This window comes from Lolium perenne, chromosome 6 (genome assembly GCF_019359855.2).
Source record: "Lolium perenne isolate Kyuss_39 chromosome 6, Kyuss_2.0, whole genome shotgun sequence".
Classification (NCBI taxonomy): domain Eukaryota; kingdom Viridiplantae; phylum Streptophyta; class Magnoliopsida; order Poales; family Poaceae; genus Lolium; species Lolium perenne.
In genome coordinates, this window is record NC_067249.2 from 168,840,446 (window position 1) to 168,912,534 (window position 72,089).

At 45.0% G+C, this 72,089-nt stretch overlaps 1 protein-coding gene across 1 annotated transcript; it reads right to left on the reverse strand.

The window, feature by feature from the left end:
- Positions 1–24,353: 24,353 nt before the first annotated feature.
- On the reverse strand, positions 24,354–51,957 carry LOC139832552 (uncharacterized). Its single transcript, XM_071822334.1, has 4 exons — positions 50,838–51,957; positions 49,870–50,609; positions 40,533–42,122; positions 24,354–25,190 (listed from the first exon to the last, which is right to left on the reverse strand). Exons 1-4 carry the CDS (start codon positions 51,955–51,957, stop codon positions 24,354–24,356), a joined length of 4,287 nt encoding a protein of 1,428 aa, XP_071678435.1.
- Between the last annotated feature and the right edge of the window lie 20,132 nt (positions 51,958–72,089).

Consider the following 72,089-nt stretch of genomic DNA (forward strand, 5'->3'; position numbering starts at 1 on the left):
TACTCTCGCACTTTACTTACTCGTACTTTATTCAACTGTTACATCAAAATCCCCTGAATACTTGGCTGTGAGCATTTACAGTGAATCCTTCATCGAAACTGCTTGTCAACACCTTCCGCTCCTCGTTGGGATCGACATTCTTACTTATCGAAGATACTACGATACACCCCCTATACTTGTGGGTCATCAGGGACCCATGAGGCAGCAGCATCCTCAGCGATTTCAAGGCGGCAGGGGATCAAAAGAAAAAAAGGAAATATCCATAAATTGATTAGGGGTTCAAAATAAATCCATCAAAGGAAACTTTTATTGTTCATAGAGGATGACATGTGAGACCGACCTGCCAACAGCGTCCTCATCGTTGCAGAGGGGGCAGGAGATCAAAAGAAAAAGGCAAATAGCCAGAAATTAGGGGTCAAAAATAACTCCAAGAAAGAAAACTTTTATTGTCGTAGAGGATGACATGCGGGACCCATGAGCTAGCAGCTTAGTCAACGTTTCAAAGGCGGCATGAGATCAAAAGAAAAAGGCAAGTGATCAAATATCAGGTGCCAAAAAAATCCAAGAAAATAAAGTTTTATTGTACATAGAGGATGACATGCGGGTCCCATGAGCCAGCAGGTTCCTCAACGTTTCAAACGTGGCATGAGATCGAAAGAAAAAGGCAAGTGACCAAATATGAGGAGCCAAAAATAATTCAAGAAAAGAAAGTTTTATAGTACATAGAGGATGGTATGCGGGTCCCATTCAGCAGCAGCGGTATCACCGTTTGAGAGGCGGCAGGGGATCGAAAGAAAAAGGCAAGTGACCAAATATGAGGAGCCAAAAATAATTCAAGAAAAGAAAGTTTTATAGTACATAGAGGATGACATGCGGGTCCCATTTAGCAGCAGCGGTATCACCGTTTGAGAGGCGGCAGGGGATCGAAAGAAAAAGGCAAGTGACCAAATATGAGGTGCCAAAAAAAATTCCAAGAAAAGAAAGTTGATTGCACATAGAGGATGACATGCGGGTCCCATTTAGCAGCAGCGGTCTCAACGTTTCCAAGGCGGCAAGGGATCAAAAGAAAAAGGAAGTAGCCAGAAATCAGGGGGTCAAAAAAATCCAAGAATAGAAAGAATTTTGGTTCATAGAGGATGACATGCGGGACCCATGATCCTGCATCGTAAATGGCTCGATTGGAGAATGTTGAACGAGATGGCGCGATCGAGAAAAAAAAACAATGCTAGAGAGGCTACCATCTGGGCCCTACATCCCTCGGTGGTGCGGATTTGCGTTGACTCGGCCGGCGAACCCAAGATTTCGAGATGCACCACGTCCCGGGACACCATACGCCACGTTTTGGCCGTTTTCGTCGGGCTAGGTGGCCTCAAAAACGAGAAAAAAAACGTTTTGACATGCACAACAGAGAGACCAAAAATCGTCGGCCATGGTACACTAGCAACCACGGCGCGACTTCAACTTCGTCGGCCATGGCAACTTTTCTTGTAGTGTTTGCTATGTTTGATGGATTTCTTTGTTGCATTAACTTTCAGTAGCTTTGTGCAATGTCCAAAAGTGTTAATAATGATTATGTCACCTCTGAATATGTGAATTTTTGATTATGCACTGACCCTCTAATGAGTTTGTTTTGAGTTTGGTGTGGAGGAAGTTTTCAAGGATCAAGAGAGGAGGATGATACAATATGATCAAGGAGAGTGAAAACTCTAAGCTTGGGGAAACCCCCGTGGTTCATCCCTGCATATTTCAAGAAGACTCAAGCATCTAAGCTTGGGGATGCCCAAGGCATCCCCTTCTTCATCGCCAACTTATCAGGTCACCTCTAGTGAAACTATATTTTTATTCCGTCACATCTTATGTGCTTTACATGGAGCGTCTTTATGTTCTTGTTTTTGTTTTGTTTGAACAAAATCGGATCCTAGCATTCTTTGTGTGGTAGAGAGACACGCTCCGCTGTTGCATATGAACACATATGTTCTTAGCTTTACTTTTAATGTTCATGGCGAAGGTTGAAACTGCTTCGTTAATTGTTATATGGTTGGTTCAGAAAATGTTGCATGTGGTAATTGGTATAATGTCTTGAATAATTTGATACTTGGCAATTGTTGTGCTCAAATAGATCATGTTTAAGCTCTTGCATCATGTACTTTGCACCTATTAATGAAGAAATAACGTAGAGCTTGTTGACATTTGGTTTGCATGATTGGTCTCTCTAAAGTCTAGATATTCTCAGGTGAGGGTTTGAACAACAAGGAAGACAGCGTAGAGTCTTATAATGCTTGCAATATGTTCTTATGTAAGTTTTGTTGTACCAGTTCATACTTGTGTTTGCTTCAAATAACCTTGCTAGCCTAAGCCTTGTATTGAGAGGGAATACTTCTCGTGCATCCAAATCCTTGAGCCAAAAACTATGCCATTTGTGTCCACCATACCTACCTACTACATGGTATTTTTCTGCCATTCCAAAGTAAATTGCTTGAGTGCTACCTTTAAAATTCCATTCCTTTTTCTTTGCAATATATAGCTCATGGGAAAAATAGCTTAAAGAACTATTGTGGTATTGAATATGTTCTTATGTATCTTATTTCTTAATAAGTTGCTTGTTGAGCGGTAACCATGTTCCTGGGGACGCCATCAACTATTTCACCTTTGTTGAATATCATGTGAGTTTCTATGCATGTTCGTCTTGTCTGAAGTAAGGGTGATTTATCATGATCAAATGGTTTGAGTATGCATATTGTTAGAGAAGAACATTGGGCCGCTAACTAAAGCCATGATCCATGGTGGAAGTTTCAGTTTGGACAACAATCCTCAATCTCTTATGAGAATATTATCTGTTGTTGAATGCTTATGCATTAAAGAGGAGTCCATTATCTGTTGTCTATGTTGTCCCGATATGGATGTCTAAGTTGAGAATGATCAAAAGCGAGAAATCCAATGCGAGCTTTCTCCTTAGACCTTTGTACAGGCGGCATAGAGGTACCCTTTGTGACACTTGGTTGAAACATATGTTATGCAATGATAATCCATGTAAATCCAAGCTAATTAGGACAAGGTGCGGGCACTATTGGTAATCTATGCATGAGGCTTGCAACTTATCGGATGTCTTATACATAACACATATGCTTTATTACTACCGTTGACAAAATTGTTTCTATGTTTTCAAAATAAAAGCTCTAACACAAATATAGTAATCCATGCTTCCCTCTGTGAAGGGCCTTTCTTTTACTTTATGTTGATTCAGTTTACCTACTTCCTTCCATCTTAGAAGCAAACACTTGTGTCAACTGTGTGCATTGATTCTTACATATTTGCTTATTTGCATTCATCATATTACTTTGTGTTGACAATTATCCATGAGATAAACATGTTGAAGTTGAAAGCAACCGCTGAAACTTATATCTTCCTTTGTGTTGCTTCAAAGCTTTCTACTATGAATTTATTGCTTTATGAGTTAACTCCTATGCAAGTCTTATTGATGCTTGTATTGAAAGTACTATTCATGAAAAGTCTTTGCTATATGATTCAGTTGTTTACTCATTGTCTTTACCATTGCTTCGAATCGCTGCATTCATCTCATATGCTTTACAATAGTATTGATCAAGATTATGATAGCATGTCACTTCAGAAATTATCTTTGTTATCGTTTACCTACTCGAGGGCGAGTAGGAACTAAGCTTGGGGATGCTTGATACGTCTCAAACGTATCTATAATTTCTTATGTTCCATGCTACTTTTATGATGATACTCACATGTTTTATACACACTTTATGTCATATTTATGCATTTTCCGTCACTAACCTATTGACAAGATGCCGAAGAGCCAGTTGCTGTTTTCTGCTGTTTTTGGTTTTAGAAATCCTACAAAGGAAATATTCTCGGAATTGGAAGAAATCAACGCCCAGGGTTTTATTTTTCCACGAAGCTTCCAGAAGACCGAAAGAGTTACGAAGTGGGGCGACAAGGAGCCGCCACACCAGGGCCACGCGGCCAAGGTGGGCCCCGCGCCGCCCTGTTGTGTGGGGCCCTCGTGCCGCCTCCAACCCTACCCTTCCGCCTACTTAAAGCCTTCGTCACGAAAACCCCAGTACCGAGAGCCACGATACGGAAAACCTTCCAGAGACGCCGCCGCCGCCAATCCCATCTCGGGGGATTCAGGAGATCGCCTCCGGCACCCTGCCGGAGAGGGGAATCATCTCCCGGAGGATTCTTCATCGCCATGATCGCCTCCGGATTGATGTGTGAGTAGTTCACCCCTGGACTATGGGTCCATAGCAGTAGCTAGATGGTTGTCTTCTCCTCATTGTGCCATCATGTTAGATCTTGTGAGCTGCCTATCATGATCAAGATCATCTATTTGTAATGCTACATGTTGTGTTTGTTGGGTTCCGATGAATATGGAATACTATGTTATGTTGATTATCAATCTATCATATATGTGTTGTTTATGATCTTGCATGCTCTCCGTTGCTAGTAGAGGCTCTGGCCAAGTTGATACTTGTAACTCCAAGAGGGAGTATTTATGCTCGATAGTGGGTTCATGCCTCCATTTAATCTGGGACAGTGATAGAAAGTTCTAAGGTTGTGGATGTGCTATTGCCACTAGGGATAAAACATCAATGCTTTGTCTAAAGATATTTGTGTTGATTACATTACGCACCATACTTAATGCAATTGTCTGTTGTTTGCAACTTAATACTAGAAGGGGTGCGGATGCTAACCTGAAGGTGGACTTTTTAGGCATAGATGCATGCTGGATAGTGGTCTATGTATTTTGTCGTAATGCCCAATTGAATTTCACACTACTCATCATGATATGTATGTGCATTGTTATGCCCTCTCTATTTGTCAATTTCCCAACTGTAATTTGTTCACCCAACATGCTATTTCTTATTGGAGAGACACCACTAGTGAACTGTGGACCCTGGTCCATTCTTTTACATCGAATACAATCTACTGCAAACATTGTTCTTTACTGTTCTTCGCATACAAACATCATTTTCCACACCATACATTTAATCCTTTGTTACAGCAAGCCGGTGAGATTGACAACCTCACTGTTAAGTTGGGGCAAAGTATTTGGATTGTGTTGTGCAGGTTCCACGTTGGCGCCGGAATCCCTGGTGTTGCGCCGCACTACACTCCGTCACCAACAACCTTCACGTGCTCCTTGACTCCTACTGGTTCGATAACCTTGGTTTCTTACTGAGGGAAAACTTGCTGCTGTACGCATCACACCTTCCTCTTGGGGTTCCCAACGGGCGTGTGCTTTACGCGTCAACAACTTTCCACATGTCATTGAAGCACTTATCAAGTTCTTCAGCAGAGATTTCTCCTTCCTTTACCATCACCACACCAACATTATCCATATTCAGCCATTGCACAGCTTCAGGGCCTTCTACCTCCACATGGAAGAAACCCAAACGAGGGTTTGCACTCCCCCAGTATTGAGCAGTGGGAAGTATATTGTACCACATCAGACAGTTGTCCATATCGTGCCCAGTCTTATTGCAGATGAAGCATCTCTTGACCCTAGTGAAAATCCCTACATAGTGACCAAGCTCACAACAGTTATAGCAAGTCACATTCTTGAATTTGAGGTCTAGAATTGGTCCAGGTCCAGAAGCAACATTCATCTGCATTGAACTCCCAGCTCTTTCCCCACTGTTTTTTGAACCATCAAAAGTAGCCCCTTTCCGATTCTTCTTTTTTACTTTTAGTGCTACCAGAAGGTTGTTGCTGAGAGGGGATCAGACTAGCGCTACTGCTCTGGCTGTTTTGCTGAGGAAGGCTAGGAGCGATTCCTTGCAGCACCATCATCAAAGGGTTGAACCCAGTGATACGTCTCCGACGTATCGATAATTTCTTATGTTCCATGCCACATTATTGATGTTATCTACATGTTTTATGCACACTTTATGTCATATTCGTGCATTTTCTGGAACTAACCTATTAACAAGATGCCGAAGTGCCGATTCTTTGTTTTTCTGTTTTTGGTTTCAGAAATCCTAGTAAGGAAATATTCTCGGAATTGGACGAAATCAAAGCCCAGGGGCCTATTTTTCCACGAAGCTTCCAGAAGTCCGAAGGAGAGACGAAGAGGGGCCACGGAGGGGCCACACCCTAGGGCGGCGCGGCCCCCCCCTTGGCCGCGCGGCCCTGTGGTGTGGGGCCCCCGTGCCGCCTCTTGACCTGCCCTTCCGCCTATAAAAAGTCTTCGTGACGAAAACCCCAGTACCGAGAACCACGATACGGAAAACCTTCTAGAGACGCCGCCGCCGCCGATCCCATCTCGGGGGATCCAGGAGATCGCCTCCGGCACCCTGCCGGAGAGGGGAATCATCTCCCGGAGGACTCTACGCCGCCATGGTCGCCTCCGGTGTGATGTGTGAGTAGTCTACCCCTGGACTATGGGTCCATAGCAGTAGCTAGATGGTTGTCTTCTCCCCATTGTGCTATCATTGTCGGATCTTGTGAGCTGCCTAACATGATCAAGATCATCTATCTGTAATTCTATATGTTGCGTTTGTTGGGATCCGATGAATAGAGAATACTTGTTATGTTGATTATCAAAGCTATGCTTATGTGTTGTTTATGATCTTGCATGCTCTCCGTTACTAGTAGATGCTCTGGCCAAGTAGATGCTTGTAACTCCAAGAGGGAGTACTTATGCTCGATAGTGGGTTCATGCCTGCATTGACACAGGACGATGACGAGAAAGTTCTAAGGTTGTGTTGTGCTGTTGCCACTAGGGATAAAACATTGATGCTATGTCTAAGGATGTAGTTGTTGATTACATTACGCACCATACTTAATGCAATTGTCTGTTGTTAGCAACTTAATATTGGAGGGGGTTCGGATGATAACCTGAAGGTGGACTTTTTAGGCATAGATGCAGTTGGATGGCGGTCTATGTACTTTGTCGTAATGCCCAATTAAATCTCACTATACTCATCATGATATGTATGTGCATGGTCATGCTCTCTTTATTTGTCAATTGCCCAACTGTAATTTGTTCACCCAACATGCTGTTCGTCTTATGGGAGAGACACCTCTAGTGAACTGTGGACCCCGGTCCAATTCTCTTTCTTGAAATACAATCATCTGCAATACTTGTTCTACTGTTTTCTGCAAACAATCATCTTCCACACAATACGGTTAATCCTTTGTTACAGCAAGCCGGTGAGATTGACAACCTCACTGTTTCGTTGGGGCAAAGTACTTTGGTTGTGGTGTGCAGGTTCCACGTTGGCGCCGGAATCCCTGGTGTTGCGCCGCACTACATCCCGCCGCCATCAACCTTCAACGTGCTTCTTGGCTCCTCCTGGTTCGATAAACCTTGGTTTCTTTCTGAGGGAAAACTTGCTGCTGTGCGCATCATACCTTCCTCTTGGGGTTGCCCAACGAACGTGTGAAATACACGCCATCAAGCTCTTTTTCTGGCGCCGTTGCCGGGGAGATCAAGACACGCTGCAAGGGGAGTCTCCACTTCTCAATCTCTTTACTTTGTTTTTGTCTTGCTTAGTTTTATTTACTACTTTGTTTGCTGCACTAAATCAAAATACAAAAAAAATTAGTTGCTAGTTTTACTTTATTTGCTATCTTGTTTGCTATATCAAAAACACAAAAAAATTAGTTACTTGTTTTACTTTACTTAATATCATGCATGTTTTTATTTCACTAGTTAAGCATAATGGAAAACAATAAAAATATGAGAGATCTTTATGAACTTTATCTTGAATTAGGACATGATGTGTTTGAAGAGAGAATTAAAAAAACCATGGAACTTTATATGCATGCTAATGGGAATGCTATTACTATGAATGCTTTGAACACCATTGTTGCTAATGCTATGGAAAATTCTAAGCTTGGGGAAGCTGGCTTTGATGAGCATGATCTTTTTAGTCCCCCAAGCATTGAGGAGAAAATTTTCTTTTATGATTACAATATGCCTCCTATATATGATGATAGCCACTTTGTTGAATTTGCGCCCACTACAACTAATAAAATTGATTATGCTTATGTGGAGAGTAATAATTTGATGCATGAGACTCATGATAAGAATGCTTTATGTGATAGTTATATTGTCGAGTTTGCTCATGATGCTACTGAAAGTTATTATGAGAGAGGAAAATATGGTTGTAGAAATTTTCATGTTACTAAAACACCTCTCTATGTGCTGAAATTTTTGAAGCTACACTTGTTTTATCTTTCTACGCTTGTTGCATTATGCTTCTTGAACTTGTTTAATAACAAGATTCCTCTTCATAGGAAGCATGTTAGACTCAAATGTGTTTTGAATTTGCCTCTTGAAGCTCTCTTTTGCTTCAAATACTATTTCTTGCGAGTGCATCATCAAAACTGCTGAGCCCATCTTAATGGCTATAAAGAAAGAACTTCTTGGGAGATAACCCATATGTTTTTATCTACAGTACTTTGTTTTTATTTTGAGTCTTGGAAGTTGTTTACTACTGTAGCAACCTCTCCTTATCTTAGTTTAGTGTTTTGTTGTGCCAAGTAAAGCCGTTGATAGAAAAGTAAGTACTAGATTTGGATTACTGCGCAGTTCCAGATTTCTTTGCTGTCACGAATCTGGGTCTACCTCCCTGTAGGTAGCTCAGAAAATTAAGCCAATTTACGTGCATGATCCTCAGATATGTACGCAACTTTCATTCAATTTGAGCATTTTCGTTTGAGCAAGTCTGGTGCCATTTTAAAATTCGTCAATACGAACTGTTCTGTTTTGACAGATTCTGCCTTTTATTTCGCATTGCCTCTTTCGCTATGTTGGATGAATTTCTTTGATCCATTAATGTCCAGTAGCATTATGCAATGTCCAGAAGTGTTAAGAATGATTGTGTCACCTCTGAATATGTCAATTTATATTGTGCACTAACCCTCTAATGAGTTGTTTCGAGTTTGGTGTGGAGGAAGTTTTCAAGGATCAAGAGAGGAGTATGATGCAACATGATCAAGGAGAGTGAAAGCTCTAAGCTTGGGGATGCACCCGGTGGTTCACCCCTGCATATATCAAGAAGACTCAAGCGTCTAAGCTTGGGGATGCCCAAGGCATCCCCTTCTTCATCGACAACATTATCAGGTTCCTCCCCTGAAACTATATTTTTATTCCATCACATCTTATGTGCTTTTTCTTGGAGCGTCGGTTTGTTTTTGTTTTTGTTTTGTTTGAATAAAATGGATCCTAGCATTCACTTTATGGGAGAGAGACACGCTCCGCTGTAGCATATGGACAAGTATGTCCTTGGTTTCTACTCATAGTATTCATGGCGAAGTTTCTTCTTCGTTAAATTGTTATATGGTTGGAATTGGAAAATGATACATGTAGTAATTGCTATAAATGTCTTGGGTAATGTGATACTTGGCAATTGTTGTGCTCATGTTTAAGCTCTTGCATCATATGCTTTGCACTCATTAATGAAGAAATACATAGAGCATGCTAAAATTTGGTTTGCATATTTGGTTTCTCTAAGGTCTAGATAATTTCTAGTATTGAGTTTGAACAACAAGGAAGACGGTGTAGAGTCTTATAATGTTTTCAATATGTCTTTTATGTGAGTTTTGCTGCACCGGTTCATCCTTGTGTTTGTTTCAAATAAGCCTTGCTAGCCTAAACCTTGTATCGAGAGGGAATACTTCTCATGCATCCAAAATACTTGAGCCAACCACTATGCCATTTGTGTCCACCATACCTACCTACTACATGGTATTTTCCGCCATTCCAAAGTAAATTGCTTGAGTGCTACCTTTAAAATTCCATCATTCACCTTTGCAATATATAGCTCATGGGACAAATAGCTTAAAAACTATTGTGGTATTGAATATGTAATTATGCACTTTATCTCTTATTAAATTGCTTGTTGTGCGATAACCATGTTTACTGGGGACGCCATCAACTATTCATTGGTTGAATTTCATGTGAGTTGCTATGCATGTTCGTCTTGTCTGAAGTAAGGGCGATCTACACTGAGTTGAATGGTTTGAGCATGCATATTGTGAGAGAAGAACATTGGGCCGCTAACTAAAGCCATGATCCATGGTGGAAGTTTCAGTTTTGGACAAACATCCTCAAATCTCTAATGAGAAAAGAATTAATTGTTGTTGAATGCTTAAAGCATTAAAAGAGGAGTCCATTATCTGTTGTCTATGTTGTCCCGGTATGGATGTCTAAGTTGAGAATAATCAAAAGCGAGAAATCCAAATGCGAGCTTTCTCCTTAGACCTTTGTACGAGGCGGCATAGAGGTACCCCTTTGTGATACTTGGTTAAAGCATATGTATTGCGGTGATAATCCAGGTAGTCCAAGCTAATTAGGACAAGGTGCGGGCACTATTGGTACACTATGCATGAGGCTTGCAACTTATAAGATATAATTTACATGATGCATATGCTTTATTACTACCGTTGACAAAATTGTTTCATGTTTTCAAAATCAAAGCTCTAGCACAAATATAGCAATCGATGCTTTTTCCTCTATGAGGACCATTCTTTTACTTTCAATGTTGAGTCAGTTCACCTATTTCTCTCCACCTCAAGAAGCAAACACTTGTGTGAACTATGCATTGATTCCTACATACTTGCTTATTGCACTTATTATATTACTCTATGTTGACAATATCCATGAGATATACATGTTACAAGTTGAAAGCAACCGCTGAAACTTAATCTTCTTTTGTGTTGCTTCAATATCTCTACTTTGAATTATTGCTTTATGAGTTAACTCTTATGCAAGACTTATTGATGCTTGTCTTGAAGTGCTATTCATGAAAAGTCTTTGCTATATGATTCACTTGTTTACTCATGTCATATACATTGTTTTGATCGCTGCATTCACTACATATGCTTTACAAATAGTATGATCAAGATTATGATGGCATGTCACTCCAGAAATTATACGTGTTATCGTTTTACCGCTCGGGACGAGCAGAACTAAGCTTGGGGATGCTGATACGTCTCCGACGTATCGATAATTTCTTATGTTCCATGCCACATTATTGATGTTATCTACATGTTTTATGCACACTTTATGTCATATTCGTGCATTTTCTGAACTAACCTATTAACAAGATGCCGAAGTGCCGATTGCTGTTTTCTGCTGTTTTTGGTTTCAGAAATCCTAGTAAGGAAATATTCTCGGAATTGGACGAAATCAAAGCCCAGGGGCCTATTTTTCCACGAAGCTTCCGAGAAGTCCGAAGGAGAGACGAAGAGGGGCCACGGAGGGGCCACACCCTAGGCGGCGCGGCCCCCCTTGGCCGCGCGGCCACGTGGTGTGGGGCCCCCGTGCTGCCTCTTGACCTGCCCTTCCGCCTATAAAAAGTCTTCGTGACGAAAACCCCGCATGCCGAGAACCACGATACGGAAAACCTTCCCGGAGACGCCGCCGCCGCCGATCCCATCTCGGGGATCCAGAGATCGCCTCGGCACCTGCCCGTGAGAGGGGAATCATCTCCGGAGGACTCTACGCCGCCATGGTCGCCTCCGGTGTGATGTGTGAGTAGTCTACCCCTGGACTATGGGTCCATAGCAGTAGCTAGATGGTTGTCTTCTCCCCATTGTGCTATCATTGTCGGATCTTGTGAGCTGCCTAACATGATCAAGATCATCTATCTGTAATTCTATATGTTGCGTTTGTTGGGATCCGATGAATAGAGAATACTTGTTATGTTGATTATCAAAGCTATGCTTATGTGTTGTTTATGATCTTGCATGCTCTCCGTTACTAGTAGATGCTCTGGCCAAGTAGATGCTTGTAACTCCAAGAGGGAGTACTTATGCTCGATAGTGGGTTCATGCCTGCATTGACACAGGACGATGTGAGAAAGTTCTAAGGTTGTGTTGTGCTGTTGCCACTAGGGATAAAACATTGATGCTATGTCTAAGGATGTAGTTGTTGATTACATTACGCACCATACTTAATGCAATTGTCTGTTGTTAGCAACTTAATACTGGAGGGGGTTCGGATGATAACCTGAAGGTGGACTTTTTAGGCATAGATGCAGTTGGATGGCGGTCTATGTACTTTGTCGTAATGCCCAATTAAATCTCACTATACTCATCATGATATGTATGTGCATAGTCATGCTCTCTTTATTTGTCAATTGCCCAACTGTAATTTGTTCACCCAACATGCTGTTCGTCTTATGGGAGAGACACCTCTAGTGAACTGTGGACCCCGGTCCAATTCTCTTTACTGAAATACAATCTACTGCAATACTTGTTCTACTGTTTTCTGCAAACAATCATCTTCCACACAATACGGTTAATCCTTTGTTACAGCAAGCCGGTGAGATTGACAACCTCACTGTTTCGTTGGGGCAAAGTACTTTGGTTGTGTTGTGCAGGTTCCACGTTGGCGCCGGAATCCCTGGTGTTGCGCCGCACTACATCCCGCCGCCATCAACCTTCAACGTGCTTCTTGGCTCCTCCTGGTTCGATAAACCTTGGTTTCTTTCTGAGGGAAAACTTGCTGCTGTGCGCATCATACCTTCCTCTTGGGGTTGCCCAACGAACGTGTGAAATACACGCCATCACCCAGGTTGAGGATATTGTTGATTCCCAAAAAACAGTGACCACTGGGTCATTGGCCACATGTTGGGTTGCATCATTGGGTACATACCTTGACCAGCTCCTCCCACCTGCTGCATCAGGGGTTGCGTGAACTCCGTCTTGATAGGAACCAGATCCGGAGCAGCGCCAAGGGAGGGTGGAGTGATACGTCTCAAACGTATCTATAATTTCTTATGTTCCATGCTACTTTTATGACAATACTCACATGTTTTATACACACTTTATATCATTTATATGCATTTTCTGGCACTAACCTATTGACGAGATGCCGAAGAGCCAGTTGCTATTTTCTGTTGTTTTTGGTTTCAGAAATCCTACAAAGGAAATATTCTCGGAATTGGACGAAATCAACACCCAGGGTCTTATTTTTCCACGGAGTTTCCAGAAGACCGAAGGGCATACGAAGTGGGGCGGCGAGGCGCCCAGACCACAAGGCCGCGCGACCTGGGTGGGGCCCGCGCCGCCCTATGGTGTGGGGCCCTCGTGCCTCCACCGATGTTGCCCTTCTGCCTATTTATTCCCTCCGTCGCGAAAACCCTATTACCGAGAGCCACGATACGGAAATACTTCTAGAGACGCCGCCGCCGCCAATCCCATCTCGGGGGATTCAGGAGATCACCTCCGGCACCCTGCCGGAGAGGGGAATCATCTCCCGGAGGACTCTTTATCACCATGATCGCCTCCGGACTGATGTGTGAGTAGTTCATCCTTGGACTATGGGTCCATAGCAGTAGCTAGATGGTTGTCTTCTCCTAATTGTGCTATCATGTTAGATCTTGTGAGCTGCCTATCATGATCAAGATCATCTATTTGTAATGCTACATGTTGTGTTTGTTGGGATCTGATGAATATGGAATACTATGTCAAGTTGATTATCAATCTATCATATATGTGTTGTTTATGTTCTTGCATGCTCTCTGTTGCTAGTAGAGGCTCTAGCCAAGTTGATACTTGTAACTCCAAGAGGGAGTATTTATGCTCGATAGTGGGTTCATGCCTCCATTGAATCTAGGACAGTGACAGAAAGTTCTAAGGTTGTGGATGTGCTGTTGCCACTAGGGATAAAACATCAATGCTTTGTCTAAGGATATTTGTGTTGATTACATTACGCACCATACTTAATGCAATTGTCTGTTGTTTGCAACTTAATACTGGAAGGGGTGCGGATGCTAACCCGAAGGTGGACTTTTTAGGCATAGATGCATGCTGGATAGCGGTCTATGTACTTTGTCGTAATGCCCTGATTAAATCTCATAGTAGTCATCATGATATGTATGTGCATTGTTATGCCCTCTCTATTTGTCAATTTCCCAACTGTAATTTGTTCACCCAACATGCTATTTCTTATTGGAGAGACACCACTAGTGAACTGTGGACCCCGGTCCATTCTTTTACATCTGAATACAATCTACTGCAAATATTGTTCTTTACTGTTCTTCGCAAACAAACATCATCTTCCACACCATACATTTAATACTTTGTTTACAGCAAGCCGGTGAGATTGACAACCTCACTGTTACGTTGGGGCAAAGTACTTTGATTGTGTTGTGCAGGTTTCACGTTGGCGCCAGAATCCTTGGTGTTGCGCCGCACTACACTCCGTCACCAACGACCTTCACGTGTTCCTTGACTCCTACTGGTTCGATAACCTTGGTTTCTTACTGAGGGAAAACTTGCTGCTGTACGCATCACACCTTCCTCTTGGGGTGCCCAACGGACGTGTGCTTCACGCGTATCAAGCTCTTTTTCTGGCGCCGTTGCCGGGGAACGAAGAAAAGTTACACCACAAAGATTTTCAACTCCCACGTCAATAGCTCTTTTTCTGGCGCCGTTTCCGGGGAGATCAAGACACGCAGCAAGGGGAGTCTCCCACTTCCAATCTCTTTACTTTGTTTTTGTCTTGCTTTGCTTTATTTTATTTACTGCTTTGTTTGTTCTCTATATTAAAAACACAAAAAAATTAGTTACTTGCTTTACTTTATTTACTATCTTGTTTGCGTTCTCTATATTAAAAACACAAAAAAAATTAGTTACTTGCATTTACTTTATTTACCTTTTGTTTATTTCATCATGTTTCCTCCTAAGTTAGCTCTGAAAGATATACCGGTAGGACAAGGGTCTATCATTGGGAGAGATAATATAGAAGAATTTTTCACTCATGTTAGTACGGTTGAAGATTTTGAAGATAGACACTTGGTAGAACTTGCTCCTACTTATGAAATTCCTACCGCCTCTTTAATACACATGTTGGAAGCTAGATTTGTTAATCTCAACCCCGTAATGTAACATATTTTTCTTACCCTCTGTGATATGGAAGAAGGAGAAAAGAAAGATTTTGTCTTAGAAACCCTTCTTAAAGAATTTGGTGATGTAGCAAGATAAGCTAGAAAAGTCTTTATTAAATATAAGATGCTTGGCTTTTATACCAACTTTGCTAGTACCCTTGAAAATATGGAAAAAGATAGACTAAAGTACACTAATAAAGTTAATTGTGAGGGGGAGATTAAAACATCAATACCTTGCAAGCTCTTAGGAATGTGCGAGGCACTAGAAAAGAATTGTGATTGGATTGTTCCTGAAAATTTGTTTGATGAGAATAGCAAGCCTAAGAGTAACGAAAAATGAGCCTCTGAAACTTACATAGATAAGATACAATGCATAGTTAAGAAAACTCCAAACCCCTCTGTTGATGCTTCATCTCTTGATAACACTTGATTCACACTTTATGTGCCTAGCTGAAAGGCGTTAAAGAAAAGCGCTTATGGGAGACAACCCATTATTTTACTTCTGCACTTTTGTTTTATATTTGAGTCTTGGAAGTTGTTACTACTGTAGCAACCTCTCCTTATCTTTATTTTATTGCATTGTTGTGCCAAGTAAAGTCTTTGATAGTATGGTTGACACTAGATTTGGATTACTGCGCAGAAACAGATTTCTTACTGTCACGAAATTGAGCAGCCCCGTATGTAGGTAATTCAGAAAAATCTGCCAATTTACGTGCGTGACCCTCAGATATGTACGCAACTTTCATTTAATTTGAGCTTTTCATCTGAGCAAGTTAAGTGACCCTAAAAAATTCGTCTTTACGGACTGTTCTGTTTTGACAGATTCTGCCTTTTATTTCGCATTGCCTGTTTTGCTATGTTGGATGGATTTCTTTGTTCCATTAACTTTAAGTAGCTTTGTGCAATGTCCAGAAGTGTTAAGAATGATTGTGTCACCTCTGAATATGTGAATTTTTTATTATGCACTAACCCTCTAATGAGTTTGTTTTGAGTTTGGTGTGGAGGAAGTTTTCAAGGATCAAGAGAGGAGGATGATACAATATGATCAAGAAGAGTGAAAAGTCTAAGCTTGGGGATGCCCCCGTGGTTCATCCCTGCATATTTCAAGAAGACTCAAGCATCTAAGCTTGGGGATGCCCAAGGCACCCCCTTCTTCATCGACAACTTATCCGGTCACCTCTAGTGAAACTATATTTTTATTCCATCACATCTTATGTGCTTTACTTGGAGCGTCTGTATGTTTTTGTTTTTGTTTTTGTTTGAATAAAATCGGATCCTACCATTCTTTGTTTGGGAGAGAGACACGTTCCGTTGTTGCATATGAACACTGGTGTTCTTAGCTTTACTTTTAATGTTCATGGCGAAGGTTGAAAACTACTTCGTTCATTGTTATATGGTTGGAAACAGAAAATGCTTCATGTGGTAATTGGTATATGGTCTTGAATAATTTGATACTTGGCAATTGTTGTGCTCAAATAGATCATGTTTAAGCTCTTGCATCATGTACTTTGCACCTATTAATGAAGAACTACCATAGAGCTTGTTAAATTTTGGTTTGCATGATTTGTCTCTCTAGAGTCTAGATATTTTCTGGTGAGGTGTTTGAACAACAAGGAAGACAGTGTAGATTCTTATAATGCTTGCAATATGTTGTTATGTAAGTTTTTGTGTACCGGTTCATACTTGTGTTTGCTTCAAACAACCTTGCTAGCCAAAGCCTTGTATTGAGAGGGAATACTTCTCGTGCATCCAAATCCTTGAGCCAAAAACTATGCCATTTGTGTCCACCATACCTACCTACTACATGATATTTCTCTGCCATTCCAAAGTAAATTACTTGAGTGCTACCTTTAAAATTTCATTCCTTGTCTTTGCAATATATAGCTCATGGGAAAATAGCCTTAAAAACTATTGTGGTATTGAATATGTAGCTTATGTATCTTATTTCTTATAAGTTGCTTGTTGAGCGGTAACCATGTTTTTGGGGATGCCATCAACTATTACACCTTTGTTGAATATCATGTGAGTTGCTATGCATGTTCGTCTTGTCTGAAGTAAGGGTGATTTATCATGATCAAATGGTTTGAGTATGCATATTGTTAGAGAAGAACATTGGGCCGCTAACTAAAGCCATGAATCATGGTGGAAGTTTCAGTTTGGACAATCAATCCTCAATCTCTTATGAGAATATTATCTGTTGTTGAATGCTTATGCATTAAAGAGGAGTCCATTATCTGTTTTCTATGTTGTCCCGGTATGGATGTCTAAGTTGAGAATAATCAAAAGCGAGAAATCCAATGCGAACTTTCTCCTTAGACCTTTGTACAGGCGGCATAGAGGTACCCCTTTGTGACACTTGGTTGAAACATATGTTATGCAATGATAATCCATGTGAATCCAAGCTAATTAGGACAAGGTGCGAGCACTATTGGTATTCTATGCATGAGGCTTGCAACTTATAGGATGTCTTATGCATAACACATATGAATTATTACTACCGTTGACAAAATTGTTTCTATGTTTTCAAAATGAAAAGCTCTAGCACAAAAATAGTAATCCATGCTTCCCTCTGCGAAGGGCCATTCTTTTACTTTATGTTGAGTCAGTTTACCTACTTCTTTCTATCTTAGAAGCAAACACTTGTGTTAACTGTGTGCATTGATTCCTACATACTTGCTTATTTGCATTCATCATATTACTTTGTGTTGACAATTATCCATGAGATATACATGTTGAAGTTGAAAGTGACTGCTGAAACCTATATCTTCCTTTGTGTTTCTTCAAAACATTCTACTAAGAATCTATTGCTTTATGAGTTAACTCCTATGCAAGTCTTATTGATGCTTGTCTTGAAAGTACTATTCATGAAAAGTCTTTGCTATATGATTCAGTTGTTTAATCATTGTCTTTACCATTGCTTCGAATCACTGCATTCATCTCATATGCTTTACAATAGTATTGATCAAGATTATGATAGCATGTCACTTCAGAAATTATCCTTGTTATTGTTTATTTACTCGAGGGCGAGTAGGAACTAAGCTTGGGGATGCTTGATACGTCTCAAACGTATCTATAATTTCTTATGTTCCATGCTATTTTTATGACAATACTCACATGTTTTATACACACTTTATATCATTTATATGCATTTTCCGGCACTAACCTATTGACGAGATGCCGAAGAGCCAGTTGCTATTTTCTGCTGTTTTTGGTTTCAGAAATCCCACAAAGGAAATATTCTCGGAATTGGACGAAATCAACGCCCAGTGTCTTAATTTTCAACGGAGTTTCCAGAAGACCGAAGGGCATACGAAGTGGGGCGACGAGGCGCCTAGACCACAGGGTCGCGCGGCCTGGGTGGGGCCCACGCCGCCCTATGGTGTGGGGCCCTCGTGCCTCCACCGACGCTGCCCTTCCGCCTATTTATTCCCTCCGTCGCGAAAACCCTATCACCGAGAGCCACGATACGGAAATACTTCTAGAGACGCCGCCGCCGCCAATCCCATCTCGGGGGATTCAGGAGATCGCCTTCGGCACCCTGCCGGAGAGGGGAATCATCTCCCGGAGGACTCTTCATCACCATGATCGCCTCCGGACTGATGTGTGAGTAGTTCATCCTTGGACTATGGGTCCATAGCAGTAGCTAGATGGTTGTCTTCTCCTAATTGTGCTATCATGTTAGATCTTGTGAGCTGCCTATCATGATCAAGATCATCTATTTGTAATGCTACATCTTGTGTTTGCTGGGATCCGATGAATATGGAATACTATGTCAAGTTGATTATCAATCTATCATATATGTGTTGTTTATGTTCTTGCATGCTCTCCGTTTCTAGTAGAGGCTCTGGCCAAGTTGATACTTGTAACTCCAAGAGGGAGTATTTATGCTCGATAGTGGGTTCATGCCTCCATTGAATGCAGGACGATGTGAGAAAGTTCTAAGGTTGTGGATGTGTTGTTGCCACTAGGGATAAAACATCAATGTTTTGTCTAAGGATATTTGTTTTGATTACATTACGCACCATACTTAATGCAATTGTCTGTCGTTTGGAACTTAATACTGGAAGGGGTGCGGATGCTAACCTGAAGGTGGACTTTTTAGGCATAGATGCATGCTGGATAGCGGTCTATGTACTTTGTCGTAATGCCCTGATTAAATCTCATAGTAGTCATCATGATATGTATGTGCATTGTTATGCCCTCTCTATTTGTCAATTGCCCAACTGTAATTTATTCACCCAACATGCTATTTCTTATTGGAGAGACACCACTAGTGAACTGTGGACCCCGGTCCATTCTTTTGCATCTGAATACAATCTACTGCAAACATTGTTCTTTAATGTTTTTCGCAAACAAACATCATCTTCCACACCATACATTTAATCCTTTGTTTACAGCAAGCCGGTGAGATTGACAACCTCACTGTTACGTTGGGGCAAAGTACTTTGATTGTGTTGTGCAGGTTCCACGTTGGTGCCGGAATCCCTGGTGTTGCGCCGCACTACACTCCGTCCCCAACGACCTTCACGTGTTCCTTGACTCCTACTGGTTCGATAACCTTGGTTTCTTACTGAGGGAAAACTTGCTGTTGTATGCATCACACCTTCCTCTTGGGGTTCCCAACGGACGTGTGCTTCACACGTATCATGGAGCCTCGCTCGTTGTCGCCGTTGTCGTTGGCTGAGCATGGCCACCACCAGTGCCTCGCCCACCACCAGCTCCCCCAGCTCTCCCCAAACCTCGACCACCTCCCGCCATCTTGACGATTTCAAGGAAAGATCTTCTCCCTTCAACCGCTCCACACGAATCTGAGAATTTGATCACGGTTGGCTTGGGAAGAAAACTAGTCCCAGCAGGGTGACAATCAGCTGGAGTGAATGATTTTGCCTGAACCAGATCCTTCCTGACCCAAACAAGAGCACGGGAGCCAGGCGGAACCCTAGAACCGACCAGGTGAGATTTGTTCGAGACCGCCGACACGGCCACCGCTATATCCAGCTCTGAAGACGGTTTTCCAAAACCCGCCAACCCCGATATGCATCCAACGACCCGATTTCGATCAGGGGGATCAGATCGACGGCCACCAGTGGCTGCCAGCAGGGAGCAACTGCGCAGTGGGCCCCGCCACTGTGGTCTCGTATCCTTCCCCCCAAACCTCACCGACGAAGAGCACCTTGTCGGCGATGGATATCCCCTGCAAATCCTTTCCAGCCGCCGCCGATACGCCACAGAGCTTCGAGGATCAGCAGAGCTCACCGTCCTCAAGCCCTGACCGCCAAGCCTCGTCGAAGAAGGCCCCAGTGGCGAGCCCCGAAGTGTGGCCTTTACAGCATCCAATTCTCCAGATCCTCTATCCCTTGCTCCGCCATTAGCCGCCTCGGATCCTCTAGGTCCTTCAATTTGATCATCGCCAGCGCCGCAGCTACCTGCTCCTCGAGACCCTGCCCCGAGAGCTGAGGCCTCCACCCCTTCTCCATCTGCGCCACCGCCCACGGAGACGCCAAACTGATTTGGAGGATCAGTAGCTTCCGCTGCAGCAGCGCCTGCCTCCTCTCCGCCGCCAAACCCGCTTGCTTCTCACGTCTTGCCCTCTCCTCTGCCATCCTCCTTTCCTCTGCGAACAACGGGAAGCCCGCCGTCCACTTCAGAATCAACATGATGGTCGGCGGGGCGCACCGGCGAATACCAGCGGTGGCGAGAGATCGGGGCGGGGAGAGAGGCGGCGGCATCGCGGAGTCGCGTGAGAATCGCCAGGGTTGGGGGCTGCTTCGTCGCGGCCCACGCCTTGTGCACGTGTATCTGAACCGTGGATCCATCCATGTCTCAGTGAGATATGAGCCGCTCCTTGCAGCCTGAACAAGCTGACACTGTAATTGGAATTGTAATGGAGCTGGGCCTTCAAGGTCACTGTACCTCTGACTGACGACACAACTACAAATTCAGAATTTGTCTCTACTGTTAGAGTTGTATAGTACCTTTTCCGTTATTCCCCAGTGTATGAGGGGCTTACCTGCACATTGTCACACTTGTACATGTACTGGCCTATGGCCCTCTGTGAATACTAGTTGCTCATTCACAACATGGTATCAGAGCTCATGATTTAGCTCTTTGCACGCTGCAACTCTGTGCTCGATCTGCGCCGCCGCCGATGATTTTTTCGGCCGACGCTGCTCCACTCCTTTCTTCCTCTCTCTTTCCACAAAATTTAGTCCTTTTTCGGCAGTTTTAGAGCTCCAAATCGGGCTCTTCCATCGGCCCCGTCGAGCTCTCCGTCCTGGTCGCCGCATGCCAGCCTCCGTCTCGGCTGCCGCCATCCTTGGCCGGATCTCCTTCGTCCGTGGTCGGATCTGCCTGGCCAGGCTCTGTCCCGGCAGCCTCTGGCCGGCTACCTCATCCCGGCTGTGTCTGGCCAGCTCCGTCGGCCCGGCCTCGCCCCGATCCGGCCCGCCCCGACCTGGTTTGACCTTCTCCGGCAGCCCTGCATAAGCTCCGCCCCGACGTGGCCTCCTACGTCAAAATCCTGAGAGCAGCTTCGTACGAGAGCAGCTGTTCCGTACGCGAGGCTGATTGCTGCTCATGACTTGTTTTCCAGATTCAGATCTGGGTTGACCAAAAAAATGGCGTCTTCTGCCTCTGGATATGTCAGTATTCCGTAGTGCCCAATGATCTTTGACGACACCAACTATGGGGAGTTTGCTGCCTTTATGTGTATCCACATGCGTGGTCTTCGGCTGTGGGTTGTTCTTACCGGCGAGGTCTCTTGTCCGCCGCACCCCACTGCTCATGTACCTCCTACTCCCTCGTCCGTGCCACAGGCCCTTCCTGAGGATGCTACTCAGGCTGGTCGGGATGCAGCCAAGTCTGTCGAGGCTACTGCTGATGAGGCATATGAGGAGCAGGTACTTGCTTATTCTGAGGCTCTTGACTCTTAGCGTGACAGTTTGGCTACCTTTACTCAGTGGTATGATGAGGATGCTAGAGCTACTGCCGTTCTTTCGCAGAGTGTTCAGCCACAGTTTGCTTCTGAGTTCATGGGCCTCGCCACTATCGCTGAGATGTGGTCTGACCTTCATCAGCGCTATCAGCCTTCTGGGGATTCTCTGTATTTGTCTGTGTTGCGTCAGGAGCATGACCTTCAGCAGGGTGACTCTACTATTGATGAGTTCTACACCTAGAGTGCGGTGATATGGCGCCAGCTTGACTCCCTTCGCAGTGCTGTCTGTGGTACTTGCCAGTGTTGTCGGACAGTATGTTCAGATATGGACTTTCAGAGGATCCATGAGTTCCTGTCTAGACTTCATCTAGAGTTTGAGCCTCGTCGTTCTCAGTTGTTTGCTCGAGGCCGTGTTCCTATCTCAGAGGTGTTGACTGAGATTCGTGCTGAGGAGACTCGTCTGCGTGGTGTTGGACTGCTTGGGACACCTTCTGTTCTTTCTGCTCGAGTTCCCCCTGCTCCTGCACCGCCGCTTCTACCCACACCAGCGCCTGCTGCTTCTGGAGGAGCCCGCCCTTCTCGCGGTGGGAGTCGCTCTCGCCCTCCTCGGTTCTGCACTCACTGTCGAAGGCCTGGTCACCTTGAGTCTGACTGCTATCAGAAGCAGTGGGGTGTGCCTTCTCGTGCTCCACCTTCAGCGCCTGACACCACCGGCTTCACTGAGCAGGATATAGCGAGGCTTTAGCGTCTTCTTGCCTCTTCCGGTTCTGCTTCAACGGGTAATTCTGCCTCCGCGGCTCTTTCCTCTACATAATCAGGTACATCTTCGTGGGTTCTGGATTCTGGAGCTTCTTTTCACATGTCTCCTGATTCTACCTCTCTTTCCTCTCTTCATCCTCTTCCTCTTCTTGTTCGTGTTCTTACTGCCGATGGTACTTCTCTTCCTGTTGCAGGTCGTGGCACTCTTTCTACTCCCTCCTTTTATGTTCCTGATGTTTCTCATGTTCCCCGTCTTACCATGAACTTGTTTTCCGCTGCTCAACTTACTGATTCTGGTTGTCGGGTCATTTTTGATGTCGATTCTTGTTCTGTCGAGGACACACACACTCGGGCACTGGTTGGGGCTGGCCCTCGGTGCCGTGACTCCCAAGGACTTTGGGAGATTGACTGGCTTCATGTCCCTTCTTCCACCACTTCACCGCCTGCCTCACGTGTGCTTGCTGCTTCCACTACCGCCTCCTTTCAGTAGTGGCATCATCGTCTTGGTCATCTTTGTGGTTCTCGCTTGTCGTCTTTACTTCGTCGAGGTCTTCTGGGGCCTGTCTCAGGAGATGTCTCGCTTCAGGATGGTCATGGCTGTAGGCTTGGTAAACAAAACCAGTTACCTTATCCTACTAGTGAGTCTGTATCTCAGCGTCCCTTTGATTTGGTTCATTCTGATGTATGGGATCCCGCTCCCTTTGCTTCCAAGGGGGGCCAACCCTACTATGTTATTTATCGATGATTTCTCTCATCACACTTGGATCTATTTTATGACTTCTCGCAGCGAGGCTCTCTCGATATACAAGCATTTTGCTGCCATGGTCCACACCCAGTTTTCCACGCCTATACGTGTCTTTCGGGCTGATTCTGCTGGTGAGTATATCTCCTAGCTGTTGCATGGTTTTCTTGCTGAGCAGGGCACTCTTGCCCAGTTCTCCTGCCCTAGCGCCCATGCCCAGAATGGCGTGGCTGAGCGTAAGCATCGCCACCTGCTTGAGAGGGCTCGTGCGATGATGATTGCTGCCTCTCTTCCTCCTCACTTCTGGGCTGAGGCTGTGTCTATTTCCACCTATCTCATCAACCTTCAGCCGTCCACAGCCTTGCAGGGTGGCATTCCTCTTGAGCGTCTCACTGGTCACACTCCTAATTACTCGACCCTTCGTCTTTTTGGTTGCGTTTGCTATGTTCTTCTTGCTCCACGCGAACGCACCAATCTGAGTGCTCAATCTGTTGAGTGTGTCTTCCTTGGCTACAACCCTGAGCACAAAGGATATAAGTGTTGGGATCCTATTGGTCGTCGGATGCGCATATCTCGGGATGTCACTTTTGATGAGTCCCGTCATTTCTACTTGCGTCCCTCCTCCTCTTCCTTCTCGGTGGATGATATCTCTTTTCTCATGTTTCCTGACTCACCACCTCCTGTGCCTCTGGTCCCTGCTCCGCCGAGTCTCTCACCACCTTCTTATCCTCCACCCGTCAGACCTCCCTCTCCTCCCTCACCACCGTCCCCACCCTCCACACCATCCTCTCCCCTGTCACCTTCCTCGACTACGGTCGTCCCTCCCTACCTTTTTCACTACTCTTGTCGTTCCCGTGAGTATGATGCTGCTTCTCCTGACATGCCCTCTACCTCTGATACGATGCCCTCTCCGTCCAAGCCGACTCATCATCTTCGTGCTCGTCTTCGTCCTCCTCCTGATCGCTATTCTCCCACTCACTACGGTCTTTCTGCTGCCCTTGAGCCGACCTCTTATCGGGATGCCCTTGCTCATCCCGAATGGCAGCTAGCGATGGCTGAGAAGATTGCTGCTCTTGAGCGTACTAGCACTTGGGATGTTGTCACTCCTCCTTCCTCTATTCGTCCCATCACCTGCAAGTGGGTCTACAAGATCAAGACTCGCTCTGATGGTTCTCTTGAGCGCTACAAGGCTCGTCTTGTCGCTCGGGGCTTTCAGCAGGAGCATGGCTGTGACTATGACGAGAACATTGCTCCAATGGCTCACATGACCACTGTTCGTACTCTTCTTGCCGTTGCTTCTGTTCGTCACTGGTCGGTCTCTCGGCTTGATGTGCAAAATGCTTTTCTTAACAATGAGTTGACTGAGGAGGTATCCATGCAACCAGCTCCTGGCTACTCTGTTCCCGATGGCATGGTCTGTCGTCTCCGGCGCTCTCTCTATGGCCATAAGCAAGCCCCTCGCGCCTGGTTTTAGCGTTTTGCCTCTGTGGTCACCGCTGCTGGTTTCGTCCCTAGCGCACATGAACCTGCGCTCTTTGTCCACACATTCTCTCGTCGTCGGACTCTGCTTTTTCTTTATGTTGATGACATCATCATCATAGGCGAGGACCCTGAGTACATCGCCTTTGTCAAGGCCCGTCTCCGTGATCAGTTTCTTATGACTGATCTTGGTCCTCTCCGCTACTTTCTTGGGCTCGAGGTTTCCTCTACCTCCGATGGCTTCTATATCTCCCAGGAGAAGTATATTCATGATCTTCTCACTCGTGCCGCTCTTGGCGATGAGCGCATTGTCGAGACTCCTATGGAGCTCAATGTCCGCCTCCGTTCCACTGATGGTGATCCTCTTTTGGACGCGACTTGCTATCGTCACTTGGTTGGGAGTCTTGTTGTAACATCCCAATTTTTCAAATTTTTCAAACATCATGCATTGCATTCATAAGCATCATGTCATCATTTAATTTTAGTGAAAATTTAAATTCAAATCCTATTTCAAAATCCCGAACCCCAAAATGGCAATATAGCCACATAGGCATGTATGCCAATTTTTGGTTTTATAAAAGATTTTTTGCTTGAAAAGTGGTGTCATAGTGAAGGCCTTTTCACAAGGTTTCCAACGACATCTTATTTATATTTTTCCGATTATTTTTAAGTGCTCAAAAGCTTTTTCAATTAAAAGAGAGAAATAGAAAAGAAGAAAAAAAATCGGCCGGCCGACTGGGCCGACCCAGCCAGCCACCAGCCCAGCCAGGCTAGCCCGCACCCAGCGCCCCGTCCCCAATCTCTGAACCGCCGCCACCTCCCTGTAGGCACGACGCGCGCACGTACAGAGGCCCCGGCCCCCTCTCAGCCCGAGCGTCCCTCCCCATATAGCCCCGCACCTCCTCTCTCATTTCCCCCTCTTATCCCTCTCTATTGTGCCCCTAGGCTGCCCCAATCTCTCGCCGGAGTTCGCCGGAGCTGCACCACCTCCATCCGCTCACCACGGCCGCCTCGGCCCGAACCACGCCGTGTCGCGGCTACCCCTAGCTCCTCCTCCGCGTGCCGCACCTCATCCATGCTTTTTCCCGAGCCGAGGACCACCAGAGCACCAACGCCGTGCACGTCTGAGCCGCCGCCGGCGAACTCGCCATCGCCGCCGCCACGTCAGCGCCTTGTCAGCCGCCACCTCGCCGCCACCTCAGCGCAACATGAGCCAACCCCCTTTTCTCTTTTCTTTTTAGTTTTTATTTTTCAATTAGGCAAACAGATCTGAGCCATAGGTTCTATGATGATCCAACGGCCGTGAGTAGTAATCCGCGACGAAGAGGTATCAGCCAGTAGCAGAGCGCCACATTTCAGGGACACACCCTAGTTTGCGTTTAATCTCGGTTTCGATAGTCCGCGCCTTGTAAAAATCACAACCGGAGTTCTGTATGTAAAAAATCACAAACCGCATATCGTTGGAATACTAAAAATATAAGGAACATTATGGAACAATAAAATGTGGACTTACAGAAGTTTGAAAACCATTCTTATTTAAATGCCTAACCGGAGTACTTTACCCGTAAAATGAGATCTACACACTCTTTTCGAGTGATTCTTTTTGCGTATGTTCACAAATGAAACCTCTGACCAGTAGCACCAAAACCATCATTTGTCTACTGTACCAAAACACCTTTTTTAATTAATGGTAGTTGCCCTTCGCTAGTGTGACATAGACGGTTCGCAATAATCCAACCAACCGTAAAACTTGACCATGGCATCATGCATGTAGTGACAACCAGAGAACAATAAATGAAGTGCACTTGTGTAAACCTCATATGCATCTCATGTCTATGTTTGTGCATTTTTTTCTTGCATTGTGCTTATGGTGCAATGTTATCGGTTTGTAGATTGTGATTGTGCCGACTGCAACGGTTGTGCTTGTGAAGATTGTACCAACTCTCCACCCTATCCAGGCAAGTGACACACACAAATGTCCCACCCAGTAGTCTAGCTACCCCTACCTGACTTACTTTGTCGCCATTAAATTTAGTTGTTGCTTAGCTATGCTATGAAATGATTTTGTTAGTGAGTTATGGAAAAACAACTAAGTTTAATGAATTACCTGGGTGGAATTGGTATTGCTTGGTTTATGTTGAGTGGTTGCACCGGAGTCATGTCTATGGCGGTCGTGTGCATTGCACTTGTGGACGGCCACCCAGGAACAAAGAGATAATAGACAACCTTGCTCATTAGCTTACCGTACAGCCACATGCTATATGGGCTCTGGCTTGACGGAGTATGTTGTGTGAACCTGGGCCCTACGCGACATGATGATGTAGGGGAATGTAAGTTGGAGCGGGTCCGTAGAGAAAGGTCTGGGTGATCACTTCGGAAAAATCTCGTCCTAGTCAACATCTGTCCATTTGAGCAAAATGTGCATCATGGAAGAAGAACAAACTAGGTCATGTGGGTAAATTTGTACAACCTCTCCAGAGTGTAAAACTAAGTACTTAGATGTGTCCCCGGTTACGGACAATTTGAGCGAACTGACAAGGATCCTGTTCGAAGATCTCCTCATTCCAATTTCTTAAATAAAATTTGATGGGTGGGCAGGTAATATGTCAATTGGTGCAAGTGACTATCGGCTAGCAGGTCCCGTGCCATCTCTATGGTCTGAGTCTGCAGGGGTAGGTCGCCCAAACAAAGTTGATCATATGCAATAGGAAGGCTCACTGATGTCTATCGGTGGTGTCAAGGCTCACTGATGTCTATCGGTGGTGTCCAGGTTCATTGATATCTATTAATGTGATGGCGCGTGATGCACACGTCCGTTGGGAACCCCAAGAGGAAGGTGTGATGCGCACAGCAGCAAGTTTTCCCTCAGAAAGAAACCAAGGTTATCGAACCAGTAGGAGATGAAGGCCACGTGAAGGTTGTTGGCGGAGGAGTGTAATGCGGCGCAACACCAGGGATTCCGGCGCCAACGTGGAACCTGCACAACACAATCAAAATACTTTGCCCCAACTTAACAGTGAGGTTGTCAATCTCACCGGCTTGCTGTAAACAAAGGATTAAACGTATGGTGTGGAGAATGATGTTTGTTTGCAAAGAACAGCAGAGAACAATGATTGCAGTAGATTGTATTTCAGATGTAAAAGAATGGACCGGGGTCCACAGTTCACTAGTGGTGTCTCTCCAATAAGATAAATAGCATGTTGGGTGAACAAATTACAGTTGAGCAATTGAAAAATAGAGAGGGCATAACAATGCACATACATATCATGATGACTAATATGAGATTTACTTAGGGCATTACGACAAAGAACATAGACCGCTATCCAGCATGCATCCATGTCTAAAAAGTCCACCTTCGGGTTAGCATCCGCACCCCTTCCAGTATTAAGTTGCAAACAACAGACAATTGCATTAAGTACTGTGCGTAATGTAAACAATACAAATATCCTTAGACAAAGCATTGATGTTTTATCCCTAGTGCCAACAGCACATCCATAACCTTAGAACTTTCTGTCACTGTCCCAGATTCAATGGAGGCATGAACCCACTATCGAGCATAAATACCCCCTCTAGGAGTTACAAGTATCAACTTGGCCAGAGCCTCTACTAGCAACGGAGAGCATGCAAGATCATAAACAACACATATATGATAGATCAATAATCAACTTGACATAATATTCCATATTCATCGGATCCCAACAAAAACAACATAGTATCAACTTGACATAGCCTCTACATAGCATTACAAATAGATGATCTTGATCATGATAGGCAGCTCACAAGATCTAAACATGATAGCACAAGAGGAGAAGACAACCATCTAGCTACTGCTATGGACCCATAGTCCAAGGATGAACTACTCACGCATCAGTCCGGAGGCGGGTATGGTGATGTAGAGCCCTCTGGTGATGATTCCCCTCTCCGGCAGGATGCCGGAGGCGATCTCCTGAATCCCCCGAGATGGGATTGGCGGCGGCGGCGTCTCTGGAACTTTTCTCGTATCGTGGCTCTCGGTACTAGGGTTTTCGCGACGGAGAGAATATATAGGCGAAGGGGCAGAGTCGGGGGACGCTCGAGGGGCCCACCCCATAGGGCGGCGCGGCCAGGGTGGGGCCGCGCCCCCCCTAGGGTGTGGCCGCCTCGTCGCCCCTCTTCGTCTCCTCTTCGGACTTCTGGAAGGCTCCGTGGAAAATAAGACCGTGGGCTTTTGTTTCGTCCAATTCCGAGAATATTTTCTGTGTATGATTTCTGAAACCAAAAACAGCAGAAAACAGGAACTGGCGCTTCGGCATCTTGTTAATAGGTTAGTGCCGGAAAATGCATCAAAATGATATAAAGTGTATATAAAACATGTGAGTATTGTCATAAAACTAGCATGGAACATAAGAAATTATAGATACGTTTGAGACGTATCATAATGGTACCGCTTAATTAGTATGAAAGAATTTTTTTGTCAAATGATAGGATAAAATTGGCTTTATGCAAATATGCCTGAGCTCTACCACCCAAATGTGCACTTAAGTGTTAGGTTGCCACTTGTGTCCACCATAGTGTCATCTTGCCAATACAATTCCAAATGTATTGACCTTCGGGCTGTAACGTTTATGTTGCAGGTTACTTCTCTAGCTGAAGATGTTTGTTTAGGTTCACGAGTCTTTGCAAAACATGTCTGCCTGTGGCTTCATGAAGGAAGATGGCTCCATGATGTCTATGCACGCTTCTATTCCTGTAGACAGTGTTGAGCCTCCAAGAGCAGAGGTTTGTAGAACAGCAGCAAGTTTCCCTTAAGTGAATCACCCAAGGTTTATCGAACTCAGGGAGGTAGAGGTCAAAGATATCCCTCTCAAACAACCCTGCAATTAAGATACAAGAAGTCTCTTGTATCCCCAACACACCTAATACACTTGTTAGACGTATAGGTTCACTAGTTCGGCGAAGAGATAGTGAAATACAAGTAATATGGATGATTATAAGTAGTAATTGCAATCTGAAATAAAAATGGCAGCAAGCGAACATGTAGCAGAACTTGTTGGAAACGGTGTTTCAATGCTTAGAAACAAGGCCTAGGGATCATACTTTCACTAGTGGACACTCTCAACAATGATCACATAATTGAATAAATAAATGCTACTCTCAAACACTCTCTTGTTGGATAACAAACACCATTCATTGTGTAGTGCTGCAAAAGCACACCTCAAGCCGGAGTAAACAAGCTCCACAACGTCATAAAGGAATCACACACGATGCGCACACTGTCACCATCACACCGTGGAGAGTGACTCAGGAGTTCATATTAAAGTAACCTCTAGAGTTCATAATAGACAAGAGTAACATCTACATATTTAACTAGATTACAAAGCTCATGATCACATAAATATCACACCATGGGAGAGAGAGATGAACCACATAGCTACCGGTAGAGCCCTCAGCCTCGGGGGAGAACTACTCCCTCCTCATCATGGGAGTCAGCAGCGGCGATGAAGATGGCGGTGGTTGATATGTCTCCAACGTATCGATAATTTCTAATGTTCCATGCCACTTTATTGATAATACCTATATGTTTTATGCATACTTTATGTCATATTTATGCATTTTCCGGCACTAACCTATTAACGAGATGCCGAAGAGCCAGTTGCTATTTTCTGCTGTTTTTGGTTTCAGAAATCCTAGTAAGGAAATATTCTCGGAATTGGACGAAATCAACGCCCAGGATCTTATTTTTCCACGAAGCTTCCAGAAGTCCGGAGAGGAAACGAAGTGGGGCGACGAGGTGCCCACACGCTAGGGCGGCGCGGCCCAAGCCCTGGCCGCGCCGGCCTATTGTGTGGGGCCCTCGTGGCGCCCCCTGACCTATCTCCTCCGCCTACTTAAGCCTTCGTCGATAATAACTCCAGTACCGAGAGCCACGATACGGAAAACCTTCCAGAGACGCCGCCGCCGCCAATCCCATCTCGGGGGATTCAGGAGATCGCCTCCGGCACCCTGCCGGAGAGGGGAATCATCTCCCGGAGGACTCTTCACCGCCATGGTCGCCTCCGGAGTGATGAGTGAGTAGTCTACCCATGGACTATGAGTCCATAGCAGTAGCTAGATGGTCGTCTTCTCCTAATTGTGCTATCATTGTTGGATCTTGTGAGCTGCCTAGCATGATCAAGATCATCTATCTGTAATGCTACATGTTGTGTTTGTTGGGATCCGATGAATATGGAATACTATGCTATGTTGATTATCAATCTATTATCTATGTGTTGTTTATGATCTTGCATGCTCTCCGTTACTAGTAGAGGCTCTGGCCAAGTTTTTGCTTGTAACTCCAAGAGGGAGTATTTATGCTCAATAGTGGGTTCATGCCTCCATTAAATCTGGGACAGTGACAGAAAGTTCTAAAGTTGTGGATGTGCTGTTGCCACTAGGAATAAAACATCGATGCTATGTCTAAGGATGTATGTGTTGATTACATTATGCACCATACTTAATGCAATTGTCTGTTGTTTGCAACTTAATACTGGAAGGGGTTCGGATGATAACCTGAAGGTGGACTTTTTAGGCATAGATGCATGCTGGATAGCGGTCTATGTACTTTGTCGTAATGCCCAATTAAATCTCACACTACTCATCATAACATGTATGTGCATGGTCATGCCCTCTTTATTTGTCAATTGCCCAACTGTAATTCGTTCACCCAACATGCTTATTCTTATGGGAGAGACGCCACTAGTGAACTGTGGACCTCGGTCCATTCTTAACATTGAATACAATCTACTGCAATACTTGTTCTACTGTTTTCTGCAAACAATCATCATCCACACTATACATCTAATCCTTTGTTACAGCAAGCCGGTGAGATTGACAACCTCACTGTTACGTTGGGACAAAGTACTTTGGTTGTGTTGTGCAGGTTCCACGTTGGCGCCGGAATCCCTAGTGTTGCGCCGCACTACACTCCGCCGCCATCAACCTTCAACGTGCTTCTTGACTCCTACTGGTTTGATAAACCTTGGTTTCTTACTGAGGGAAACTTACTGATGTACGCATCACACCTTCCACTTGGGGTTCCCAACGGTCGCGTGTTGTACGCATGTCAAGCTAAATTTCTGGCGCCGTTGCCGGGGAGATCAAGACACGCTGCAAGGGGAGTCTCCACCTCCAATCTCTTTACTTTGTTTTTGTCTTGCTTTGTTTTATTTACTACTTTGTTTGCTGCACTAAATCAAAACACAAAAAAATTAGTTGCTAGTTTTACTTTATTTGCTATCTTGTTTGCTATATTAAAAACACAAAAAATTTAGTTACTTGCATTTACTTTATATAGTTTGCTTTATTTACTATTGCTAAAATGGGTACTCCTGAAAATACTAAGTTGTGTGACTTCACAACCACAAATAATAATGATTTCTTATGCACACCTATTGCTCCACCTGCTACTACAGCAGAATTCTTTAAAATTAAACCTGCTTTACTGAATCTTGTTATGAGAGAGCAATTTTCTGGTGTTAGTTCTGATGATGCTGCTGCCCCTCTCAATAATTTTGTTGAACTATGTGAAATGCAAAAGTATAAGGATGTATATGGTGACATTATAAAATTAAAATTGTTTCTTTTCTCATTAAGAGGAAGAGCTAAAGATTGGTTGCTATCTCTGCCTAAGAATAGTATTGATTCATGGACTAAATGCAAGGATGCTTTTATTGGTAGATATTATCCTCCTGCTAAAATTATATCTTTGAGAAGTAGCATAATGAATTTTAAACAATTGGATAATGAGCATGTTGCCCAAGCATGGGAAAGAGTGAAATCTTTGGTTAAAAATTGCCCAACCCATGGACTGACTACTTGGATGATCATCCAAACCTTTTATGCAGGACTAAATTTTTCTTCGCGGAACCTATTGGATTCAGCTGCTGGAGGTACCTTTATGTCCATCACTCTAGGCGACGCAACAAAGCTTCTTGATAACATCATGATTAATTACTCTGAATGGCACACGGAAAGAGCTCCACAAGGTAAGAAGGTAAATTCTGTCGAAGAAACCTCTTCCTTGAGTGATAAGATTGATGCTATTATGTCTATGCTTGTGAATGGTAGGACAAATATTGATCCTAATAATATTCCGTTAGCTTCATTGGTTGCCCAAGAAGAACATGTTGATGTAAACTACATTGAAAATAATAATTTCAACAACAATGCTTACCAGAACAATTCTAGTAACAACTATAGGCCATATCCTTATAATAATGGCAACGGCTATGGTAATTCTTATGGGAATTCTTACAACAATAATAGGAATTCAGCCCCTGTACTTGAAGCTATGCTTAAAGAATTTATTAGTACACAAACTGCTTTTAACAAATCTGTTGAAGAAAAGCTTGGGAAAATTGATATACTTGCTTCGAAAGTCGATAGTCTTGCTGTTGATGTTGATCTTTTGAAATCGAAAGTTATGCCTAATGAAAATAATGATATTAAGTCATTTGCTACAGCAAATTCCATCCAAGTTAGAATTAATGAGAATATAAGATTGATGGCCGAATTGCGTGCTAGGTGGGAAAAAGAAGAAAATGCTAAAGAAGATAATTAGCTAAAGTTTGGACTATTACCACCACTAGTAATGCTAATGCTTCACATGTTGTTGCACCTCCTACTATTAATGGTAAAATAATTGGTGTTGGCAATGTTTCCACTTCTAATGCAAAGCGTGAAAAACTGCCTGAAACTGCTGAAACTGCCTGTGATAAAACTGCTGAAATTTTTTCCAACATTGGGGATAATGATCACATTGCTTTAGATTATAATGGTTTGGATTTTTATGATTGCCACATCTCTGAAGTTATAAAGTTCTTACAAAAACTTGCTAAGAGTCCTAATGCTAGTGCTATAAATTTGGCCTTTACAAAACATATTACAAATGCTCTCATAAAAGCTAGAGAAGAGAAATTAAATCGCGAAGCTTCTATTCCTAGGAAGTTAGAGGATGGTTGGGAGCCCATCATTAAGATGAAGGTCAATGACTTTGATTGTAATGCTTTATGTGATCTTGGTGCAAGTATTTCCGCTATGCCTAGAAAAATCTATAATATGCTTGACTTGCCACCATTGAAAAATTGTTATTTGGATGTTAATCTTGCTGATAATTCTACAAAGAAACCTTTGGGGAGAGTTGATAATGTTCGCATTACCGTTAACAATAACCTTGTCCCCGTTGATTTTGTTGTCTTGGATATCGAATGCAATGCATCTTGTCCCATTATATTGGGAAGACCTTTTCTTCGAATTGTTGGTGCTATCATTGATATGAAGGAAGGTAATATTAAATATCAATTTCCTCTCAAGAAAGGTATGGAACACTTCCCTAGAAAGAGAATGAAGTTACCTTTTGATTCTATCATTAGAACAAATTATGATGTTGATGCTTTGTCTCTTGATAATTGATACGTCTCCGACGTATCGATAATTTCTTATGTTCCATGCTTGTTTTATGACAATACCTACATGTTTTATACATACTTTATGATAATTTTATGTGTTTTCCGGAACTAACCTACTGACGAGATGCCGAAGTGCCAGTTCCTGTTTTCTGCTGTTTTTGGTTTCAGAAATCCTAGTAAGGAAATATTCTCGGAATTGGACGAAATCAATGCCCAGCATCAGAACACCCAGGAGGGACCAGAGGAGAGCCACAGGGCCACCACACAGGTGGCCGGCGCGGCCCAAGGGGGGGCGCGCCCCCCTATTGTGTGGCGCCCCCGTCAGCCTTCTGACTCCGACTCTTCACCTATATAAGCCTCCCTGACCTAAATCTTCGAGAGGAATAAGCCACGGTACGACAAACCATCCAGAGCCGCCGCCATCCAGAGCCTCCCTGACCTATATAAGCCACCGGAATTGGACGAAATCAACGCCCAGAGTTTTAGAATTGGACGAAGCTTCCAGAACACCCGAGAGTCGCCAGAGGGGGGCATCGACACCGCTACCATCTCCACCGCCATCTTCATCACCGCTGCTGTCTCCCATGAGGAGGGAGTAGTTCTCCATCGAGGCTAAGGGCTGTACCGGTAGCTATATGGTTCATCTCTCTCCTATGTACTTCAATACAATGATCTCATGAGCTGCCTTACATGATTGAGATTCATATGAGTTTTGTATCACTATTCATCTATGTGTTACTCTAGTGATGTTATTAAAGTAGTCTATTCCTCCTTCACGGTGTAATGGTGACAGTGTGTGCATCGTGTAGTACTTGGCATAGGTTATGATTGTAATCTCTTGTAGATTATGAAGTTAATTATTGCTATGATAGTATTGATGTGATCTATGCCTCCTTCATAGTGTGATGGTGACAGTGTGCATGCTATGTTAGTACTTGGTGTAATTGCAATGATCTATCATGCACTCTAAGGTTATTTAAACATGAATATCGAATATTGTGGAGCTTGCTAATTGAGGGTTCGTGTAATCCTACGCAATTAGTGGTGTTCATCATCCAACAAGAGAGTGTAGAGTATAGCATTTATCTATTCTGTTATGTGATCAATGTTGAGAGTGTCCACTAGTGAAAGTATAACCCCTAGGCCTTGTTCCTAAATACTGAAATCATCGCTTGTTTACTGTTCTACTGCATCTGTACTGCCTGCAATAATCCCACCATCAACCACATGCCAGTTGTAGCATCAAGCTATTTTCTGGTGCCGTTACTGCTGCTCATATACATTCATACCACCTGTATTTCACTATCTCTTCGCCGAACTAGTGCACCTATACATCTGACAAGTGTATTAGGTGTGTTGGGGACACAAGAGACTTCTTGCTTTGTGGTTGCAGGGTTGCATCAGAGGGATATCTTTGACCTCTTCCTCCCTGAGTTCGATAAACCTTGGGTGATCCACTTAAGGGAAACTTGCTGCTGTTCTACAAACCTCTGCTCTTGGAGGCCCAACACTGTCTACAAGAATAGAAGCACCCGTAGACATCAATAATACTTGATACACTTTCTGCGCCTAGCTGAAAGGCGTTAAAGAAAAGCGCTTATGGGAGACAACCCATGATTTTAGTACTGCACTTTTATTTTATATTTGAGTCTTGGAAGTTGTTACTACTGTAGCAACCTCTCCTTATCTTAGTTTTGTTGCATTGTTGTTGTGGGGACCCCGGACTAGCTGTCCGAAATACCCTGTTATGCATTCAACTCATGATCCCATGATCAGTGCACCGTGAGCACATAACCGAACTGAATATCCAGAATTACATCATCCATTACAGTACCGAATAAATAAGTCTTACAAAGCGGGGTCACATGACCCAGGCTTACATAAATGCCTCCACGGGCAAGTTCACAAAACACAGCAGCGGATACACATCAACGTCGTCGGGCCCAAGTCATGCCTTAGACCTATAGGCGTCCTACTTGGAGAGCGTCCTAGGTCGCATAGTCGTCATGATATCCTCCATCGTCTTCATAGTCCTCCTCATAGTCTGGCCAAGTTAATAGCCAGGGACAAAGCCGTAAGTACATTTGGAATTGTACTTGCAAACCATCATGAGAGGGGTGCAACATAATCTAACTAAAGGAGACAAGAGAGTAAAACTAGTTTCTCTTGTGGATATAGCATGAGGAAGAGAAATAGTTTCTCTTGTGGATATAGCATGTTCCAACAATAATTATTTACTTAGCATCCCGACTCCGCAAGTGAAGGGAACGCTATGATTCTCTTATGACATCTCTATATCTTTGTTAAAGAAGAGTTGCATTCTTTCATCTCAAGTGATGAATATGCGAGGGAAATCCTATGACATCTCTATATCTTTGTTAAAGAAGAGTTGCATTCTTTCATCTCAAGTGATGAATATGCGAGGGAAATCCTATGACATCTCTATATCTTTGTTAATGAAGAGTTGCATTCTTTCATCTCAAGTGATGAATATGCGAGAGAAATCCTATGACATCTCTATATCTTTGTTAAATAAGAGTTGCATTCTTTCATCTCAAGTGATGAATATGCGAGGGAAATCCTATGACATCTCTATATCTTTGCTAAAGAAGAGTTCCTCTGCAAGAACTATCTAGGAAAGGGTTCCCGCTTAGTCTCCTTTTTCCACGACCATCTCCATATGGTCAACACACACCCTTTTTCCGTACCTCATCGGTACCCAACCACACAACACTTTCTTTTCAAGACATTTGCTCAAAACAAAACGCAAGCCCCGGTAAAGGTAGACCATTGCAACCCGTCCATGACCGCGGACGCGGCTATTCGAATAGATTTAACTCTGCAGAGTTTGCGCACTTTCCCCACAAGAACTGATAAATCCGCCGGGATCATCCCCGGATCGTCATACGAAAGTATGCGAGACTCGGATAACCAGTCATAGTCTTTCGCCCGTCTCCACTGGCACAAGTCCTTCCCTGCGGGCTTACCCCTTCCCGGCACCCTGGCAGCATACCTCCTTTTGAGCGTATCTCCGGCGCCACGACAGAAGACCCTCAGTAATCGTCCGGCTATAGACAACTACAGTGTATTGCCTCCTTCAGAGCGCAACCCGGCGTCGGAGGTCATCGTGACCCTCCCTAGAGAGTTGTGAAGGGTGCTCATGCCAATTTCAACGGACTACGAACTAAGCCCGTGCCCACCTTGGATAATATGGTTGCGCGAATAAAGTTGGGCTGGTGTACACATATACGCAGTGCCCCATTTTTTTGAAAACACTTCTTTTCCCCCAACACCTCGGTTGCTCAACCAACCTTCATACACCACTTTCCCAAACGTCTTTATCAAGATCTTTTATTTTCATAAACCATACACTTGGGTTACTCACCCAAGGTTTTCATAAATATTTACAACAAGGTAAACCTTGAGGGGTTCCCATCCTATAGTTTCATGAGAAGGAACTACTATGGTTCCATGGCCGAGATGAAGATCATCATGCCATGAGAGTATATGTGGGTGGCAAAAGAAAAGGATCTCACTTGCTTAAGGTAAGCATGTAAGAAGATAATAAAGGGTGGATCAACTTTCAGTTTTGGTGGTGATATTATGCATCTAGGGTGGGGTAGGTGTATCACTCATTCAACAATCAAGGGGGTACACGGCATACTTCTCTCAATGTGAGAATTACACCAACATCATGACTAGGGTATCTCTACTCAACAAAGTGGGGTTGTGGAGTAAAACTCTAAATGGGAATAGTACATGCTCATGTTGAGCACTCAAGAATGCCCAAGGGAGTAGCACGGTAGTGACACCATGCATCCCTTCACGTGTGAATAAAAATGAAAGATCACCACAAGGAATTATTCCTATTACAACCATACATAGACCAACATAGAGAGATCATCACATAAAATAGATAAGATGCTTAGGGACATCAACAAATGACATCCAACCCACACCATTCAGAGTTCAAAGATGGCTTGCCTTGGTTGGCTTGTCCCTGGTCCTCCTCAAATTCTTCACCAAAGTCCTCCCCTTCCACTTCTCCCTCGTTTGTATCTAGCGTCGCAATTTAAACGGTACACACAATCAACACATAGCTCAAGAAACAAGAATAAATAAATGGAAAGGGAAAATATGCAGGGGAGTTGTTTGACAGTAACAAAACATGGTTTGGCCATTTTTATAAACAAGAAGTATCAAGGTTTAATTAAAAACATCAAACAATAGTCCTATCATTTTATGTGACACACATGCACTTATAACCAGAGAGGAAAACTTACTAACAGAGGATACTGGTATTTTTCCTGGATGCACAATAACAAAACAAGACTAACCCAATTGGAATCATTCAAAAATATGTATTTTTCAATTTTTAAGGTCCAATTTACTAACCAGAAACAGAGATCATGTTTCATTTATTAAAAATCGCACAAACATCCTAAAAATACAAGGCCAGTGGCATCTGAAAGGTAATTTCATACTGGTCCTAATGCAATTGGAATCACCTTAATCCGAGCTACCAATTTATTTTTATAAGCAAAACAGTACACTGGTCAGTTTGCAATTTTAATTTCTATTTAACGAATTTTCAAATTAATGAAATGGGCGGGAACGCCCTGGGCCGTGCAGTGCTGCGCAGATGGGCCGGCCCAGTGGGGCTCTCCGGTGGCCAGAAAAAAAAGAAAAAGGGAAAAAGGCCGGGGGCCCATGGCGGGCCAGGCAGGCCGACGTGGCCATGCACGCCGACGTGGCCGTGCATGCGCCATGCGCCCGCCCGATCTGGATCCGACGGCCCAGATCTGGCGCGTGCGTGACGTCGGAGGTGCTCGCCGGCACAGAGGAAGAAAGGGGGCGGCCAGGGGCTTACCGGCGGCTGGCGGTGGCGTGAATCGGTGCAGGTGGTGTGGTGGCGTAGGCGTGCGTCGGGTGCGTGCACGGGCGGCATCCAGGGGCGTCTGTTCCTCCTCTGGCGACATCAATGGCAGCATGGGCGGCGTCGGCTTGTCGTCGGCGTCGTCGTTCGGCCGCCGATCTGCGTGTCAGAGGCAGAGGGGCAGGGTGAGGACAAGCATGAGAGGGTACTGGTGTTGAGAGAGTGAGGAGAGGAGCGTCGGTGGCGTCGCGATGGTGACCACCTGCGCGTCACCCTCACGGTGACCACGGCGGGATGGCGTCGGGCAGTGGTGGCAGCGGCTCGAGCGGCCAGCGGTGGAGTGGGGCAGCCTAATGGCGCTGTGGAGGTGGGAGCTGAAGGGAGAGGGTGGCGTTTGGGGCGGGTTTTATAGGCAGGTAGAGGAGCGGTAGTGGCGTGGGCGGTGGCGTTGGCCAACGGGCACGCAAGGGCTGGCGTCACCAGCCGGCCCCACGGTGACGTCGCCCTGGTGGCGTCAGCGATGGGAGGGAGCCGAGGCGGTGGGAGGGCAGTCGAGGCTGATGGCGCGTCGTGCGAGGCGACGCCATCATGTCTCCTGCCAGCGTGGCGCGCGCGTGCGTTTAGGGCTAGGGTTTGGCGCGGGAGAGGGGTGCTGGTGAGGTTTTGGGCCAAAAGAGAGGGGGTGGTGCGAGGTAGGGTTGGGCCGGAGTGAAAGAGGGAGAGGTGGTGCTGTCCACGGCCCAAAAACAGAGAAGAAAAGAGAGGGAAGAGAGAAACAAAAAGAGAGGGGGAGGTTTCCCCTCTTGTCTCTCGGCCAAAACTCAAGAGAGAAAAGAGAGAAAAGAGAAAGGGGTAGGGGTGAAAAAGAGAGAGGCCATGCCCTGTGCAATGTGCCCAAGTGTGACAAGAAATCATGTGCACAAATGTGAACACATAAAATGACAATAAAAAGGTGATGATGGTGTTGGTGGTGCAACCCTAGGTGAAATGGTGGTGGGGTAGAGAAGGGGGTAGAGAGTTTCCCCCCATCCAAGGTGATGCTAACCACTCTAGGGTTAGGGTTTTTGAGGGGCAAAGTGCATTAGGGGTGGTGCCATTTAAACAAGTGGATCAAACCCTAAAAATTAGAGAGGGGTGTGTAAATCTTCCTAAGGGTGGGGTGACACACATAACACCAAGAAAAATATTTGAGTTAACCCAAGCAAGGATTCTAACCTACACTCAACCACAAGTGTTAAATAAAAAAAAAATTGTTGGCTCAAATTTTTAACTTGGAGAAATATGCAGGTTTTTGAAAAATGGGGTGTTACAAACCTTCCCCCCTTAAAAGAATCTCGTCCCGAGATTCCACGGCTAAGAGCTTGAACAGGTGTGGAAATTCTTGTCTCAGATAATCCTCCCTTTCCCATGTGGCTTCATCTTCGGAGTGGTTGCTCCACTGGACCTTGAAGAATTTAATCTTCCTCCGGCGGGTGACCCTAACGGTTTCATCCAGAATACGGATAGGGTTCTCTCTGTAGGTTAAGTCGTGATTGAGGTCGATGGCACGGTAATCAATATCCTTGAAAACTTCAGCCTTATTTGGTGCTTGGAGACATCTTCGAAGTTGTGAGACATGAAAGACGTCATGGAACTCTGACAACTCCGGAGGTAATTCAAGCTGGTAAGATACTTCACCTCTTCGTCCTAGCACCTTGAAAGGACCAATGTACCTAGACGCAGGCTTGCCTTTAACATGGAAACGTTTCATCCCTTTGAGAGGAGTTACCCTGAGATAGGCGAAATCTCCGGCTCCGAAAGTTAATTCTCGACGCTTGGAGTCAGCGTAGCTCTTCTGGCGGGACTGTGCAGCTTTCAGCCGGTCACGAATAAACTGGACTTGCTCCTCTGCTTCCCGAAGTATGTCTGGTCCGAACACTTGACTTTCTCCGGTCTCGGTCCAATTGAGAGGGGTTCTGCATCTTCTCCCATAGAGGGCTTCAAAAGGGGCCATCCGAAGACTGGCTTGATAACTGTTGTTATAGGAAAACTCTGCGAAGGGCAGGCAATCTTCCCACTTGGTTCCGTAAGCAAGAGCGCAAGCTCGGAGCATGTCCTCGAGGATTTGATTTACCCTTTCGGTCTGTCCTCCGGTTTGGGGATGGTAGGCGGTACTGAACGATAACTTGGCGCCCATAGCCTCGTGAAGCTTGTGCCAGAAACGAGAAGTGAACTGGGTGCCTCGATCCGACACGATAACCTTGGGAACGCCGTGAAGGCTAACTATACGGGAGATGTAGAGGTCGGCTAGCGCGCTCCCGCGATCGGTGGTCTTGACAGGCAGAAAATGAGCGACTTTAGTGAGACGATCAACTATCACCCAGATAGAATCATGTCCACGGTTAGATCTGGGAAGTCCGGTGATAAAGTCCATACCCACTTCTTCCCATTTCCATACAGGTATCTTCAAAGGTTGCAATAATCCGGCAGGGCGTTGGTGTTCAGCTTTAACTTTCTGGCAGACATCACATCGGGCGATAAAGAAGGCAATATCTCGCTTCATTCCATGCCACCAAAAGGTGTCTTTTAGATCTTGGTACATCTTAGATCCTCCCGGGTGAATAGAGTAGGGAGTATTATGGGCCTCCTCCATTATAAGATTCTTCAAATCAGGGATATTGGGTACGCAGAGGCGTCCATTGTACCACAGTACTCCGTTGGGGTCTATCGAAAATCCTTCTAGCTTTTCCCTACCCATGCGGCGTTTGATCCCTTCAATACTCTTATGCCCAACTTGGGCTTCCTTGATCTGATCTCGAAGGGTGGGTTTGGCTTCCATGGCAGCAAGGAATCCATGGCTAACCAATTCCAATCCGAATTCCTTGAATTCTTGATAGAGCATGGGTTGTTCGACTTTCAAACGGAAGTTAAGGGAACATGGTTCTCTGCTGAGGGCATCAGCAACTACATTAGCTTTTCCGGGGTGGTAATGGATACTAAGATCATAGTCCTTGATGAGCTCTATCCATCTCCTCTGTCGCATGTTCAACTCTCTCTGGGTGAAGATATACTTAAGGCTTTTGTGATCGGTGTAAATATCACACCTATTTCCTATGAGATAGTGGCGCCAAGTCTTGAGAGCATGAACCACTGCTGCTAATTCCAGGTCATGGGTGGGGTAATTGGCTTCGTGTGGTTTCAGCTGTCGAGAGAGATAAGAGATTACTTTTCCTTCTTGCATTAAGACACTTCCAAGACCAATTTTGGAAGCATCGCAATAGATCACAAAGTCCTTGGTGACGTCGGGCATGGTCAAGATGGGGGCTGTTACAAGTCGCCTTTTTAGTTCCTGAAAACTCTCTTCACATTTTTCCGTCCATTCAAACTTCTTACCCTTTTTAAGCAGAAGGGTCATTGGCTTGGCGATGCTTGAGAATCCTTCAACGAACTTGCGGTAGTATCCCGCCAATCCGAGGAAAGACCTCACTTCCATAACATTCTGTTATCACCAGATTTTGGACAAATCCAGAGGTGGGCCGTTAGAGAGATGGGCTTGGAAGATTACACGTGGAAGATCTTTGAAGCGGCCTTGCACGGAGAATTTGGGCTAGTTTGCCCGTGTATCTTTAGTTATAGTAGATTATATCTTAGATCAAAAGTTAGAGTTTGTATCGTGCACGATGGGATATTCCCACGTTAGAAAGTCCCCTGGACTATAAATATGTATCTAGGGTTTATGGAATAAACAACAACTCACGTTCAACCCAAAACAAACCAATCTCGGCGCATCGCCAACTCCTTCGTCTCGAGGGTTTCTACCAGGTAAGCGACATGCTGCCTAGATCGCATCTTGCGATCTAGGCAGCACAAGCTCCACGTTGTTCATGCGTTGCTCGTACTGAAGCGTCTTTGATGGCGAGCAACGTAGTTATCATAGATGTGTTAGGGTTAGCATAGTTCTTCGTATAACATGCTTACGTAGTGCGACCCTTGCATATCTAGCCGCCCTCACACCTATCTCAGGTGTGGGGGCGGCACCCCGCTTGATCATCGTTTAGTAGATCTGATCCGTTACGATTGCTCCTTGTTCTACAAGGATTAGTTTAATATCTGCAATAGTTAGGCCTTACAAAGGGGGGGAGGATCCAGCGGCACGTAGGGTGGCGTTCGCAAGTCCTAAACAGGATGTTCCGATGATCAACTTCATGTTGGTTTTTAGGCCTTGTTTAGGATCGGCTTATGATCACCGTGCGTGGCCGCGAGGCCCAACCTGGAGTAGGATGATCCGATTATGCGGTGAAAACCCTAAATCGTCGTAGATCTCATTAGCTTTATCTTGATCAAGCAGGATCACCAAGTATTCGTGCACCCCGTACGAATCATGGGTGGATCGGCTCTTTGAGCCGATTCACAGGATAACCTGAGAGCCGATCGAGGCTCGTATTTAATGTTTACGTGTATGCCATGCAGGAAACTAAGCGAGGCATCCCCATCACCTTCCTGACCAGGTATAGGTCAGGTGGCACGCCCTTGCACTTCGCATCGCCGCATGTGACCAGAAGACCATTGCGGGCCGTCGCTCGGAGGGGTCTCAGCCAGCCGCAGCTCTAGGCTCTTCCCGGCTCTACCGTGTTGATTCGCCGCTGCCCGCCGGTGGGTTTTGGCAGTCAACACATTCTGGCACGCCCGGTGGGACAATCGTCTACATCAACCACATCGCCATCTACATCTGAGATGGCGGACGGCACGCCAGTCACCTACGAGGAGCTGCCTGACAAGCTCAAGAAGAGATATGACGAGATCAAGGTCACCCTCGAAGCCGACCTCATCGGCTCTTTTCAGGTTCCCATGGCATCAGATGGAAGGGATTCTCACCGCAAGGTGCACTCGATGGGATAGATCTCTCTGCCCCGTCGGAGGAACGCACCAGGGGCCTGCGGCAGGAGATCAACTACTTGGTGGCTCACTCGCTACACCGCCACTCTGAAAACTTGGTCAACGTGTTGGAGCGTCTCGCTCTGCGCGTGATCCAGGAGATCATGAGCCACCAGTACTCGCCGTCAGGACCAGCTCTCGGGACGCATCAGGGAGAGTTGCCACTCCAGTCCCGTCCACCGCTGCCATATGCGTTGGCAGCACCAGCTGAAGTGCCGGCTACACCGGCATTCGTCGTCTACAAGATCGGTGGTGACTCTAGTGACTACCAGTTCTTGGCTGAGGCGCCTAAGGAGATCCCTCAAGGATACGCGTGCACGTATGTGCCAGATTGTGGCAACTGGGCACTCTCAAACCAGGCCACAACATCAGGGACTCCGGCGAACACAGGAGGAACGTCAGCGACAGAGCTTGAGAAGCAGACGTGGCTAACTAAGTACGCCACCCCGACGAAACTCCAGAGCCCAGCTCCTGCAGTTGGCTCAGAGCTGGAAAAGCAAACATGGCTGGCTAAGTACGCTACCCCGGTGAATCTTCAGAGTGCAACTCCTGCAGCCAGCACAGCGGATCAGATCAGTACCATACTGAGAGACCAGTTCGGCATGGTGCCGAAGAGAAGGGCAATCGGCTATTCCAAGCCGTACCCCGACGAGTACGAGATGATCCCGCTGCCACCTAAATATCGGCTCCCTGACTTCTCCAAATTCAGTGGATCAGATGGCTCCAGCTCCATCGAGCACGTCGGCCGATATTTGGCGCAACTAGGACCGGCTTCAGTGTCGGATCAGCTACGCGTGAGGCTCTTTTCACAGTCCCTCACGGGATCGGCTTTTGGATGGTACACCTCTTTGCCAGCAAACTCCATCCGGTCTTGGAAGCAATTGGAAGAACAGTTCCATATGCAATACCATTCAGAAGCTTCCGAGTCCAGCATTGCCGATCTAGCACAACTACGTCAGAAGCGCGGAGAAACGGTGACAGAGTACATCCAGCGCTTCAGGAATCTTAGGAACCGATGTTATTCGGTTCGTATAACTGAAAAGGAAGCAGTCGAGTTGGCAGTAGCTGGCCTTGCAACACAGCTCAAGGACATGGCCTCCCAAGCAGATTATCCCTCGCTGGCGCACATGGTTCAGAAATTATCGGCATATGAACAGCGCCACCCGGACCTGTACCAAGACAAGTTCAAGCGTGCAGTAGTCCTGGTCGATGCGGAGGAAGACGAAGTTCCTGCGGGAGACCAAGAAGTAGCAGTGGCTGAGTGGACTCGGGGAGGAACCCCCGTGTCCTGCAAATGGGTAAAGCCACCAGGGCCGCCCAGGGGATTTGATTTTGACGTGACCAAGACTGAACAAATCTTTGACCTCCTGCTCAAGGAGAAACAGTTGACGATTCCTGAAGGTCTCAAGTTCCCCACGGCGCAAGAGCTGAACGGAAAGCCATATTGCAAATTCCACAACTCGCTCTCCCATGCCACCAACGACTGCAGGGTATGGCGTCAGCACATCCAAGCGGCGATAGAGAAGGGACGTCTAATTTTCAACCAGTACGCCATGAAGGTCGACACCCAACCCTTCCCCGCCGTTAACATGGTGGAAGTCACCTACCCTGAGGGTTGCCAGCCAGGTCTCTCATTCAGCATCAACATGGTAGGACCTGGGAACCACTCTGGCAAAGATGGAGATGAGGGCAGCTGCTCTCATAGCAAGGATACAGAGGAGGCCGCTCCACGCGATCGGCTCCATCATGATGGCAAGCGCTACGTCACAGAGGGAGAAGTGAAGAACATAAGATCTCAACGACCCCTCTCTGATCACCTCCTCAACAAATATGTGAGTCAGTACGACCAACGCCGACGGTCCAACTATGATGATAAAGGAGATCGTCTGGCTAGAGAAGCCAGAAGACATCGTCGGCATGATCGCGATGAGGAGGAGCACGAGCGCCGTGCCACGGACAAGCCGAGGGAGCAAGATGACAACGCCAGACACTGGGACTGCCCTTTCTTCAGACACTGCTGGGATTCAGGAATGAGCCGATTGCCCACAATCGGCAATTGCCCAGAATGCAACAAGAAGAAGAAGGAGGCAGCCAACGTATCTGTGTTCGAGCGCTTAGGGCCTCTCCCGCCACAAAGCAAACGCGCTGAGTCACCTCGTTGGGCAGATCTTGAGGATTTCGAAGACGAGGGACTAGAAGAAGAAGAAGACAGGTACCACCGTCCAAGCTGGTGCCCTGACGGACTCAGCCGTTCACAAAAACGCAGGGTTCAGCGGTTGCGCGGCCTGGAGGAAGCCGAAAGGTTATACCTGCATACGCTAAGGAAGGCACGGCCTGATCTGGCTGCAAAAGTTCAGCGAGCCCTGGATGAAGAGGGTCGTCCACAAAGAATGGAGTGGCGTCCCAAGCAAAAGAAAGCCGATGATGAAACATCGGCTGGCACAAACATGGTGCTTGTCTTGCCGACAGAGCTTAGTGCTCCACGATTATACGACGCACTCAAGGTGGACGACAGCAGGCGCATCAAGTCAGAGGTTGGGTTGGTTTTATCCAGCCTGACCGAGTAGCAAGATTAAACCAATGAGCAAACCGGGCGAGGCTGATCCTTGTGATCGGCCCCATAAATTATGAAGGAACATCACAGAACCTTCAGTCAGCGCTCCAATAGATATGGAGGCCGATTCCAGCAATCAGCCAAAATTTATGTCCACCACATATTTAACACGTATTCTGCTTGTGTTCAGCAATGATCTACTGAGCAGCGGCCACGTCGGCAGATGAAAGGCAGCATGGATCTTTGTGAAGCCGACGTGCAAGTACAGGGCCCTGGCTAAACCATAGAAGCCGATACCTGCAGTCATTTGGCAAATATCGGCTCGGGGGGCATCTAGTCAGATGAACATGTGCAGGTAAACACGTGCAGACATGCGTGTAGTGGAACATTGGAGGCCGATTAAGAAAAATCGGCCAAATAAAAAAAAATCAGCCGATGCAGATATGTGGCCATCGACTCTGGTACAGTCACACAAGACCAAGACCGGCTGGTTATATGCTCAAAGTGCACATCGACATCGACAGTCAGTGCGGGGGAGGAGCCGATCTGACCAAGGCGCGAAGTAGACCGAAGGAGCTCGGGGGGCAGTTCACCCTGAAGGTTCTCTGCTTTGGGGAGCCGATTTGGTGAAATTGGCTAACTCTGCATAGGCGGCACATTCGGCTGATCCATTACCGTTCTCGCCTCGACTGAGACTCGGGGGGCAGCTGGTTGGTGGCTGCTCTGTTTTGGAAAGCCGATTGGAGTCGCATCGACTGGCCCTGCATTGTGATCTCCTCTGAATCGGGATAGGAGGCCGTCAGCTTTTGTTTGTTACAAGTTTGGACCGTCCTGTCGCTGCAAGAGGAGGAAAGGGACTAGATTCTCAAAATAGCCGATGAGTAGTCATCGGCTAAGGGATTGCGGAAAATTATGGTCAGACACCAAATCGCAGCCTGAAACTGAGAACTTCTTGGCCTACGAGCTAATCGACATGAGAGTTCGGCTTCATGGGCGTCCAAAAGAAAAGAAATCCGATACATTGCTATCGGTCTTGACGTGACAGGCGGAAGGAATGAAATTGGAGCAATTGAAGGATGAATCAAAAGAACAATTTCATTAATTCAGAGGAGCGGCTTTACAAGAAAGAGCCGATGGCTCTCAAAAGAGGGATCTAGTGCCTAGCGCACTGCTACTACTAGTCCTGTTCTACTAGTCGTCGCTGTCCTCGTCGTCACCGCCGTCGATGTCGTCGGCGTCGCTCCCAGGGAGCTCCTCGTCGCTGCTACCCCAGCCCGTGGCCGGAGCCTCTTCCTCCTCGTCATCATCATCGTCCTCGCTGTCCGCCCAGGAGCGGAAGCGCTTGGTTGGCGGGTACCCGGCGGAAGAGGAAGATTCATCTTCCTCCTCCTCTTCTCCTTCTTCATCATCGTCTTCATCTTCGCTATCCGCCCACATGCGGGAGCGCTTCTTCGGCGGGAGCTTGGCGGAGGGGAAGGCCTTGGCCTTCGCTACCTCTCCTTCTTTCTTCTCATTGTCGGGGGAGAGGGGGTTCATCTTGGAGTGAAGGTTGTCCTTGTTCTTCTTCTTCGGCAAGGATTGGGGGAAGAGGTTTGAGAAGGAGGAGGAAGAGGAAGACATGGCTGAGGGAGAAGAGGGTTTTTTGGGTGCCGATGGCTGGAACAGAGGAAGGGGATGAAGAAAGCTAATCGATCGGCACAGTTAAATAATGAGAAGCCTGGTGGAAATTTAATGTCATTACAGTTTCCAAGGGGATGACGCCAGAGCTATCGAATTTTGCAGAGAAGCTGAGAAGACAGGGCATAATGATAACGGATACTGCAACAACTCTGCTCTGCCACGACATGACCCGACGAAGGAAAGCATGATGATTTTGGAAAAAATTATTTCCAAAACCAGGGGGGCATGTGTTATCACCAGATTTTGGACAAATCCAGAGGTGGGCCGTTAGAGAGATGGGCTTGGAAGATTACACGTGGAAGATCTTTGAAGCGGCCTTGCACGGAGAATTTGGGCTAGTTTGCCCGTGTATCTTTAGTTATAGTAGATTATATCTTAGATCAAAAGTTAGAGTTTGTATCGTGCACGATGGGATATTCCCACGTTAGAAAGTCCCCTGGACTATAAATATGTATCTAGGGTTTATGGAATAAACAACAACTCACGTTCAACCCAAAACAAACCAATCTCGGCGCATCGCCAACTCCTTCGTCTCGAGGGTTTCTACCAGGTAAGCGACATGCTGCCTAGATCGCATCTTGCGATCTAGGCAGCACAAGCTCCACGTTGTTCATGCGTTGCTCGTACTGAAGCGTCTTTGATGGCGAGCAACGTAGTTATCATAGATGTGTTAGGGTTAGCATAGTTCTTCGTATAACATGCTTACGTAGTGCGACCCTTGCATATCTAGCCGCCCTCACACCTATCTCAGGTGTGGGGGTGGCACCCCGCTTGATCATCGTTCAGTAGATCTGATCCGTTACGATTGCTCCTTGTTCTACAAGGATTAGTTTAATATCTGCAATAGTTAGGCCTTACAAAGGGGGGGAGGATCCAGCGGCACGTAGGGTGGCGTTCGCAAGTCCTAAACAGGATGTTCCGATGATCAACTTCATGTTGGTTTTTAGGCCTTGTTTAGGATCGGCTTATGATCACCGTGCGTGGCCGCGAGGCCCAACCTGGAGTAGGATGATCCGATTATGCGGTGAAAACCCTAAATCGTCGTAGATCTCATTAGCTTTATCTTGATCAAGCAGGATCACCAAGTATTCGTGCACCCCGTATGAATCATGGGTGGATCGGCTCTTTGAGCCGATTCACAGGATAACCTGAGAGCCGATCGAGGCTCGTATTTAATGTTTACGTGTATGCCATGCAGGAAACTAAGCGAGGCATCCCCATCACCTTCCTGACCAGGTATAGGTCAGGTGGCACGCCCTTGCACTTCGCATCGCCGCGTGTGACCAGAAGAGCATTGCGGGCCGTCGCTCGGAGGGGTCTCAGCCAGCCGCAGCTCTAGGCTCTTCCCGGCTCTACCGTGTTGATTCGCCGCTGCCCGCCGGTGGGTTTTGGCAGTCAACACATTCTTAGGGGGTTGTCGGTCCACAATAGACTTGATCAAAGAGGGATCGACAGAGAGTCCTCCAGCAGACAAGACGTGGCCAAGAAATCCAACTTCCTTGAGCCAAAACTGACACTTACTAAACTTTGCATAAAGTTGGTGTTGCCGAAGGGTACCCAAGACTAGTCGCAGGTGCTCTTCATGCTCTTCCTCAGTTTTAGAGTAGACCAAAATGTCATCGATGAACACTACCACAAATTTGTCTAGGTATTCCATGAAGACCTTGTTCATGAGGTTCATGAAGTAGGCAGGGGCATTGGTGAGTCCAAACGACATTACGGTGTACTCATACAGCCCGTAACGGGTGGTGAAAGCAGTCTTGGGAATGTCGGATTCTCTTACTTTGAGTTGATGGTACCCGGTGCGAAGGTCGATTTTGGAGAAAACCTTTGCTCCGTTCATCTGATCGAATAAATCATCGATCTTGGGCAGGGGGTACTTATTTTTAATGGTTACTTCATTAAGTCTTCGATAGTCCACACACAAGCAAATGGTTCCGTCTCTTTTGTCCACGAAGATCACAGGCGATCCCCATGGTGATGCACTCGGCCTGATCAGTCCTTTGGCCAACAGATCATCCAACTGTCGCTTCAACTCGATCAATTCTTGGGGATTCATACGGTAAGGTCTCTGGGCTATGGGGGCAGTTCCTGGGATTAGTTCTATGATGAACTCAATGTCTCGGTCAGGGGGCATACCGGGCAATTCTTCCGGAAAAACATCGGGGTACTCGCAGACAACAGGAACTTGTTCGAGGTTGGGTCCAGAGATGCTTTTCTTGCAGAAGGCTTTGGATGAGTGTATGGTGGCGGTGTATTTTACTGGTAGGCCTTGATCATTGGTTAAGGTAATAGATTTTTGGACGCAGTCAATGTGTCCCTTATACTTGGTCATCCAGTTCATTCCAAGAATTACCTCTAAACCTTGTGCTCCTAAAACAATAAGATCAGATTGGAAGGGTACTCCTTGTATGACTATCGGAACGTTTAGACAAGACATCCGGGTTTTAGCAGTGGAACCCGGGATTTGAACTAACATGAGGCGTCTCATGGCAGTCGGTTTCATCCCACTTTTCTTAACGAACGGTTCGGTAACGAAAGAATGAGATGCGCCGGAATCAAAAAGGACTCGGGCGGGAGTGGAGTTGACTAGAGACGTACCCATCACGATATCCGGAGCTTCCTCCGCCTCTTCAGCGCTAGCATGGTTCAGGTGTCCATGGGCGGCATTGGCCTGCTTCTTGACCACTGGCTTCTTTCCTGACGCGGTCCTAGCTTGAGCTTGAGGGGGTCTTGGGGCATTGGCGCGTTGAGGTGTCCTCATCTTGGTAGGACACTCACGAGAGAAGTGTCCAGGCTTCCCACAAGCGAAACACCCATCGCCTTGAGGGCGAGCTGGCAGATTGGGGCGGGGATTGGTATTGAACCCTCCAGAACGGGGCTGCGGAGCTGAACGATTGGGGGCATAGTTGTTGGAGTGATAAGCTGGTGCTGGCGAAGGGTTCCTCTGGGGTGGGTTGGCGGGTCTTGATGGGGGCGGATTGCGGTACTTGGGATTGCTGGGTCCACCCTGTTGCTGTAGCATCTTGTGCTTTCTGGTTTCAATGGCAGCCTTACGCTTAGACTCCACCATAATGGCGGCATCCACTAGCGCCTCTAGGTCTGGGTAGGGTACAGCCACAAGGATGCTCTGGATTTCCTCAAGCAGGCCATTCATGAAACGGTCGCGCTTCTTCTCATCGGTGTCCGTGTCTTGAGGGGCGTACCTTGCTAAGGTGTTAAACTTGTCAAGGTAGTCCACCACATTGGAGTTGTTCTGCTTCAGATTGAAGAATTCATCCCGCTTCATCTTGATTAACCCTGTTGGAATGTGAGCCTTGCGGAACTTGGCGGTGAACTCTTCCCAGTTAATGACATGATCAGGAGCTTGCATGGCCTTGACGTTCTCCCACCATGCTCGCGCAGGTCCAGCGAGGAAGTGAGTGGCGAGGAGAACTTTCTCATTGTCTCCCACAGCAGCGACTTCCAAGTTGTTTTCAATGGTGCGGAGCCAATCGTCTGCGTCGAGGGGAGCAGTACACTTGGAGAACACGGGTGGGTTGGTGTTCTGGAAATCCCGAAGGCGTGATCTTGGCGCTTCTTCGCCGTGTCCTTCTCCTTCTTCATTGTTGCGGTTTCCCGTGGCGGCTTGAGCGATTTGCCGAAGCGCGGCGATGTTAGCTTCACTCTCCTGGCGGGCACGCTGGCGGTCCTCCATCAAGAGGCGCAAGATCTGAGCCATGTTGGGGTCCGGGGGTGGTGGTGGTGGGTTTCCGGAAGTGGAACCTCCATGGCGAGTCTCAACCATCTGAGGAGGTAAAGAGGATAGCCATGGTCATGAGATGACGGGAAAGAGGGATGTTCAAGTTCAAGTACTTTGCCAAGGGGAAGGAACATGCATGCATAAGAAAAGAAATTTGGAAAAAGAGCAGCAAATCATAACAACACGAATAGCAACAATCTGACATCATCGTTGGTTCTACCCAAAAGCATCAAGTTCACATCCATAAAGGTCACACATGGACCAATCCAGAGTACGCCATACATAAGGGACATCCTAACATAATACAAGTCGCAAGTGCACGCCTAGAAGTCATCAAGTGGTGCGGAAGGGCCATCAAACGGAGGCTCCTCGGGATCCTCCTCATCCTCTGTAGTAGCCTCCACGGTGCGAAGGGGTGCGGGTTCCTCGGCCGCGTCGTTGATGAAGGCGCGGTCATCTTCATCTTCGTCGTCAAGCCCATCAAGTCCTTCCTCCTCCATGTAGTCCTCATCGTCGCTAATAAGGGTGGTGTGCTCCTTGCGGATATCCTCGCCGTCGTCCTGAGTGTTCTCGAGCTTCTCCTCAGCGTCGCGGAGGGCAGCCTTGAGGTGCATAACCTTGACCTTCAGCATGTAGTTGGACTCGCGAGTACAGAGGGTCTTCTTCTGTTGGCGGCGATGCTTGAGCTTGGCTAACTTCAGATCCATCTTGAGCCCCTCCATCTCATGCTTCAGCACCTCATTCTCCATCCTGTTGGAGTCAAGGTTGAGCTGAGTCTTGAACAGCAAGTTCTCCAACTGGCACACTTGGCACCCAAGGGGACAATAGTAGGGGATCATAGTAGGAATCCCCTCCTCATTGCGGCGTCCCAAGAAGGCGTGAGGAAGTCCCATGGCCTCCAACTCGACACGGTGGTGGAAGACAAGGCGGGAGAGGGCTGCTTGGAGCACCCTCACAAGTCCATCCTCCCATGTGCGGTCAAAGACCTGGACCTCAATCTCCTCAAGCTGCTTCACGTGAGAGCCGCGAAGTGTGCAAACCACCATCCAGGACATCTCGCCGTCCTTGGTGCTCTCCATCTGTCCACCCTTCACTTCGGGTGCCAGGCGTCCAACGGCCTGTGACACCTCGACGAGGGCGGTCTCAAACAGGTAGGGAGGCTTCTTGAAGCCAAGCTGGATGCTCTCAGTGAACATCGGTGGAGCCATCTACACAAAATATTTAAGTTCATAATTAGCATCATGATCAAAGTGTGCAAAATTTTAAGTACATAATGTAAAACATTTAAGGTTAATGCAAGTAATATTTAATCTAAAAGAAATTAGGGGAGAGACTAGGCATTATTTCAGCAAATAGATATCTCGTTTTTGATATAGAAAATAGTTTGGTACTAACTTTGCGTCCATGCTAAATAGGGCTTCCTAAGGTCAGGATGGCTCTGATACCAGCTCTGTGGGGACCCCGGACTAGCTGTCCGAAATACCCTATTATGCATTCAACTCACGATCCCATGATCAGTGCACCGTGAGCACATAACCGAACTAAATATCCAGATTTACATCATCCATTACAGTACCGAATAAATAAGTCTTACAAAGCGGGGTCACATGACCCAGGCTTACATAAATGCCTCCACGGGCAAGTTCACAAAACACAGCAGCGGATACACATCAACGTCGTCGGGCCCAAGTCATGCCTTAGACCTACAGGCGTCTGACTTGGAGAGCGTCCTAGGTCGCATAGTCGTCATGATATCCTCCATCGTCTTCATAGTCCTCCTCATAGTCTGGCCAAGTTAATAGCCAGGGACAAAGCCGTAAGTACATTTGGAATTGTACTTGCAAACCATCATGAGAGGGGTGCGCAACATAATCTAACTAAACGAGACAAGAGAGTAAAACTAGTTTCTCTTGTGGATATAGCATGAGGAAGAGAAATAGTTTCTCTTGTGGATATAGCATGTTCCAACAATAATTATTTACTTAGCATCCCGACTCCGCAAGTGAAGGGAACGCTATGATTCTCTTATGACATCTCTATATCTTTGTTAAAGAAGAGTTGCATTCTTTCATCTCAAGTGATGAATATGCGAGGGAAATCCTATGACATCTCTATATCTTTGTTAAAGAAGAGTTGCATTCTTTCATCTCAAGTGATGAATATGCGAGGGAAATCCTATGACATCTCTATATCTTTGTTAAAGAAGAGTTGCATTCTTTCATCTCAAGTGATGAATATGCGAGGGAAATCCTATGACATCTCTATATCTTTGTTAAAGAAGAGTTGCATTCTTTCATCTCAAGTGATGAATATGCGAGGGAAATCCTATGACATCTCTATATCTTTGCTAAAGAAGAGTTCCTCTGCAAGAACTATCTAGGAAAGGGTTCCCGCTTAGTCTCCTTTTTCCACGACCATCTCCATATGGTCAACACACACCCTTTTTCCGTACCTCATCGGTACCCAACCACACAACACTTTCTTTTCAAGACATTTGCTCAAAACAAAACGCAAGCCCCGGTAAAGGTAGACCATTGCAACCCGTCCATGACCGCGGACGCGGCTATTCGAATAGATTTAACTCTGCAGAGTTTGCGCCCTTTCCCCACAAGAACTGATAAATCCGCCGGGATCATCCCCGGATCGTCATATGAAAGTATGCGAGACTCGGATAACCAGTCATAGTCTTTCGCCCGTCTCCACTGGCACAAGTCCTTCCCTGCGGGCTTACCCCTTCCCGGCACCCCGGCAGCATACCTCCTTTTGAGCGTATCTCCGGCGCCACGACAGAAGACCCTCAGTAATCGTCCGGCTATAGACAACTACAGTGTATTGCCTCCTTCAGAGCGCAACCCGGCGTCGGAGGTCATCGTGACCCTCCCTAGAGAGTTGTGGGTGCTCATGCCAATTTCAACGGACTACGAACTAAGCCCGTGCCCACCTTGGATAATGTGGTTGCGCGAATAAAGTTGGGCTGGTGTACACATATACGCAGTGCCCCATTTTTTTGAAAACACTTCTTTTCCCCCAACACCTCGGTTGCTCAACCAACCTTCATACACCACTTTCCCAAACGTCTTTATCAAGATCTTTTGTTTTCATAAACCATACACTTGGGTTACTCACCCAAGGTTTTCATAAACATTTACAACAAGGTAAACCTTGAGGGGTTCCCATCCTATAGTTTCATGAGAAGGAACTACTATGGTTCCATGGCCGAGATGAATATCATCATGCCATGAGAGTATATGTGGGTGGCAAAAGAAAAGGATCTCACTTGCTTAAGGTAAGCATGTAAGAAGATAATAAAGGGTGGATCAACTTTCAGTTTTGGTGGTGATATTATGCATCTAGGGTGGGGTAGGTGTATCACTCATTCAACAATCAAGGGGGTACACGGCATACTTCTCTCAATGTGAGAATTACACCAACATCATGACTAGGGTATCTCTACTCAACAAAGTGGGGTTGTGGAGTAAAACTCTAAATGGGAATAGTACATGCTCATGTTGAGCACTCAAGAATGCCCAAGGGAGTAGCACGGCAGTGACACCATGCATCCCTTCACGTGTGAATAAAACTGAAAGATCACCACAAGGAACTATTCCTATTACAACCATACATAGACCAACATAGAGAGATCATCACATAAAATAGATTAGATGCTTAGGGACATCAACAAATGACATCCAACCCACACCATTCAGAGTTCAAAGATGGCTTGCCTTGGTTGGCTTGTCCCTGGTCCTCCTCAAATTCTTCACCAAAGTCCTCCCCTTCCACTTCTCCCTCGTTTGTATCTAGCGTCGCAATTTAAACGGTATACACAATCAACACATAGCTCAAGAAACAAGAATAAATAAATGGAAAGGGAAAATATGCAGGGGAGTTGTTTGACAGTAACAACATGGTTTGGCCATTTTTATAAACAAGAAGTATCAAGGTTTAATTAAAAACATCAAACAATAGTCCTATCATTTTATGTGACACACATGCACTTATAACCAGAGAGGAAAACTTACTAACAGAGGATACTGGTATTTTTCCTGGATGCACAATAACAAAACAAGACTAACCCAATTGGAATCATTCAAAAATATGTAATTTTCAATTTTTAAGGTCCAATTTACTAACCAGAAACAGAGATCATGTTTCATTTATTAAAAATCGCACAAAAATCCTAAAAATACAAGGCCAGTGGCATCTGAAAGGTAATTTCATACTGGTCCTAATGCAATTGTAAGCACCTTAATCCGAGCTACCAATTTATTTTTATAAGCAAAACAGTACACTGGTCAGTTTGCAATTTTAATTTCTATTTAACGAATTTTCAAATTAATGAAATGGGCGGGAACGCCCTGGGCCGTGCAGTGCTGCGCAGATGGGCCAGCCCAGTGGGGCTCTCTGGTGGCCAGAAAAAAAAAGGAAAAAGGCCGGGGGCCCATGGCGGGCCAGGCAGGCCGACGTGGCCATGCACGCCGACGTGGCCGTGCATGCGCCATGCGCCCGCCCGATCTGGATCCGACGGCCCAGATCTAGCGCGTGCGTGACGTCGGAGGCGCTCGCCGGCGCAGAGGAAGAAAGGGGGCGGCCAGGGGCTTACCGGCGGCTGGCGGTGGCGTGAATCGGTGCAGGTGGTGTGGTGGCGTAGGCGTGCGTCGGGTGCATGCACGGGCGGCGTCCAGGGGCGTTTGCTCCTCCTCTGGCGACGTCAACGGCAGCACGGGCGGCGTCGGCTTGTCGTCGGCGTCGTTGTTCGGCTGCCGATCTACGTGTCAGAGGCAGAGGGGCAGGGTGAGGACAAGCATGAGAGGGTACTGGTGTTGAGAGAGTGAGGAGAGGAGCGTCAGTGGCGTCGCGACGGTGACCACCTGCGCGTCACCCTCACGGTGACCACGGCGGGATGGCATCGGGCAGTGGTGGCAGCAGCTCGAGCGGCAGCTCGAGCGGCCAGCGGTGGAGTGGGGCAGCCTAACGGCGCTGTGGAGGTGGGAGCTGAAGGGGGAGGGTGGCGTTTGGGGCGGGTTTTATAGGCAGGCAGAGGAGCGGTAGTGGCGTGGGGGGTGGCGTTGGCCAACGGGCGCGCAAGGGCTGGCGTCACCAGCCGGCCCCACGGTGACGCTGCCCTGGTGGCGTCAGCGATGGGAGGGAGCCGAGGCGGTGGGAGGGCAGTCGAGGCTGATGGCGCGTCGTGCGAGGCGACGTCATCATGTCTCCTGCCAGCGTGGCGCGCGCGTGCGTTTAGGGCTAGGGTTTGGCGCGGGAGAGGGGTGATGGTGAGGTTTTGGGCCAAAAGAGAGGGGGTGGTGCGAGGTAGGGTTGGGCCAGAGTGAAAGAGGGAGAGGTGGTGGTGTCCACGGCCCAAAAACAGAGAAGAAAAGTGAGGGAAGAGAGAAAGAAAAAGAGAGGGGGAGGTTTCCCCTCTTGTCTCTCGGCCAAAACTCAAGAGAGAAAAGAGAGAAAAGAGAAAGGGGCAGGGGTGAAAAAGAGAGAGGCCATGCCCTGTGCAATGTGCCCAAGTGTGACAAGAAATCATGTGCACAAATGTGAACACATAAAATGACAATAAAAAGGTGATGATGGTGTTGGTGGTGCAACCCTAGGTGAAATGGTGGTGGGGTAGAGAAGGGGGTAGAGAGTTTCCCCCCATCCAAGGTGATGCTAACCACTCTAGGGTTAGGGTTTTTGAGGGGCAAAGTGCATTAGGGGTGGTGCCATTTAAACAAGTGGATCAAACCCTAAAAATTAGAGAGGGGTGTGTAAATCTTCCTAAGGGTGGGGTGACACACATAACACCAAGAAAAATATTTGAGTTAACCCAAGCAAGGATTCTAACCTACACTCAACCACAAGTGTTAAATAAAAAAAAATTGTTGGCTCAAATTTTTAAATTGGAGAAATATGCAGGTTTTTGAAAAATGGGGTGTTACAGTTGTGCCAAGTAAAGTCTTTGATAGTAAGGTTCATACTAGATTTGGATTACTGCGCAGAAACAGATTTCTTGCTGTCACGAATCAGGGCCTAATTCTCTGTAGGTAACTCAGAAAATTATGCCAATTTATGTGAGTGATCCTCAGATATGCACGCAACTTTCATTCAATTTGAGAATTTTCATTTGAGCAAGTCTGGTTCCTCTTAGAAATTCGTCTTTACGGACTGTTCTGTTTTGACAGATTCCGCCTTTTATTTCGCATTGCCTGTTTTGCTATGCTTGATGGATTTTTTGATTCCATTAACTTTAAGTAGCTTTGTGCAATGTCCAGAAGTGTTTAGAATGATTATGTCACCTCTGAACATGTGAATTTTGATTGTGCACTAACCCTCTAATGAGTTGTTTTGAGTTTGGTGTGGAGGAAGTTTTCAAGGATCAAGAGAGGAGGATGATACAATATGATCAAGGAGAGTGAAAGCTCTAAGCTTGGGGATGCCCCGGTGGTTCACCCCTGCATATTTCAAGAAGACTCAAGCATCTAAGCTTGGGGATGCCCAAGGCATCCCCTTCTTCATCGACAACATTATTAGGTTCCTCTAGTGAAACTATATTTTTATTCCATCACATCTTATGTACTTTGCTTGGAGCGTCTGTTTGTTTTTATTTTTGTTTTGATTGAAAAAAATGGATCCTAGCATTCATTGTGTGGGAGAGAGACACGCTCCGCTGTTGCATATGGACAAATATGTCCTTAGGCTTTACTCATAGTGTTCATGGCGAAGGTTGAATCTTCTTCGTTAAATTGTTATGTGGTTGGAAATGGGAAATGCTACATGTAGTAATTGGTAGAATGTCTTGAATAATGTGATACTTGGCAATTGTTGTGCTCATGTTTAAGCTCTTGCATCATATACTTTGCACCTATTAATGAAGAAATACATAGAGCTTGCTAAAATTTGGTTTGCATAATTGGTCTCTCTAAGGTCTAGATAATTTCTAGTAAGGGTCGAACAACAAGGAAGACGGTATAGAGTCTTATAATGCTTACAACATGTATTTTATGTGAGTCTTGCTGTACCGGTTCATACTTGTGTTTGTTTCAAATAACCTTGCTAGCCTAAACCTTGTATCGAGAGGGAATACTTCTCATGCATCCAAAATCCTTGAGCCAAACACTATGCCACTTGTGTCCACCATACCTACCTACTACATGGTATTTCCCCGCCATTCCAAAGTAAATTGCTCGAGTGCTACCTTTAAACAATTCAAAATTTATCACCTCTGATTTGTGTCAATGTTTTATAGCTCATGAGGAAGTATGTGGTGTTTATCTTTCAATCTTGTTGGGCAACTTTCACCAATGGACTAGTGGCTTCATCCGCTTATCCAATAATTTTGCAAAAAGAGCTGGCAATGGGATTCCCAGTCCCAAATTAATTAACCTTCATAATGTTACAAAAATAGACACTCCTCCATGGTATGTGATTGTTGGACGGCACCCGAGGATTCGGTTAGCCATGGCTTGAGAAAGCAAAGGAGGGGAGGAGTGTCATCATAATAAAACTAAAATAAAAAGGCACTCCTTCATGGTATGAGATTGTTGGCAGGCACCCGAGGATTCGGTTAGCCATGGTTTGTGAAAGTAAAGGTTGGAAGGAGTGCCACCCAAAAATAAAAATGTTTCATGGGAGCTGCTCTTTGAAGGTTTGTCTGGCAAGGGGGTTAGAGTGCCCACTACCATTCGTTGACAACAACAAACACCTCTCAAAACTTTACTTTTATGCTCTCTTTATGTTTTCAAAATAAAAGCTCTAGCACAAATATAGCAATCGATGCTTCCCTCATCGAAGGGCCTTTCTTTTACTTTTATGATGAGTCAGTTCACCTATTTCTCTCCACCTCAAGAAGCAAACAATTGTGTGAACTGTGCATTGATTCCTACATACTTGCATATTGCATTTGTTATATTACTTTATGTTGATAATATCCATGAGATATACATGTTACAAGTTGAAAGCAACCGCTGAAACTTAATCTTCGTTTGTCTTGCTTCAATACCTCTACTATGAATTTATTGCTTTATGAGTTAACTCTTATGCAAGACTTATTGATGCTTGTCTTGAAAGTACTATTCATGAAAAGTCTTTGCTATATGATTCAGTTGTTTACTCATTACATTTACCATTGCTTCGAATCGCTGCATTCATTACATGTGCTTACAATAGTATTGATCAAGATTATGATGGCATGTCACTTCAGAAATTATCTTTGTTATCGTTTACCTACTCGGGACGAGCAGGAACTAAGCTTGGGGATGCTGATACGTCTCCAACGTATCGATAATTTCTTATGTTCCATGCCACTTTATTGATGATACCTATATGTTTTATGCATACTTTATGTCATATTTATGCATTTTCTGGCACTAACCTATTAACGAGATGCCGAAGAGCCAGTTGATGTTTTCTGCTGTTTTTGGTTTCAGAAATCCTAGTAAGGAAATATTCTCGGAATTGGACGAAATCAACGCCCAGGATCTTATTTTTCCACGAAGCTTCCAGAAGTCCGGAGAGGAAACGAAGTGGGGCGATGAGGCGCCCACACGCTAGGGCGGCGCGGCCCAAGCCCTGGCCGCGCCGGCCTGTTGTGTGGGGCCCTCGTGGCGCCCCTGACCTATCTCCTCCGCCTACTTAAGCCTTCGTCGATAATAACTCCAGTACCGAGAGCCACGATACGGAAAACCTTCCAGAGACGCCGCCGCTGCCAATCCCATCTCGGGGGATTCAGGAGATCGCCTCCGGCACCCTGCCGGAGAGGGGAATCTTCTCCCGGAGGACTCTTCACCGCCCTGGTCGCCTCCGGAGTGATGAGTGAGTAGTCTACCCCTGGACTATGGGTCCATAGCAGTAGCTAGATGGTCGTCTTCTCCTAATTGTGCTATCATTGTTGGATCTTGTGAGCTGCCTAACATGATCAAGATCATCTATCTGTAATGCTACATGTTGTGTTTGTTGGGATCCGATAAATATGGAATACTATGCTATGTTGATTATCAATCTATTATCTATGTGTTGTTTATGATCTTGCATGCTCTCCGTTACTAGTAGAGGCTCTGGCCAAGTTTTTGCTTGTAACTCCAAGAGGGAGTATTTATGCTCGATAGTGGATTCATGCCTCCATTAAATCTGGGACAGTGACAGAAAGTTCTAAGGTTGTGGATGTGCTGTTGCCACTAGGGATAAAACATCGATGCTATGTCTAAGGATGTATGTGTTGATTACATTACGCACCATACTTAATGCAATTGTCTGTTGTTTGCAACTTAATACTGGAAGGGGTTCGGATGATAACCTGAAGGTGGACTTTTTACGCATAGATGCATGCTGGATAGTGGTCTATGTACTTTGTCGTAATGCCCAATTAAATCTCACACTACTCATCATAACATGTATGTGCATCGTCATGCCCTTTTTATTTGTCAATTGCCCAACTGTAATTTGTTCACCCAACATGCTTATTATTATGGGAGAGACACCACTAGTGAACTGTGGACCCCGGTCCATTCTTAACATCGAATACAATCTACTGCAATACTTGTTCTACTGTTTTCTGCAAACAATCATCATCCACACTATACATCTAATCCTTTGTTACAGCAAGCCGGTGAGATTGACAACCTCACTGTTACGTTGGGACAAAGTACTTTGGTGTGTTGTGCAGGTTCCACGTTGGCGCCGGAATCCCTGGTGTTGCGCCGCACTACACTCCGCCGCCATCAACCTTCAACGTGCTTCTTGACTCCTACTGGTTCGATAAACCTTGGTTTCTTACTGAGGGAAACTTACTGATGTACGCATCACACCTTCCACTTGGGGTTCCCAACGGTCGCGTGTTGTACGCGTGTCAGTGGTGTCGATGGAGATGACTCCGGGGGAAATTCCCCGTCCCGGCGGCGTGCCGGAATAAAGATTCTGTCCCCCGAAACTTGTCGTCGATGGCGGCGGTGCTGCGAAACCCTTGGTGGAATATGACTGGTATCTTTAGGGTTTTCGCATCTGGGAGAATATATAGGCGGAAGGGCGGCCTCGGAGGGGCCCTAGGGTGCCCTCCCCACCTGGTGGCGCGGCCAGGGGTGGGCCCGCGCCATGGTATGGTGTGGGGGCCCCTTGGCCCCCCTCTGGCCCTTCTCTGGCTCTCTTGGTCCGTCTCGGCAAAATATTGACTCCTGTCTTTCTGGGGTCCAATTCCGAGAATATTTCCTGTGTAGAATTTCTGAAACCAAAAACAGCAGAAAACAGGAACTGGCACTTCGGCATCTTGTTAATAGGTTAGTCCCGGAAAATGCATAAAAATGATATAAAGTGTATATAAAACATGTAGAAATTGGTATAATATAAGAGTGGAACATCAGAAATTATAGATACGTTGGAGACGTATCAAGCATCCCCAAGCTTAGTTCCTACTCGCCCTCGAGTAGGTAAACGATAAAAAGAATAATTTCTGAAGTGACATGCTACCAACATAATCTTGATCAACACTATTGTAAAGCATATGAGATGAATGAAGTGACTCAAAGTAATGGTCTATAGTTTGCTAACAAAAAGATAATGACTAAACAACTGAATCATATAGCAAAAACTTTTCATGAATAGTAGTTTCAAGACAAGCATCAAAAAGTCTTGCATAAGAGTTAACCCATAAAGCAATAGATTCTTAATAGAAGGTTTTGAAGCAACACAAAGGAAGATTTAAGTTTCAGCAATTGCTTTCAACTTTCAACATGTATATCTCATGGATAATTGTCAACACAAAGTAATATGATGAGTGCAATAAGCAAGCATGTAAGAATCAATGCACACAGCTGACACAAGTGTTTGCTTCTAAGATAGAAAGTAGTAGGTAAACTGACTCAACATAAAGTAAAAGAAAGGCCCTTCGCAGAGGGAAGCAGGAATTAAATCATGTGCTAGAGCTTTTCAAGTTTTGAAATCATATAGAGAACATAAAAGTAAAGTTTTGAGAGGTGTTTGTTGTTATCAACGAATGGTAGTGGGCACTCTAACCCCCTTGTCAAACAGACTTCCAAAGAGCGGCTCCCATGAAGGACGTTATCTCTACCAGCAAGGTAGATCATCCTTCTTCTCTTTTGTTTACACATGTACTTTAGTTTCATTTAGAGATGACACTCCTTCCAACCTTTTTCTTTCACAAGCCATGGCTAACCGAATCCTCGGGTGCCTTCCAACATTTCACATACCATGGATGAGTGTCTATTTGCAAAATTAAGTTGCTTACTGATGAATCAGGGCAAAACATGTGAAGAGAATTATTAATGAAAGTTAATTAATTGGGGCTGGGAACCCCGTTGCCAGCTCTTTTTGCAAAATTATTGGATAAGCGGATGTATATTCCACTAGTCCATTGGTGAAAGTCTGCCCAACAAGATTGAAAGATAAAACACCACATACTTCCTCATGAGCTATAAAACATTGACACAAATAAGAGATAATAACTTTTGAATTGTTTAAAGGTAGCACATGAAGTATTTACTTGGAATGGCAGAAAAAATACCAGATAGTAGGTAGTTATGGTAGACACAAATGGCATAGGTTTTGGCTCAAGGTTTTGGATGCACGAGAAGCATTCCCTCTCAGTACAAGGCTTTGGCTAGCAAGGTTGTTTGAAGCAAACACAAGTATGAACCGGTACAGCAAAACTTACATAAGAACATATTGCAAGCATTATAAGACTCTACACTGTCTTCCTTGTTGCTCAAACACTTTTACCAGAAAATATCTAGACCTTAGAGAGACCAATCATGCAAACCAAATTTCAACAAGCTCTATGGTAGTTCTCCACTAATAGGTTTAAACTACATGATGCAAGAGCTTAAACATGATCTACTTGAGAGCTCAAAACAATTGCCAAGTATCAAATTATTCAAGATAATATACCAATTACCACATGAAGCATTTTTTGTTTCCAACCAAATAGCAATAAGTGCTGCGGCTTTCAGCTTTCGCCATGAACATTAAAGTAAAACGAAGAACATAAGTGTTCAAATGAAAAAGTGGAGCGTGTCTCTCTCCCACACAAGCATGCTAGGATCCGATTTATTCAGAGAATGAAAATAACAAAACGAAAATAAAAGCACACAGAGGCTCCAAGTAAAGCACATAAGATGTGACAGCATTAAAATATAGTTTCACTAGAGGTGACCTGATAAGTTGTTGATGAAGAAGGGGATGCCTTGGGCATCCCCAAGCTTAGACACTTGATTCTTCTTGAAATATGTAGGGATGAACCACGGGGGAATCCCTAAGCTTAGACTTTTCACTCTTCTTGATCATATTATATCATCCTCCTCTCTTGATCCTTGAAAACTTCCTTCACACCAAACTCAAAGCAATCTCATTAGAGGGTTAGTGCATAATCAAAAATTCACATGTTCAGCAAGGACACAATCATTCCCAACACTTATGGACATTACCCAAGGTTACTGAAATTTAATGGAGCAAAGAAATCCACTCAAACACAGTAAAAGAGGCAATCCGAAATAAAAGGCAGAATCTGTCAAAACAGAATAGTCCGTAAATACGATTTTTTTTCGAGGCACTTAACATGCTCAGATGGAAAAGCTCCAGTTGAATGAAAGTTGCGTACATATCTGAGGATTACTCATGAAGTTTTTCAAGATTTTTAGATTTTTCTACAAAGAGAAAACTCAAAACCGTGACAGCTAAAAATCTGTTTCTGCCCGCAGAAATTCAAATCTAGTATCAACTTTCTATCAAAGACTTTACTTGGCACAAAAATGCAAGAAATTAAAGATACAAAGGTATTGCTACAGAAGTAACAAGCACTTTGACTCAAAACAAAAAGAAAAGCAAAAATAACAGAAAATAAAAATGATGGGTTTTCTCCCATAAGCGCTTTTCTTTAACGCCTTTTAGCTAGGCATAGTGATTTTTGTGATGCTCACATAAAGATGAGAGTTGAAAAGAGAGCATCAAGAAGCATATATAAAACATGTTTAAATCTAACACTCTTCCTATGCATAGGATCCTTGTAAGAAAACAAGTCAATGAAGAACAAAGTGAGTAGCATAGGAAGACAAAACAAGTGTAACTTCAAAAATTTCAACACAAGGAGAGGAGACTTAATATTATTGTGATATATGAAATCGTGTCTCCGTCTCTTATAAGGACTAGTAGGTCTTAAAGTACCCAGCAAATGAAAGCAAATCAAGAGAAAGCTCAAAACATTCATCATAAAGAGAAGAAATTTAGTAACATGAAGATTTCTATACCCATACTTTCCTCCCTCAAAATAATTTTCAGTGGTATCATGAATAAACTCAACAATATAGCTATCACATAACTCATTATTATCATGATCCACATGCATAAAAGTATCATTACTCTCCACATAAGCATAATCAATTTTATTAGTAATAGTGGGAGTAAAACTATCACAACCATCATTGTAATCACCATAAATTGTAGGCATGGTATAATCATAATAAACTTTATCCTCCATAGTAGGTGGCACCAAAATACCACTATCATTATAATCATCATAAATGGGAGGCAAAGTATCATCAAAGAAAATTTTCTCCTCAAAACTTGGGGGACTAAAAATATCACAACCAGCTTCCCCAAGCTTAGACTTTTCCATAGCATTAAAAATAATAGTGTTCAAAGAATTCATGCTAAAAACATTGCTACAACTATTTTGCAAACAAAGTTTCATGAGTTTTTTAATTCTCTCTTCAAACACATCATGTCCTAATTCAATATAAATTTCATAAAGATCTCTAATTTTTTTGTTGTTTTCCATTAAGCCTAACTAGTGAAATAAAAACAAGAAACAAAAAGATATAATTGCATAATCTAAAGGAAATAGCTTCCAGCACTCACACACCGGCAATAGTGCTAGGAAATAGCTTAGTAGTAGGAGGATGTGAATACCTTTTACCTTACCTCCCCGGCAACGGTGCCAGAAAATAGCCTGATGTCTACGCACGCTTATATTCCTGTAGATAGTGTTGGGCCTCCAAGAGCAGAGGTTTGTAGAACAGCAGCAAGTTTCCCTTAAGTGAATCACCCAAGGTTTATCGAACTCAGGGAGGTAGAGGTCAAAGATATCCCTCTCAAGCAACCCTGCAATTAAGATACAAGAAGTCTCTTGTATCCCCAACACACCTAATACACTTGTCAGATGTATAGGTGCACTAGTTCAGCGAAGAGATAGTGAAATATAAGTAATATGGATGATTATAAGTAGTAATTGCAATCTGAAATAAAAATGGCAGCAAGCGAACATGTAGCAGAACTTGTTGGAAACGGTGTTTCAATGCTTAGAAACAAGGCCTAGGGATCATACTTTCACTAGTGGACACTCTCAACAATGATCACATAATTGAATAAATAAATGCTACTCTCAAACACTCTCTTGTTGGATAACAAACACCATTCATTGTGTAGGGGTGCAAAAGCACACCTCAAGCCGGAGTAAACAAGCTCCACAACGTCATAAAGGAATCACACACGATGCGCACACTGTCACCATCACACCGTGGAGAGTGACTTCGGAGTTCATATTAAAGTAACCTCTAGAGTGCATAATAGACAAGAGTAACATCTACATATTTAACTAGATTACAAAGCTCATGATCACATAAAGATCACACCATGGGAGAGAGAGATGAACCACATAGCTACCGGTAGAGCCCTCAGCCTCGGGGGAGAACTACTCCCTCCTCATCATGGGAGTCAGCAACGGCGATGAAGATGGCGGTGGTGTCGATGGAAATGACTCTGGGGGCAATTCCCCATCCCGGCGGCATGCCGGAACAGAGATTATGTCCCCCGAAACTTGTCGTCGATGGCGGCGGCGCTGCGGAACCCTTGGTGGAATATGACTGATATCTTTAGGGTTTTCGCATCTGGGAGAATATATAGGCGGAAGGGCGGCCTCGCAGGGGCCCCAGGGTGCCCGCCCCACCTGGTGGCACGGCCAGGGGTGGGCCCGCGCCATGGTATGGTGTGGGGGCCCCTTGGCCCCCCTCTGGCCCTTCTCTGGCTCTCTCGGTCCGTCTCGGCAAAATATTGACTTCTGTCTTCCTGGGGTCCAATTACGAGAATATTTCCTGTGTAGAATTTCTGAAACCAAAAACAGCAGAAAACAGGAACTGGCACTTCGGCATCTTGTTAATAGGTTAGTACCGGAAATGCATAAAAATGATATAAAGTGTATATAATACATGTAGTAATTGGTATAATATAAGCATGGAACATCAGAAATTATAGATACGTTGGAGACGTATCACTCCATGCTTTAATATTTCTTGCTGCTTTAAACTCTGAATTTGTGCTAGCCTAAGAGCTATGCAACTTGTATCGAACTATTTTATTTCCGCTGGATCTTAGGTTGTAATGAAGACCTTTGCTACTTGGTATTTCATCTTAAACTGTGTGTGCTAGTAGTTCAATCCAGGGACTAGCACGGTTGCACAGAGACTCTCCCTTTTTCAGGTGAGGTCACCACAGATGGTATAAGAGCACTGTGTTGCCCATAGGTTCGTTACCCTAAGTTTGTATTAGAAATAGGAAGACCTTAGGATGAAATTCCATCTTATCTATCTAATCCATCCTTTATTGAAAATAAATGTTTGCAAATTGGTTTTCTTGTATTCTCGCCTATTTCATCTTCAAAACAAATCTTCATCTTTTAGACGTCCGATCTTTGAAGACCTCAAGGAGATGGAAGAGAAGCTAGAAGCACCCAAGATGGAAAAAGAGTAGACCACCACTTTCTCTCTTTTATCAGACCCACGGTATCTTAAAAACGCATTGATCATACCAAATTGTGGTATGACCATACTAGTATGTTAGTGTTTAAAAATATTTTCTTGCGTGATTTTATGGATTGTTTATTGTGTGACTTGTTTGTGTATGGGTAGGAAATTTTATTTCCTAGATATGTCTATCTTGTTTCTCATCTATGCTAAACAACCACAAATGTCGCCAAGACGTGATCCAACCCAACTGGTAATTTTGGAACCCAAGGTTTAGATGTAATCCTGGGAATGGATTGGATGACCACCTATAGAGGCATAATAGATTGTACAAAGAAAACTGTTACACTCACAACCCCATAAAAGAAACAAATCCGTTTCAACTCAACCTTTGAGCTTAAAGGCAGTAAGGTCAACTCTCTTAAGGGGGTTAGCCTAGAGGATGTACCCATTCTGAGGGAATATCCGGATGTCTTTCCGAAAGAGTTTCCAGGACTTCCACCTGATAGAGAGGTTGAGTTTCTCATTGAACTTATGCCTGGTACTGGACCCATAGCCAAGAGACCATACAAGATGGATGTTGATGAACTAAAGGAGCTCAAGAATCAGCTTAAGGAGCAAATTGAGAAAGGATTTATTTGACCTAGTTCGTCATCTTGGGGAGCACCTGTATTGTTTGTTGAGAAGAAAGATTCTAGCAAAAGATTAGTGATGGACTACCGTTCCCTGAACGAGATGACAATTAAAAACAAGTACCCATTGCCCAACATCAATGACTTGTTCGACCAACTGAAGGGAGCAAAGGTATTATCCAAGATAGATCTTCGATCGAGTTACTTCCAACTGAAGATCCGGGAGGAAGATATATCTAAGACCGCATTCACAACTAGATACGGTCTGTATGAGTATACCGTTATGACCTTTGGTCTGTGACACGTCTCTGACATATCGATAATTTCTTATGTTCCATGCCACATTATTGATGATATCTACATGTTTTATGCATACTTTATGTCATATTTATGCATTTTCCGGCACTAACCTATTAACGAGATGCCGAAGAGCCAGTTGTTGTTTTTTGCTATTTTTGGTTTCAGAAATCCTAGAAAGGAAATATTCTCGGAATTGGATGAAATCAACGCCCAGGGGCCTATTTTGCCACGAAGCTTCCAGAAGACCGAAGGGAAGACGAAGTGGGGCCACGGGGCGCCGCCACACTAGGGCGGCGCGGCCCAGGGGGGCCCGCGTGGCCCTAGCGTGTGGGCCCCCGTGACGCCTCTTGACCTGCCCTTCCGCCTACATATAGCCTTCGTCGCGAAACCCCCAGTACCGAGAGCCACGATACGGAAAACCTTCCAGAGACGCCGCCGCCAATCCCATCTCGGGGGATTCAGGAGATCGCCTCCGGCACCCTGCCGGAGAGGGGAATCATCTCCCGGAGGACTCTTCACCACCATGGTCACCTCCGGAGTGATGAGTGAGTAGTTCACCCCTGGACTATGGGTCCATAGCAGTAGCTAGATGGTCGTCTTCTCCTTATGTGCTTCATTGTCGGGTCTTGTGAGCTGCTTAACATGATCAAGATCATCTATCTGTAATGCTATATGTTGTGTTTGTTGGGATCCGATGGATAGAGAATACTATGGTATGTTGATTATCAATCTATTACCTATGTGTTGTTTATGATCTTGCATGCTCTCCATTATTAGTAGAGGCTCTGGCCAAGTTTTTACTCTTAACTCCAAGAGGGAGTATTTATGCTCGATAGTGGGTTCATGCCTCCATTAAATGCAGGACGTGTGAGAAAGTTCTAAGGTTGTGGATGTGATGTTGCCACTAGGGATAAAACATTGATGCTATGTCCGAGGATGTAGTTATTGATTACATTACGCACCATACTTAATGCAATTTTCTGTTGTTTGCAACTGAATACTGGAAGGGGTTCGGATGATAACCTGAAAGTGGACTTTTTAGGCATAGATGCATACTGGATAGCGGTCTATGTACTTTGTCGTAATGCCCAATTAAATCTCACTATACTCATCATATCATGTATGTGCATGGTCATGCCCTCTCTATTTGTCAATTGCCCAACTGTAATTTGTTCACCCAACATGCTATTTATCTGATGGGAGAGACACCACTAGTGAACTGTGGACCCCGGTCCATTCTTTTACATCGAATACAATCTACTGCAATACTTGTTCTACTGTTTTCTGCAAACAATCATCATCCACACTATACATCTAATCCTTTGTTACAGCAAGCCGGTGAGATTGACAACCTCGCTGTTTCGTTGGGGCAAAGTACTTTGGTTGTGTTGTGCAGGTTCCACGTTGGCGCGGGAATCCTTGGTGTTGTGCCGCACTACATCTCGCCGCCATCAACCTTCAACGTGCTTCTTGGCTCCTACTGGTTCGATAAACCTTGGTTTCTTACTGAGGGAAACTTACTGTTGTACGCATCACACCTTCCTCTTGGGGTTCCCAACGGACGCATGCTGAACGGAAAGACATACGTCAACCACGCGCAGCAAGCAGATTTTCTGGCGCCGTTGCCGGGGAGATCAAGACACGCTGCAAGGGGAGTCTCCACAATCCAATCTCTTTACTTTGTTTTTGTCTTGCTTTGTTTTATTTACTACTTTGTTTGCTGCATTATATCAAAATACAAAAAAATTAGTTGCTAGTTTTACTTTACTTGCTATCTTGTTTGCACTTTATATCAAAAACACAAAAAAATTAGTTACTTGCATTTACTTTATCTAGTTTGCTTTATTTACTGTTGCTAAAATGGGTACTCCTAAAAATACTAAGTTGTGTGACTTCACAACCACAAATAATAATGATTTCTTATGCACACCTATTGCTCCACCTGCTACTACAGCAGAATTCTTTGAAATTAAACCTGCTTTACTGAATCTTGTTATGCGAGAGCAATTTTCTGGTGTTAGTTCTGATGATGCTGCTACCCATCTCAATAATTTGCTTGAATTGTGTGAAATGCAAAAATATAAGGATGTAGATGGTGACATTATAAAATTAAAATTGTTCCCTTTCTCATTAAGAGGAAGAGCTAAAGATTGGTCGCTATCTCTGCCTAAGAATAGTATTGATTCATGGACTAAATGCAAGGATGCTTTTATTGGTAGATATTATCCCCCTGCTAAAATTATATCTTTGAGGAGTAGCATAATGAATTTTAAACAATTGGATAATGAGCATGTTGCACAAGCATGGGAAAGAATGAAATCTTTGGTTAAAAACTGCCCAACCCATGGACTGACTACTTGGATGATCATCCAAACCTTTTATGCAGGACTGAATTTTTCTTCGCGGAACCTATTGGATTCAGCTGCTGGAGGTACCTTTATGTCCATCACTCTTGGCGAAGCAATAAAGCTTCTTGGTAATATGATGATTAATTACTCTGAATGGCACACGGAAAGAGCTCCACAAGGTAAGAAGGTAAATTCTGTCGAAGAAACCTCTTCCTTGAGTGATAAGATTGATGCTATTATGTCTATGCTTGTGAATGGTAGGACAAATGTTGATCCTAATAATGTTCCGTTAGCTTCATTGGTTGCTCAAGAAGAACATGTTGATGTAAACTTCATTAAAAATAATAATTTCAACAACAATGCTTATCGGAACAATTCTAGTAACAACTATAGGCCATATCCTTATAATAATGGCAACAGCTATGGTAATTATTATGGGAATTCTTACAACAATAATAGGAACACACCCCCTGGACTTGAAGCTATGCTTAAAGAATTTATTAGTACACAAACTGCTTTTAACAAATCTGTTGAAGAAAAGCTTGGGAAAATTGATATACTTGCTTCTAAAGTCGATAGTCTTGCTGCTGATGTTGGTCTTTTGAAATCGAAAGTTATGCCTAATGAGAATCATAATAATAATATTGTTACTACAGCAAATTCCATCCAAGTTAGAATTAATGAGAATATAAGATTGATGGCCGAATTGCGTGCTAGGTGGGAAAGAGAAGAAAATGAAAAAGAAGATAATATAGCTAAAGTTTGGACTATTACCACCACTAGCAATGCTAATGCTACACATGTTGCTGTACCTCCTACTATTAATGGTAAAAGAATTGGTGTTGGCAATGCTTCCACTTCTAATGCAAAGCGCGAAAAACTGCCTGAAACTGCTAAAACTGCTGAAACTGCCTGTGATAAAACTGCTGAAATTTTTTCCAACATTGGGGATAATGATCCCATTGCTTTAGATTATAATGGTTTGGATTTTGATGATTGCCACATCTCTGAAGTTATAAAGTTGTTACAAAAACTTGCTAAGAGTCCTAATGCTAGTGCTATAAATTTGGCTTTCACGAAACATATTACAAATGCTCTCA

Coding starts and splice junctions, on each gene's coding strand:
- LOC139832552 (XM_071822334.1), bottom strand. CDS start 51,957: ATGGCTCAGATCTTGCGCCTCTTGATGGAGGACCGCCAGCGTGCCCGC. Junction 42,123..49,869: donor AATACCTAGACAAATTTGTG/GTAGTGTTCATC, acceptor ATCTTCACCCAG/AGAGAGTTGAACATGCGACA. Junction 25,191..40,532: donor GGAAGATTAAATTCTTCAAG/GTCCAGTGGAGC, acceptor TGTTACAACAAG/ACTCCCAACCAAGTGACGAT.